Source organism: Centroberyx affinis, unplaced genomic scaffold, assembly GCF_046629955.1.
Source record: "Centroberyx affinis isolate AG114_WGS23_722 - 3 ecotype Tasmania unplaced genomic scaffold, CSIRO-AGI_Caff_v1 ptg003618l_1, whole genome shotgun sequence".
Lineage (NCBI taxonomy): Eukaryota > Metazoa > Chordata > Actinopteri > Beryciformes > Berycidae > Centroberyx > Centroberyx affinis.
The window spans coordinates 52,642-124,730 of NW_027281532.1; the positions used below are offsets into that span (position 1 = coordinate 52,642).

The 72,089-nt window shown below is 42.6% G+C and overlaps 1 pseudogene; it reads left to right on the forward strand.

Annotated features, from left to right (window-relative positions):
* The first annotated feature begins 12,190 nt into the window (after positions 1-12,190).
* Positions 12,191-50,282, forward strand: LOC139661778 (E3 SUMO-protein ligase ZBED1-like; annotated as a pseudogene).
* The last annotated feature ends 21,807 nt before the right edge of the window (positions 50,283-72,089 follow it).

The window sequence follows — 72,089 nt, forward strand, 5'->3', positions numbered from 1 at the left end:
ATTCAACCCTTTATCAGTGGGCCATTACCAACAGCTGACAGAGGAATCAATAAGTTTAGCAGGCTACTTGGATTAAATACATGGCTGTCCAAAACCTGCAATTTAAGGAAGGACTGAACTTCATTGATAACTTTAACCTCTTCTGGGGGCATAGAGACCTTTTCAGAGCAGATGGCCGCCATCTAAACGGCTCCGGAGTGAAACTACTAACGGACAATCTCCTCTACTCCCTTCATCACCCATCTGCCCCCCTTCAACAGCAACCCATAGATGACGAGTCACTTTCACCACAGCCCCAGTCCCTGACCCAGCCTCAGTTTAGAGCTCTCTGTTCCTCCAGATCACCCTCCCCCTCCCTCTCCCCTGCCTCCCCTCTGTTAGGATTCACAGATAAGATGGAAGACTTGGGCTGCGGTCGAATAGTCAAAAAAATACGTCCTAACTCCTATTCCTAACCACTTTTCCTTGACCTTGTTGGAAAACGTCATGAGGTCAAGGAAAGATGTGAAGGAGAATTCATAAGGGCTTAGGAAAAGACAACCGTGGTGCTAAGAGAATCCGGCTGTACTTACACTAGGCTACGTACTTATGCGACAGCGGATGTTAATGACGTGGGTCTGCTGTGGTGAAACTACAATGTTCCGAAAATGGACTACTAAAAGCTCATCTTAGATACTTGGCCCTGTGCGTTCTTACCGTGTTGTTTCATGCAGGCTATTTAAACGTGGACAACCTGGTGAAAAATATTGCTTCATCACCAAGGTTGGAATTGAAATAAAAAAGGAATATAGGCTACCAAAAGTGAAACAAAATGGTTGTCACATTGAGAACGGTTGCTCACACTCACCCTCCTGTCCGCTCATATTTATCGACATGAATCCCAATTAGTATGATTGTATGAAAATAATTGTTAAATTCATGCAAGATAGGCATAACATGTTAGGACTACAAATCTCCTACTGTACATATCATCATTCTTAAGTTTCAAACATGTTGAATTAGAAACATCATCTGGCTAAAAACGTCTCATATCCCCTTTTCTTGAAAGACAGACTTCTGTGTTATGGTTAATATGCTGATTATGATCTGATTATAAGCCTATGCATGTAATAGCTTAAGAACCACCACACAACTCAGTAAACACCTTGAAATGTTGACTTGATTGTGCTTTGAAGTTGTTATGGCTGATACAGGCCTTTATTACAGTAAGGCAAGGGTTTCAGCATCTGACTGAAGTAAAATTAATTAATGATATTCCTAAAGGCTGGCAATACAACAACGCTCAGAATGAAGAAATAACTAATGCAAACTGAGCATAGGTTACGCTACAACGTTAACGCTTTGATCATTTTACAACAGCAGCGTAACGTTCATAGTTCGCCTATGGGTTTAACATATTGTTGAAAATTCAAAACATATAAGCATATTAGCAAGTTATGGCATAAGATGGAAAATGCTTCATAAGCAACGATAACTTGCATAATGGTCTGCGTCCCTTGTCAGTCATGATCATTTGTTTTTGTGAACGGCCGAATGGTGTGTCACTTTAAATGTTGCTGCCGCAAGGAATTGTGGGACGGCATTATCTCCTTTCCTTTCGTGAAGGATGGTCCAGTGTATCCTATGCTAAAGGAGCTAAGTAAGGAAGCACTGAATCCCATTTCCTTAGCATTTAGAGAATTCGAACAGCTCTTATCATGGCTGCCACTTACGTACTTACGGGTCATTTCACTCAGTTAGGAACCTTCCTAAGCAAAAAAGACTATTTGACCGCAGCCCTGGTGAATGCTGGAATTAAACTCATCCCCGACCCCTTCCCCGCCCTGTCCTAGCCAGCCCTCAGGCTCTACCACGCCCAAAGCCCCGCTCTTCAATTCTCCCCCTCGTCCCCCTCATCCATGCCCCCCCTCTTCAACTCCCAGACATCCTCCCCCTCCCTGCCCCCCTCAATCTTCATCCATCCTGGAGGCGCCAAGCGCACTGTGTCAGACCAGCATTGCTGATATCAACACCGGAGAAGCAAACAACTGATGGCCTTGGGGTCCCCGCTGCAATGTAGCTGGTATTCATGAAATTTCCCATATCAAGCTGGGACCCAGTACACGTATTGCTGGATCACAACCACCACCAAGAGTTTTTACGTCAGTAAAACTTTCCCCATTCCTGTTTTGACTAGCAGTAGAATAAGCTAGACCCTCTCCATGCTGCAAACTTATCAAATTTGATAAGAGTGAAACAACTTGAGAACTGCAGACATCCTGTCTCAGGGCCTGTGACCAATAATCTAAAACTAGCCCAAAAAACCATAAAGCTTGGCTTGCTTAATGTTAGGTCTCTGGCTAACAAGTCTCTTTTGATCAATGACCTAATTAATACTTATAAAGTTGATTTTATGTTTTTAACTGAAACCTGGTTAGACAGAAATTGCAGAATGACTGTTCTTACTGAATCTGCACCCACCAATTAAAATGTTTTTGATGTTTTTAGAGCTGACAGGAGAGGGGGGGGTGTTGCAGCTCATTTCTCTGATGTGTTTCAGTGCAAACAGGTGTCATTTGGGGATTTTACATCTTTTGAATACCTTGCTTTTACTTTGAAATGTACTATTCAAGTTTTATTTCTGATTGTATATAGACTACCTAAACAGGCCAACAATTTATTTGACGAATTTGGTGAACTACTGTACAAAATCTCCACAGATTTTGATTGTCTGGCTATATTGGGTGACTTCAATATTCACATTGATAATCCAAGTGATAACCATGCTAGAGAGCTGACTAGCATGCTAGAGGCTTTTGGTCTGTCTCGTCATGTGTCGGGGCCCACCCACAATTGGGGGCATACCTTGGACTTGATTATTACTAGGGGTCTCAATATCACTAGAACTGCTGCTATTGATGTGGCCATATCTGATCATTTCTGTGTTTTCTTTGATGTGATTTTAAATCTGGAACTACAAGCTAGGCCAAACATTGTTAAAAAACGCTACATCAATGATAATACTGCTGCAGCTTTTATGAACGAAATATCTATGTCACAAATGCCCACTGGACATTTTATTAATGACCTTGTTGAAAATGTTAATTGTCAAATTAGGAATGCCACTGATGACATTGCACCAGTTAAGGTGAAAATCTCTGGTAAGCAAAAAGCACCCTGGAGAAATGCTATGTCTGTAAAACAACAGAAAAGAGAATGCCGAAAGGCTGAACATAAATGGCAAAAAACAAAACTCCAGGTTCATCTACAAAGAGGAGCTTCAAAACTACAGCATATAATTGAGAAATGCCAGACAATCCTTTTTTGCCAAGATCATTAGTGAAAATACAAACAATGCACGTACACTTTTTACTACTGTTGATAGACTGATAAATCCCACAGCATCAATTGCCCCAGAGCTTCTTTCTACTGCCAAATGTAATGAATTTGCCGCCTTTTTCAGTGATAGGATTGTGAGTATCAGACAAACTATCAGTGCATCCATGACTAACAGGAAGGTTATGCCTCCATTTACTTCACGCATAAATAATGTAAGTAATATGGCACATTGTACTGCTATTGACAACACAACACTTGAGGACACTATACAACAGCTTAAGTCGTCCACCTGCTGCCTTGACCCTCTGCCCACAAGCTTTTTTAAAATTTTTTTTAGCTGTTTGGTGAATGAGCTATTGCAAATTGTTAACAGCGCTCTTTTGTCTGGTGTTTTCCCAAATGCTTTTAAAACTGCTGTTATTAAGCCTCTGTTAAAGAAGAGTTGCCTGGATGCCTCTGTGATAAGTAATTACAGACTTATTTCCAAACTCCCTTTTATTAGTAAGATCCTGGAAAAAAATTGTCTTCAACCAGCTTAACAACTATTTAATTTCAAATGCCCACTTTGACCATTTCCAATCCGGATTTAGACCCCATCATAGTACTGAGACAGCCCTTATTAGAGTTGTGAATGATCTTCATATAAACACAGATTCAGGCAAGCTTTCTATCCTTGTATTTCTGGATCTTAGTGCTGCATTTGACACTGTTGATCACATAATATTATTAGATAGACTAGAAAATTGGGTTGGACTCTCTGGCCCGGTCTTAAATTGGTTCAAGTTCTACCTGCCACCTGTCTCTTCACTACCACAATTATGCAGATGACACTCAGCTCTATATATCTCTTTGTTCGAGTGACTTTGGTCCTGTAGATTCTCTGATTCAGTGTATTGAGGAAATTAATGACTGGATGTGTCAAAACTTTCTTCCGCTAAATAAAGATAATTGACGTGCCTCATTTGACGCGCGTCAATTGATGCTCCTATGGCGCACTGCAGGCATCAGATTTGAAATGCCAACACAACAGAACCAGCAGTATTTTGGGAAAAGGTCGCTATTTATATGCAGGCAGGCACAAGTTTGTATGCTTTACAGATACCCCCCATTAATTTTCTATACATTTCTATTTGAGTAGCCTATAACGTTACATTACATAAGGCAGGAGGGCAACTGTTGGGTGCGTGCTGCTGCTTTCATCAGTTGGTTGGCAGTAGAACACCGGTAAAGCCACTGAGGACCAGCCATCTCATTTCATCTTTTATTTTTTCTTCCAGGTGGATGAAAGTCACATAAAGCACAGCTAATCATAACTCTATATGTTAATTAATTGCCGTTGTTAGGTTTATGTAGCAAGTTAAGTTTTGTAGATGTCAGTAAACGTTCATGATAGATGATACGGGGTGGGTCTGTTATGCTAACGTAACTACCAAGGGTCTAAGCTTTTATTTTTCTTATTTTTAGTATCTGACATGTGACAACACAATGGTTAAGATCTATAGTAGTATAGCTGTTGGCAGTGGTAGTTGTTTTCGTTTAGCATTGCAAAATTACAATTGTATTGTTCATAAAGTTTTAAGCTAAGCTAACGGAGCTAATGTCAGCTGTCACCTGTTGCCATAGTAACAGTCAGTAATAGTTTGCAGTCATATATCACAGGTTGTCTTTGGACTTCATTGATGAGCTTCTCCTCGTCCATGCTTTGGCTTCTCCTCAAGTCTGCAGGCTAACGTTAGTTTTTTTTTTTTTGGTGGCCATCTAGTTTGATCAAGCTCTGATGTCAGTTCCCCGCTACATATCACTTCTTCTTCTTTGGTTTTACTGGTGGACTACGCCACCTACATACCGGAGTACTCTCCAAACAGGTACTGCGACTACAGAAAAAAACAGCTTGGGTCCTCATTTGACGCTCCAAAATCGAAACAAGGCATCAAGGCAGTTTGACGCGCCTCATAACGCTTTTGGTGCGCGTTCAGCCATTTAAAACAATAAGTGTACTTCAAAATGCACACGTCAGATGCTTTCAGTGCGTTTCGGCCTTAAGACTAAGAAAACAGAACACATTACACCAGTTCTTAGGTCACTGCATTGGCTTCCAGTGTGCCATAGAATTGATTTTAAAATTCTGCTGCTTGTCTACAAAGCGCTAAATGGCTTAGCTCCAAAATACATTTCTGACCTGCTCCTAGGATATGAGCCACCCAGACCACTGAGGTCATCTGGGACTGGTCTGTTAGTTGTTCCCAGGGTGAAAACTAAATCAGGTGAAGCTGCTTTTAGTAATTATGCTCCAAATTACTGGAATAAACTTCCAGAAGGACCTTTAAAAGAATCTAATTGGACTGTGTGTGTGTGTGTGTGTGTGTGTGTGTGTGTGTGTGTGTGTGTGTGTGTGTGTGTGTGTGTGTGTGTGTTTGTTGGTTTATTTATAACTACTCATTCATTTGATAATTTGTAGATGACATATGTAAAAATCGTGTGTAAAATCATGCATATAAAAACAAGCAAACACTATTGTTCTTATAGCCTATACTTCAGACAGGCAGACAAGGCAATTGGAGGCTAATTGGAGAAGCATAAGTCTCTGTCTAATTATATACACCTGTTTGTAGCCTGGCTGGGCGGGTTGGGCCACAATGCGTTGGTGTGTTTTCGAACAATTCAACAAGAAATAGACAAGAGCTCTTTAACTTTATACAGAAGAGAGTGCCTTGGATCTTTTCTTCTTGTTACCTTTACATATGGACTCCCCAAATGTCTAATGAGCACCTCCAGTGAACACGTTTGAAGCCCATGCAGCGTTCCTCAACACTCTTCTTTTTCTAATGTGGATGTAAATCAGACGTCAAATCTGTCTGTCTGTCTGTCTGTCTGTTTGCATGTGGGCACTCGTGTGTGAGTTTGTGAGTTTCAGGCTAGAATTAGGATTAGATTTTGAAAGTGATGAAGAGGTAAATAAAACATGGGTAAACTAAGACCTCCAGCTGGTGCTCACCAACAGTCAAACATACCACCAATATCAGCAAACATCAATTATCCTTTCAGAAAACCATTAAATGCTTCTTTTTTTTTGCCTTCATATAACTTACATCAGTTTAATACTTACATCAGTGTATACTAAAACTTTACCACATAAAGAGTCACCTCAGCCTAAAAAAATGAGTACACTGTATAGTAGTCAATGGAAAATCCTTACAAGTATAGTGATATAAATGTGTGTATGTCAGCCTGCCTGTCTGTGCTTTGGTTTGGCAGAGCCTGGAGTGAGAGTGCTGAGCAGGGTTACTGCCAGTTGTGCTTCCAGCAGCCGTTAGACAGTTATCAGGGCAGAGAGTGTGAAATTATCTCTCACCGTGCTGATTGTCCACTCGCTCTGTCCCATGCTCCACTGCAGCATCTAATTAGCACTTTGCCCATGCCCTACACCACCAGAGAGAGAGAGACGCAGTACGGTGAGAGAAAGAGAGACACAGAGACACACATGCATACATCTGAACACACATATGCTCACATGTACTAACACCCACCCACACACTCTCTCTCACTCTCTCTCACATGCACACACACCAAACACAGACATATGCATGCACACAGAAGCAGATGCATACAGAAATGCCGTCCCTCTCTCACACACATTCACACAGAATACAGACATGCATGCAAACACACTCATATCCATGTACCTACACACATACACACTACACACACACTTACAGCAAAAGCAATAATTTTGCTGCTGTATCATAAGGGCCCTTGATGTCGACAATAGTACAACTGCTCTTTAATAATGTCTGTCTCATATATATAGTCTAACCCGAATCATGGCTCTTGGGCACAGCAGCCCTGCGCTCCTGATGAAATATCACTTTTGACTGTAATATTCAAAATGAAGCACCCAAGGTCAACAAATATGAAGAAAAAATGACTTTCGTTTAAATTAAAAGGAAAGTGCTCTTAAAATATATCAGTTCTATTTCTGTTTCATCTAGTTATTAATATACAGGAAATTACAGTTGAAACATTTCTGAGGTTTAGAACTAAAAACCTTCCCCTAGGATTTTGGGGAAACAGTTTATGATCATATGTGTTGTGTTGTGTTGTGTTGTGTGTGTGTGTGTGTGTGTGTGTGTGTGTGTGTGTGTGTGTGTGTGTGTGTGTGTAATAGAGAAGCTGAGACAGCGGAGCAGAGGGACACAGTGAGAGAAAGAGAGATTTGTGAGGGATTTGTACAGTCTGTCAATAAGGCCATAGTGTAGGCCTTGGGTTCTTTATTTCCTCTAGCACTGTGTCCTCTCATATCCTCTTCAAAATCCATTCCAACAGGCCTGACAAGTGCTAGTGATGCATTAACAGTGAATTTTTGCTGCCTCAGAGCACATCAAGAGAGCACAAGACAGAGAGGGAGAGACACTGAGAGGCCTGGAGAATCAGAGGGAATGAACTCAACCACTGCGGACCTATAGTAAAATACAGTATATGGCCTTTGGGATGTAAGTATTCTATATGGCTCAGCCTTCGACAACATGCCTCGTTAAAACAAGAAAAATACACACCTACACTTGATGGCAATGGCACAGAGCACAATACAGTGAAGCATCCACCATCCCACTCCTCACCACCAACCCACAACTTTTATTATTTTTTTCACTCTCTGCAATGCAAAAAGGGTTGCTTGTGTTGCTAATGGCAACGTCCCATTAAGCGGTGACGATGAAGAGACGGGTCAGAAAGGATCACGGCGACCGCACTTCTGCCCGCCATTAAACCGGTTGGAAGTAAAGACCAGAACGTGCGGAAAGCCGGAGCAAGAAAAGAAAACAGCGCTTTCACAAACAAACACCATTTGTCAGTAGAGAATACAGTTAATTAGGCTGCAGCCTTGCAAGTTTCTCCAGATCCCAGAGGCATCTATGGATGTTGGCCACAGACAAAGGTGGCCTTTGATGCATGCCTTGTTACTTACCTCTTTCTCACTGTGAATAAATGGCAGCTGGGTGGTAGTCCTTAGTAAACCTGCTCGCCTCAAAGGGAACTGGGGTGGTGCTGTTAATAACATTTGATGATGTGTAGCCCTATTGTTATTGTCTCTCAGACTCCTGCGCTTTATTGGTTTTCTTGTTTGTATCTTCCTCTGTGGGAAAAAAAGGATGGGGTGAGGGAAAAAGGGAGAGCTGGGCATAACTAGATTTTTGGAGATAGGTGCTATGCAATTATTTTGAGTTATTCAAACATGTGTTTGTGGGATGAGTCACAACCAATGTGGGTGGTTTTTCCATAGCCTTCGAAATGCGACCCAGAAGGAAGTACTCTGTCATTTGGTGCAATGGACCGACCCACAGGATGACACAAGACCTTCAGCAGAGGACACAGAAAAATAATACAAGTAAGCCAATGTGAATAGATTGAAAACAAATGATGTATTTGTTTCAGATTTTTAACAATATAAAGTATAGCTCCTGTATTTGCTTGAAAGTGTCACGGTTAATAGATCTGGAATTTGAGGACATGTAATTAACCTCTGAAAAAAAAAATGTTCTGACGCTGTTTCGGCTTGCCACAAGGAACATACAGCTGACTTGAAGGGCATGTCCCCTTCTATCTTGATTGATGTAAACATGGTGTGTCATAAAACTAGCAATATAAAACCCGCTTATGTGCACTTGTCATGGCTTGCAATTGGCTTTGCATGTGTTCTTGGCACAAGGCGCAGTGAATACTTATGTCCATACTTTACAGCGCGACTGCAACGATAGCGTACATCCGGCAACATTAATCCAAACGGCGAACTGCTCTTTGATTTATACACATATCAGACCCAGGGCGGTTGGCATCGCCGTGCGTGAACAAAGGTGGAAATTATGTGAGCTGTAATTCATGAGGACAGAATGGACAGCCATAAAGGCAATCTCAGCGATCACTGCAGAATGCGGTTCAGGAGGCCTTAGGGGAAGTGAGTAAAGGGTCAAAAGGTAACACAACTCCTGCTATTGCGCTTCCACTTATCTTAAAGACATATAAGCCTTTCCATATGGAAAATCTGACACTGTAGGTACAGTATCTGCAGGGCCAAGGAGTAAAGCGGCTCCAACTGTAGACGAGCTGTTATGTGAGGAACTTTCTTCACTGCGATGGCTTCGCATCCATTATGCAGATCTATTTTAACCACCTATTAATCGAGACATAAGGGTATAGATCGGCACGGAGCAAAGTACACAGAGCATCAGCAACTTTGGCCTGCAAGGAATTTATTTTGTTATTTTGAGCCGTTTGAGTTCTTTGAGTTCTCTTCGTCAGCATTCTTTTCTTTTATTGTATCCTCTGGGTTTTATCTCACTCTTTCACACAAATGCACACATGCTCTCTATCTCTCTCGCTGTCTCTCTTTCACACACACACACACACACACACACACACTATGTATATGTGTCCTAGTCCCTCAACTCTGCAGCTGTGGCTTCTGACTCAGGTGTGGCCAACTGGCAGCGTGTTGGCGTTGTAGCACCAGTGGGTCCCTTGGCATTAAGTGTGTGCCTAGGGAGGCGGCACACTGGCCAGGGAGCGTGTGCATGTGAATATGTACTGTATGTGTGTGTTTATGTCTGTGTGTGTGTTTCACCACAAATGTATGTGTGTTTTTGCGTTGCTGTCCAGATGAGTGTGCCTAGAAACTGTATATATTCAAATATAAATGTATTTACCACCAACATCAGCAAGAACAAAGCCAATGCTTTTTTGTTTTAATGATGTCGCAGTGCGCAGTACACAGCATCGCGCATCTGAAGCCTTTGAATTGGATTTGAACTGATGCGTTTTCCAATTTTAATTCGCCGATTGCATGCGCATGTTTTCTCGCTTGTGTAGGCATCCGTAGGCAAACATTTGCATCATTATGCTCAAAGAGACGGAGAAAGCCAAAGAAGAAATTCCACCAATAGTTTCTCAGTCTCATCCATCTGTTCAAACATATAAACAAGGGAAGAGAAAGGAAAGACAACCAAGAAGGCAAGAAAGGGAAATTACACTAGAAAGACAAAAAACAAAAAACAGACAAAAAAACAAAAAACAGACAAAAAGAAAAAATTATAGATGTACGCGCACATTCGCAGACACGTGGAGGTATTCCTCTGGGCTAAAATCCCTTCATTCCCCTTTTCCCTACTCAGTGGCCCTGCGAGGGGGTTAATAGTGTGCGGGGGGCTCGGAGGGACCCTCTGGCACTGCCTAATGGTGGGTGCGTTTGGCGTGAAAATGCCACGTTGACCCCGCTCAGGTACCCTCATTACTCATACCGGCTGTACACCGCTGTACCCGCATTACCCCTGGGGGTACGTCTTGGGGCTGTCTCCATCTGGCTTAATGTACGAGACCCGCTCTGTTACACTGTGCTCGTATATCTACTGGAGGAAGTGCTGGGAGGGAGATGGGAAATCTTGGGGGGCCTCGCATCTGTTGGGGGACGTTTAGGTGAGCGCCGGAGGTGATGGTGTTTAGACCGAGACCATTATGGTTTTACTGGCTTCTTATGCACATCCCCTACAGCGGTATCAGATCATAACAAGTGCTTTCAAATGTTTGCTGTCCCAGGTAACACACTGAGCTCTGCAGAGGTTTACTTTGGCCTGTTTGTCAGCGGTTGTTTGTTGACTCGGTATACCTAAAATGTTGATTTATTTATTTTTTCAAGATTATTTTTATGGCATTATTGGATAGTGACAGGAAGGAGAGAGAGAGGGGGATGACATGCAACAAAGGTCTGAGGCCGGATTCAGACTACACTCACCAGCCACTTTATCAGGCACACCTATCTAGTACCGGCTGGTTCTCTGTTGCTATAGCCCATGTATCATAGGGGCCAACAACTTTTGTGTTCTGAGATGCCCTTCTGCACACCACTGTTGTAAAGAGTTGTTACTTGAGCATTTGTGGCCTTTCTGTTAGCTTGAACAAGTCTGCCGATCTCCTCTGACCTCTCTCATTAACAAGGTGCTACAGAAATGCCGCTCACTGGATTTTTTTTGTTTATCGCACTTTTCTCTGTAAACTCTACAGACTGTAGTATGTGAAAATTCCAGGAGGGCAGCTGTTTATGAGATGCTGAACCAGCAATCAAACACTTAGATCAAGTATCTAACCCATTCTAGTTTGGCTCAAACAAAAAACTAAACCACCTCAACATGTCCGCATAGTTTATATATTGAGTTGCTGCAACACGATTCGCTGTTTGGAGCGGGCTATTTGCATTAACGAGCAATTGTACCTAATAAAGTGTATGTGTCATAAAGGGCCAAGATTACGCAGGTTTTCATTCTAACCAAAGACCAGGTGATTTCAATGATTAGCACAACTTCAACCAGAGAGGAGGAACTAATCAGTGAAATCACCTGCTGTAGTCTTTGGTTGGAACAGAAACCTGCAGACTCTTGGCCCTCCTTGGCACATGTTGGAGACCCCTGCTCTACCTGATATGAGCCTTAGCCAACTGAACCAACAGGGCACACCAGACTTTGAATTTTAAATGAGCAAGACTCGACGGCTAGATTGCCCACTCTCCACCTGGTCATTTGCAAATGAGACTTCTGCATGTCTGCCTCACATCTTGCGATACAGATCTCAAGTCATGCTCAGCAGAGCCAGTGGAGCAGATCAGTGTGAAATTAGACTCTTTCTCTCTTTCTCGGCGTGCAAATGCGGTTTTCTGTCCTCATCTCTGTGAAATCTATGGACTCCCTCGTCAGAGGATACATGCCACCCAGAGCCCTATTATTATTATTTCACTCCCTCATTTACTTTTAACTAGTGCTTTGAGCCCCACTGCTGCACAGAGCGCTGTTAAGCCCAATGTCCACCAGATGCGGCATGGGAGCCCATACAGATGCAAGCGGATCCGGCAAAAATAGACCAGACACGGAAAAAGAACGAAGTGGCTGAAACTGCTGTACGGGTTCCGGACGGCTTCCGTGCCGCTACCGCAACTCATCGGCACCCGGTGGACATTGCAGCGCTGATTCACATGGGCGCAAGTCTGTTCCGGCACACGCACAGCTTCCGTGCCGGAGCCGTACCGCATCTGGTGGACATTGGGCTTTAGCCCCGCCCCACTGCTGCACAGAGCGCTGTTCGCTTGTTTATTCAAAGTTTATTAATATTGAACATGTTGCGTGTCCAGTCTGACACTGCATGTCCTTGGGTCCCCAGCAACACACCCGCCAAGTGTGAAGTAGATGGAACGAACGGTTCTAGAGATATGCAAAGGACACACATACAGACAGAGATTCCTTGCTTTATAGTATGATGCAGCAGGTCCTAATAAATCCAGCCTGTCTTTGTCTCGCTCAGACCTTGCTCAGCACAGTGGCCATGCACGGAAATTAAGCCCTTTTCAATGCATGATTCACTATGTATATCCACCAGAGCTGGTAACGGTGCCATAACAACACCATCATACTGAAGCAGTAAATTAGAATTTATTAATTGACTCAAGACTGGGGTACCCGCAGACCCTAGAGGTATACTTTTTGTCATATCTCACAGGTGCTTTATTCTATCATCCCAATTTTTCATGACTTGATCAATTTGTTCCTAATGACTTCATATCATTGTTTTCTGTTTCTATTTTAATTAGTGCTGTTTAAAAATACCAATGTATTGGGGTCCTGGGGGACCCCGGTCAAAAGCACCCAATTCCGCCTATGCAGTTTTAATAGATGGAACTATTTATTGAGTTCATGTTTGCCATGGGTCCTAATTTAAAGTATCACACACTATCGGGTGGGTAGGGGCACTCTCTCAGTGATTTTGAAGGAGACAGACACAGATGCAGCAGACACAGATTTCCTCATGTGCTCTGGGGACGACCCTAAATACTGCTCTTCCTAAGGTAAGCTGATGTTCAAAGTCAGAAATACAATACATAATTTAATTAACTGTAACTTTCCTAAAATAATAATAATCTTTTTTTTTCAGATGACATTAATTACATAACGAATAATGTTTTGAGAAGAAATAAGTTAACATTTTGTTATGATGGTTGTTTCTTACAGTAGTTTATTCTTGGGGTCCCCAGGGACCCCAGTCGGTAGTCCTTGTATGTTGGTAGGATGAGGGTTAAATTAAATAAATAAATAGAAATGGATGACATGTAATGAGGCTGGTGAAGGATTTTGAGTAACACAGTCTATCAGCAATTGAAACCTGCTGTGAATCCAAATGAACAAACAACTAAATAAATGGAACAAGACACATTTTCAGTACTGCTCATAGACCTGCTCATTTTTCTCTTTCTCCATCCACCACTCCTTCCTCCCTTTATCCCACTCATGATCTGCACTTCACAGGCCTCTCTCTGTCTCTTTCTCTCTCTATCTCTTTAATTCTGACTGCTGTCTCTCTCTTTTCTTGCACTCCATCCCTCTATCCCTATTCGCAGGAGGCTGTACCGTGACAGTCCACAATTTTCTTTAATGTCTGAGCCACCTAATCAAACTGAGGCACTGGGGTGCAACTGAACCCACATACAGATGAACCCATCACATCCTGGAAGTCATGGTCAAGTCAGCTGTCAGTGAGAATTGTTTGGAAAATTCGAAACTTTGCGTGGTACTTCTCTGTGCGCATGACTGCATGCGGATGAAAGACTCTGTGTGTGTGTGTGTGTGTGTGTGTGTGATGAGGTGAAGAAGTGGAAGAAACCTTGAAGAGATGTCTGTGTAGTAGTAGTAGTCATGTGTCTTTTTTGTTGGGTTTCACTCTCACTTCACTCTCTGCAGGGGATTAATGGAGTTGTTGATCAATACCAATGACTCAACGATGACTTAAGAACTGTTATTTCTGGCTTTCAAAACTGACTTTTTGGCCTGTAACTCTGTTATGGAACAAGAACTCCGTCCAGTCAGTTGCGCAGTTGTTAACATGGTGACTTCCTTAACATGTAGAAACTTTGCACCTTTTAGTCTCTTTTTTTTTCAAACTGTGGACACATGAAAATGATATGACCAGCAGATTGTTACCTGCTTGCAGTGAATGCCATTTTTTGTGATGATCCATGCAAAAGTACAGTCGCCTAAAACCGAGCTTAAAAGGCATGAATGACTTACACAGTGTTGGTTACAATTAAGTCAAAAGTATCACATTCACTCATGCAGCACAAGCACGTCTAGTTGCACTTTCACCACCACATGGGTAAGTAACTGTAATCAGAGGTGATCGGGACCATAATTAAATGGCTAATCTGCACAGGCCTACTTTTCAAGATGAATATGTGGAGTGCGAATAGGCTGTGACAGCATTATGAATTAGCAATTGTTTGTTATGTGTTCTTGAAGATAGGTTTTCTTAAGGACACATCTGTGTGAAAAACACTAGCATTAAGCAAATGATGATTAACTAAATCTCATGGATGCTTTACTAGAATGCAAATCTGGCTAGACATATTTAATAAAGTCTAAACTTTATGATTTATATCTTAAATGTTTCCAAAGGGTTTTCTTTAGATATAAAATTTACACACATCTCATGTACAACAACTGTGATAAATCGCATGCAATTTCCAATTGCCCATGGATTTTTTCTTAGCTGCTTACAAAAGTATGGGGATGCTCGGCTGAATCTTAACTAGAAATCTTAGGACTCAAGTTCCCAATTATCTAGATTTTCAATTTGCATATATCCGTGGAAAGAACCTGCTATGTATTTTGCACATCTATGGTTAGTATATTCCTCAAATCCATACGTGTATGAGCATAACAAGCCAACATACTTATGTCCAATTAATCTGACATGATCTTGTGAGCTAATAAATGTAGTGGAGATGAAAATTCTCCAATTAGTTTCGCATAATCTGAAAAGTGAGCCACTGTCAAGGCTGAATAAGTGTGAGGTATGTCAAGCGTTGGTCAGAGGGAGCTGTCATAACACCCTTCAAAATTAATGTGCCTCTCACGCCCTGATGATCCACCATTCAGACATAATGGAATCAATAGGTGAGGAGGTCGCTCTGCCTGCCATCGGACTGAATTCCATTTTCTACCTCATATACATAACACTTCCACATTTTCATATTCGTACCACGACAGACTTTTAAGCACAAGCATTAAGCCTGCGTGCAGTTCAGTGATGGACAGTCGGAGTCGTCCATCTCCCATAGGATGGAGTTTCCTCCCTGACCACAGCTACAAAAAAGTCTGTGAAACCTGCAGTGAAATTTGATTTTCTTTGCACATTTTATCTATTCTTTTACTTTCTCAATAACTGTTTTTGTGAATACATTTTTTATTTAATGGTAATAATATATCCCAGAGAATTGAATAGGTGGGTTGGATCACCCCGCTTTAAAGAGCTGCTAAACATAAAATAATTTCATTAGTTTCAGTGGAGAGTTTTAGTGTCCCATGATGGTCTAAATGCTGTTTTAAAGGCTTGTCCACCCTGACAAGGATTACATTCTGGGGAAACACTGACCAAATGGTTTAACACTGGTCAAATGTATGAATACTGAAAATCGGCACAAAATATCGGCTATTGGCAGGTTACATTGGCTTTCAAAAGCAAGTATCGGTCAAATTTTCACCTCATCTGTAAGAAAACTATACTGACATATGCACTTATCATATAAAAAGACCACAATTTAATATTGACATGGAAGTGTAGCTTCAAATGAAGGAATTTAAAGGCAACAAAGGATGTTGAGGAGCAAGGACTTGGATTACCTTCCTGTGTGTATCGATTTAAAACAAAAACCAAAACCTGACCCCAGGATCACATTCATCCAACAGTAATTTTAGTCAGTTTTTTTCCAGACATAAATTGTAAAGCACACATTTTGAAATGCTACCTGCAATCTATCATCCATTTTCAAAGTAGCATTGCAGCAGACCATGTGGCAATCACTTATGTGTGTTGAGACCAACCATGCTTTGAGCCCAGTGTGGCCATGGGGGACTTATGGGAAACATTTCACAACATACATGCCTTTGGACACAGGGTCACGGCTTCCTCATGAACTATAAAACACACCGTTTCCACCGTTTGCAGTCAGCTGCTTCCCACGAGCCTCTTCACACCTCCACTGTGTGATGTGACGGAGGTCTAGTGGATGATGGTGGTAAAGAAGGGCAAACTGGACAGAGAAGCTGTCAAAGAGGAGAGTGATCCTACCTGTTTCTTGGGAGAAAAGTCCCCCAACTCTATAAAATGGAGTCAATTCATGATGTTTGTTCACAGTGTAGAATTTGACAGGTGTTGTGTGAGGCAGAGAAAACATTGCGTTCACAAAATACAAACAAGGAAGCCAATGTTCAATCATTCTCTTTACATATGGAGTGTATTCCTGCAGTGTTGCGGTGACAGCGCTTTCAATTTTGGCTGAATTCTTGGACTGGCTTAAAAAGAAAAATGACAGGGCTCCAGGGTGGAGATATTTGACATGCATACCCATGTAATGAGGGATAAAATGACCTGAACCACTCTCTCCGCCTGACCAGGCTCCATAAGTGGTCCCCAATGTGTGTCCAGCGCCCCCGAGGCGAGATCCTATCCCTTTGGTTTCAATCTTTTCAACCGCTGCTTGACAGAGACAAAGATTGCCAATACTAGCAATGCATTAATGAAAAGAGAAGCTTACACACTAAACCTCTGGACTACATTTTCTCTACTGATAGAATTGTAAATGCTACACATGGCAATTAAAGCAAATTGCTGATTCCAGCTTGTGGATGGAGAGTTTTTGACTCATTTTAATTGTTGCCAGTATATATGCTTTAATGTTGCTGACTTTTTATATTACAGGCTGTGAACAAGACACAGTTATGGGTAGTTACATAGGTTGAGCCATACTTAAATGGTATGGTCAGACTTTATTTGGATTGTGTTGATACTCGACTTCCTATCAAGTGACTATAAGGTGTATAAGGAGTAAAAAGTCTACTAAGGTTCATGTGATAGTGTGAAAAGTAGTCTGTAGATATTCAGTGTCTGGTTTAGGATTAATCTTGAAATGGGGTAAGCGTTAAAAATGGGGTCAGAGGTTAGGCTAAATTTCAGGATTTCAGTTACACTGTCTGTAGAGATGCATCAAATAGGCATGACACTTTGTTGAACATCTACTTTTGTGTCACCTGATAGTTGAGTATCAACATTGGACTGTCCAAATAAAGGGTTACCAATAGTAGTTGTTGATATGCAAAAAGTAACAATTGATAACCAGTTTTTGAATAGATTGATTTAATCACAGATTGATTGTTATTTAATCTAATACATTAGCTGATATGTAACCATAAAAGCAGATCTGAAATTGCCCAACTACATCTAAAGAGACTTAGGCTCTCATATGAAATACTAAAATAATAACAAATTAGCTGCTAATTAATATCATCTGTCAGTGAAAATTGAAATCATTTCTGTGACAAGGAAGAATTACACTGCTAATTACTACTAAAAGCTCAGAATGTAAAATCTACAGCTTTATACCATCTTCCCTCTTAATTTGCCTTAATTTGTTTCAACTGTGCTTCAAAAGCCTAGGTTCTTCTGTAGTTTGATGACTTACACCCTTGGATTCTCTGCTATATTCCTTGAGTTTGCACAGACATTCACATACACACACACACACGCATACACTCCTCCGTCCTGGTCACATCTCATCTCTGTATTTCTGATTAATACTAGCCCGTGGTCATCCATCAACATATGGCTGTCATTACCCCAATCGAATCCTCACTCTGAAATGCATTTAGGTAAAAAAAAAAAAAAAGAAAATCTGACTTTTTTCGCTCATCCTCCCATCTGGTGACACGGATAATTAATCACCTAAGCGATGTGCCTCCGTTCTTCATTATTTAGCCCCGGAGAAGAGGCTGACGCCTGTGTGTGTGTGTGTGTGTGTGTGTGTGTTCATGTGTGTGTGGTTTGTAGCAGAGAAGAGCAAGAGCAAGGTCTGGCTCACTGTTTCAGCTTGTTTATGGCAGCTTGTTTGCTTGGCTCCAAACACAAACATGATCTGATTAACAAACAGTATTGCTCAGGCAATCAGCCCCCTGTGCTATAGAGTTCAACTAATGAGGGGTATGGGATACAACTGTATAATGTTTTTTCTATTTTCGTCGTGGGAATCGGCAGGCACATGTCCATGGATTTTATAGCAGGTAATTCAGTGAAGAGAATAGCAAGAGTGTTTGGAAGAGAGGGGTACAAAACTCTCACAGAATGGGCATCATCTCAACTATACAGAGATTTGTAGTCGAGACGTGTAGGATTTACTTATGCTGGAGCCGGGCCAGACTTCGGCCGTACAAAAAGTGCAGCAAGAATTTTGGGAGAGTCTGAAGGTTTAATCACAGAGCAGGTTATTTCAGCCTTTTCAGCAGTGGAAAGTGTGGACGTTGATTGTGTTTCTGCTCTGTTCATTCCCTCCTCTGTGGTGTGATTTATTTTAGTGGGTTTTAAAACTGCAGATGGGAGAATTGCCCCATTTGAAGGACGCCACTTCAAATATTATTGAGGAGTCACGGCGTCAACATATAGAAAGCAATGCCTTACAGAAGCGAGGTCTTCATGGTTTATTATGTGTTTTATTTGCAGAGAAAGGCGTGCACAGAAAGGTAATTCTTTTAAGCATGGAACAGAAAAGAAAAGAAAAGAAAAGAAAAGCAAGGAGAAAGAAATTCCCCCCTGTAACTTTCGCGCCTGCAGGCAAATGCATTATGCTGGAGCCCCTTTTCTCTGCAGACCAGCACTGGGCACAGCCCTATTAGTTTCTCCATGGGAAAGCTTACAAAAGCACTTGATTGTTAACTTGATTGTTAGGTAGCATGTTAAAAGCATTGTAAGTGCAATGAAAAAATAAACATTGAACTTCCACATGTGGCTCTAACAAGTGAACACATATCCTGTAACATTAAACAACAAATTGACTGTACTGGCACAGGCAGTAGAGCAGGAGGACTCATGTGGACAAAAAAGGCCTCAAGAATTTCACACTGATACTGAACACTGCACTGCCCATAATTCATTTTTGCTGCTATTTGTTTTGCTTCTTTTTGATAAGCCAACCAACTAAATTAAAAATGGAACAGAAAAAGTTCCTTTGGATGAGGAGGTGCTGGTCACTCCCTGTGGAGACAAGGCTTCGGTTTGGCCATTTGCATCGAAACTGTTGAGCTCTGCATTTTACATCCGACCACCAGCCAGCTCTTTGGTTCCTTGTGTCCATTAATCTTGTATACAAACACTGCCAATGTCTGCCAATGTTAGAGAGAGCTTTGAGAGGTCACACCCCTCACCAGCAACCGCAACGGCCAGAATGGGGATGGAAGAAAAAGGAAAGGCCTGCTGTCTTCAAACAAAAGTTGAAATGCCATAAACCCAGTAATGTGTTCGCACTTCCAAGAATATCCTGTAAAATGCATTTTTTTTCAGTTAAACTCAAATAGCTTTCAAAGCATATCAATCACGATTAAGAAGAGAAAGAGAAAAGCTTTAAAGCATGTGATTTCAAGTGCCCATGTTTCATAAGACCTCTTGTAACTACCATATATGTGCATGTACTTAGATTCACAGATTTAAGCTCCACAGAACCCATACATGCCTACTCTCTTATTACCGAACTTCCTTGTTCAGTAATTTCCTTGCTCATAAAATACAGTTTTACTAAATGCTGGGTTCAAATGCTAAACAAAAGTCAGAGTTACAAAGCTTTGTACAGTATTCCTCAGACCAGATGCCTTGCAGGCAAAGCAAACCCGCACCATGAGGATACACAAAAATCTGCCAAAGACCACTAAGCAACAATCTGGAGAGTTTTGGAATAATTATCACTTTTATCCTGAGGTTATGAGTTTGAGTTTATGTCGAGGAAACACAGGAAAAAATAATATTAGTCACAGTTAGGCATCTACACTCAAATTAAAATGGCAAACACACTTCTTGGAACTGCAGAAAGACATTCAATTCAATTCAACTGTATGACATGAACCCAGCGCTTTACACCATCTGTGCAATACAACCACACTCCGTTGTGCATCTCATCATTTCCATGCATCCTCATATGTGCTCACCTTTGTGTAAATACAAATAGGAGTGGGATTGATTGGGTTAGACCGAGGAAAATAGTCCCTGCTTTCGCACAAAGACGACACTGTCCTTTCAATCTCCCTTGGCCTGCGCTGACTTCACTGAAATCATAACATGCTCCCTAATCAGAACTTTATTACAGCATGTAGCAGCCAAATGAGATGGTGTGGGAGGAGAGGAGGAGAGATGCGGGGATTTGGCATGACAATATAGCGAACATTTATGACAGCAATCACACTGCAGAAATGAAAGCATGCTGCAAGTGTTTATGCTTGACATTGCCATTATGTCCTTGTATGCCCACGGGATGTGAATGATGGCTTTTGAATGCATCGTGGTTGTAATTGTTCTGTGTAACAATAAATTGAAGGGAAATGTGGCATCTGGGATCGATTGTCTAGACCCTTGGGGCCATCTGCCAGCTAATCAATGAGCCATTAATTTATCAATAATCTCCAATAATGATATGGAATTAGTTTGGGGTTTGAATATAGTTATACTCAACATGACATACCATAATTTTTAACTGTTGGATTGAGATTAAGTTCGTATTAATTCTTGGCGCAAATGTCCGTCTCAACAAGGCATTTGTCACACCAGCCTGTTTTTGGCTTGGGTCTTTGAAAGTGATTTTGGGTGATTTTTTATGTTTTGTCAGAAAAGCAATCTTGCAGATATAAGCTATCAGCTAGTGCTTATTGCGATTCCATTCACAATTTATAATTACGTGGCCTAGGCACCTAAAAAGATCCAAAAGCAAATTAACATGCAGAAAGGAAAAAGAGAAAGAGCCGTCTGGTCTATTCAGCAATATCAGCTTGGCAATAAATATCCCAACCATGTAATGATCCATGAGTGACAGAATATCACACTTAAGGATTTTCTTTTACCCATGGTCAGAAAACTGTGGTTCACAAATACTAGTATTTGAAAAAGTAATTCTGAGAATCACACAACTCTGTGACTGTCTGTTTGCTAAGTATATCGGGGGATAAAGGGATACAAATCTATTTGATGAGATAATTATGCAAGCATCTCTTAGTTCATGTTGTTTGTCAGCGTATTCATATCATTCTATGACCTTTACTTTCTCTGTGTTTCTATGGGTACGTGCTTATTGTTATCATAGGTGCTGCTTTATATTTCTATAGCACATAATAATACATGAGAATATTTTAGTAATGAAGAAGCGGCGCGCACCACCTTGATTTTTCACCAGGTTTTGCACCAAAAGTTCAACTATATTGAACTTTAACCCCCAAATACGCTGACCTCTACGAGACGTGTCAAATGGCATTCCGACATTTACAGGAGGTGGAAGTTTTGTAGGTGCCGGAGCACCAAGGAGTTATAACACCACATTAAAAACATATCGGAACCCATACTGTACATTTTGTGGTCAGGGGACTTTGGGCACTCTGATGCATGTCTTATGGGAGTGTCCAGATGTGCAAAGGTTCTGGGTGGAGGTAGTGAATAAGGTGTCTAGGTTCGAGATCTCAGAGAGAGAGCGCAAACTTTCTGGCATGACAGCAGCAAAAAAAAACATAGTTTTACATTGGCTACCTCCCCACCAATTGTCATTAAAGCATTGGTAAGCTCTCCTTGATGTGATATACTGGGACTTGTCATCAGCAAGGGTTAATAGTGCTAAAACACAAACATTGGACTTGTGGAGGAATGCTGCAGAGGATGTTAAAACTATGCTATTGACATGAGTTTAAAGTGTCCTTGTGTTCTCTTTTTATTTGTCACCCCCCTTTCTCTTTTTCTTTTTCTTCTTTGTATAACTGCAATTTTACTTTGTATGTACTTAATACCCTAAGCCTGATTATTTTATATTTAACTGGATATTGCTTCTTTTATTTTAGGACCTGATTTCTCTGTTTTGTGTGCTCCTTGGAGGGAGGGACAGTAGGTGGGAGGAGGGTGAAATGTAATGTAATCTGTACTATTCTGTATGCTCTTATGTATGTCATGCAACCCCTAAAAGGGAAACTTAAAAAATCTAAAAAAAACAACCATTTAATTACAAAAAAACCCCAACATATCAGAACCTGACCAAAAAGTCACAGGCATGGCAGATAATAAACCCGAAAGGATGGGGATACCAGGTTAGAAAAAATATATTGCTTTATTTACATATTCAGAAGAAGCCTAGATAGCAACATTGTTGAATTTTTTCAGCTGCTTTGAACGATGTTAAGACCTAAAGCATTAACTTAAATAAACTGCTAATGACCCCACTAGTGCATCGGGAAAGGTAAAAATATGATTCTGTAGCCTACCGAGATTCCAGCTTCCGCTCTACCTTGCGCAAAATATATGCATTGCCGCTTCTGGTGTGAAAGCCCCGTGACAGGTATGGGCTCAGATGGATGCCGAATGTTTTTTTAATGCGTACAGTGAGGTTCACAAATGAAAACATTAACGGGCAAATTTACATGCAACACATCGATTACAGGTAAGGCATTGTAGCACAGAATTGACACAGCGGACTAATTGGCCAATGGGGACACTGGATTTTACATGGCAATTGATTATTCTATCAGGGAGCAATGTAGTCTAAACAGTGTGAGGTTGCCAGTTCTGCCTACACCAATTGTTACTGTGCTTGTGTTTTCAGATAGCTTCCTGAAACAAAAAAAAACCTTTATCGTTTCTGAGCTTGTTATAAATTCTCCTAGCGTTGCATTTGTGCATGGATTTTTTTAGACATTTACAAAAGTCAATGTGCAACTACAAGTCTTTTTTCCTGAGGGCAGCCGAGGGCATCACAAGGCAAATTCAGGTCAGTCAGACAGTCAGTCAGACAGTCAGTCAGACAGTCAGACAGTCAGGCAGTCAGTCAGACAGTCAGGCAGTCAGGCAGTCAGTCAGTCAGTCAGTCAGTCAGTCAGTCAGGCAGTCAGGCAGTCAGTCAGACAATTAGGCAGTCAGTCAGTCAGTAATGCTTCAGTGCATTGAATTGGTTTGAACACGCGCCGTGGGTCTGTACAGTATCTCTGCTTGTTATGCACTCACAAATGTGAATCTAATTGTACAAAACTTTTACTTTACAGATTCTCATTTGTATTTATTCGTTCAAATCTTTTTCATTCACAAATGTTGATGTTTAACTATTAGAAACTGTAAATTGTACAATTATTGTCAGAATAGCATAACTGCAGTAATGTAGTACTATCAGTGACTGAGTTTTTATGCATTTTTTATGCATGCAGTGGGTATGCATGCATTGCTACCATATTATATCTTATCATATCTTTTTACAGCATTGATATGCCTTTTCCTCTGAACTTTTTTTGCACACGATAGCAGCTTTCAACAAGTTGTAACTTCCTCATTTTCTCTCCAATTAAGTGCAAGATACAAATGTGTGATGAAGATTTTTTTTTTTTTTTTTTTTTTTTACAAACATCTAGGCAGCTAATCATCTTACTCTAACCTAAACTCATTATGAGTTATTACTGATGAGTAAGTATATCATATTGCTGGAGGATATTTAAAACCTTGTGTAATTTTCTCAGTGCAGCTCAATCCCATTAGGGTGATTGACATGTGCTTAGTCTATGCAGCCTATGAGTTTCGTGTGCTTATGTATTTGTTTGGCATGGGCTTTTTTCTTTTGTAGTAAGGTATATCACACTTCTTAGCTGCTGTGCCTTCTTAAATAAATCTAATACCTTCCTATGCTGTTATAAGCTGCAGATAATAAAAGACCGCCTCTACCTCCTTTGCCGTGCTTTCCCTCTGTCTCTCTTTCTATTTCTCTCTTCCTCTCCCTCTCTTCCTCTTCCCCCAATGGGTATCATTGCCAAGGACGTGCTTCCAGCTGCATGAAGGGTACCACCGACGCCAGATCCAGGCGGCTCTCCGAAAAACAACGACCGCACGGTAAAAGTCTGCGATATGTGCTTGCACATGCACAAAAATTACAGCTCAGATCACCACAGAACAACACACTCTCATTTGTCTTCCACACTCGGGGTGGCGTGGCTGTTTGTGAAGCTGTCAAAATAATAATTCTTTATCTCCGCCGATAATGACATCTGTTCCTCTTGACAAGTTCTGTGCAAATGCGCCCCTGGATAAGCCATACATGATGACTGAATAAGTTTGTGTGTGTGTGTGTGCATGTGGATTCTTCATGAAGAATGAGTCGGAGGGGTAGGGAAGGGAGGGGTGGAGGGGGATGGGTGATGGGGGGGGGGGGGGGGGGGCAGGGAGTTAGTGATGCCAGTCTTGCGTAAAAGACATTTGTAGGAGAGGGTGACACGTGGCTTGTCAGGGGTTTGATGGCAGAATCGCGCCGCCGAGTGCCATAAGTGCGGCAGGTAAGCACTTAATCAAAACTGGGACAACGCACACTCACACACTTCATCAGAGAGCGGCGAGAAGACAGAGCTGACGTAGGGAGAGGAGAGGAGTGGAGGATCCTGGTGTTCACATCATGTTCGCTGCTCAGCACAATGTCCTCCAACCCTCTTGGGACCGGTCCAAATGTATGTCATCTCTTCTTCCTGTGACCACTGAAACGCCACTTTAATTTAATTTATTTTATTTTTTTTCATAGTTTGTTTTGAGGGTGCGTGAGGACTTCTAGGGAATAAGTTTATTGTATCAATTTGCGCTTAATGTGCTTTTCAAATCAAATCACATCAAATCAAGTCAAATCAAATCAAAACGAATCAAATTGTGTTCATTTTGCAGTGTGCTAGAGGCTTGGGGCACTCCGTTATGCTGTAAAAGCAGTAAAAGGCTATGTTGTGTCCAAGGTCATCTGCAGTATTTTTTTATTTTCTGACCCCCCCCCCTTGCCCTTTCACTCTCTGTAAGGCTCTGCCATCACATCGTCTCAATGAAATAAAATCTTACACAAGGCATTAGATGTTCCAATATGGAGACGTCCTGTATGGCCAGGTTCATATGGTTTCTCATAGCTACAGTATAGGCACAATACTCTACATGTTTAGCACAATGTAAATGCTTGTATCAAAACATCAGCACTTTTTTATTTCAAAGTGCTCATGCATTGGTTCATTCCAAACTTTATGCAAATTGAGCTGCAGTATAGAAAAGGAAGCTCTTTCATTCTCTTTTTTTTCCCCCTGCTCTTCTGCCGAATTTCTCTGCAGTGCAGTGACATAACCAAGCTGTGGCAGAAATAAATAAATAACCCCATGTCACCGTATAAGATAACAAATAATAAGAAAAAAACCTTGGCTATGGCTGTTGGTCCAATCTTTGCAAACCAAGTGAACATCCTCCGCCCTTAAAAAAAAACAAAAACCCTCCTTTTTCTGAAATTGCACCGTGACCTCGCGAAGAAGGCATCCATATTTATAAGACCTTCTCCATGACAAGAGTCACTTGGAAGGTTGAGGCAGGCCCAGAAATGAGGAGAGCCTTGGACAAAAGGTCAACCTGATGTAAATCCCTCGCCCCAAAACCTTCCCCTACAGTGAAACTGAAGACATGCAGTAAGTCCCAGATACCTCAGCACCAAAAATGCCACTCGTGCAGTGTCAAAACTCTTGTTTGTCTCCACAGCCCGTCCCACAGGACACTATGAATATGATGAACAGCTTGAAGTTTGATAAGAAATGCCCAAATTACCATCTAAATGGCCGTTGTAGTAGTAATTATGATGATGACAATAGCAGCTGTGATCAATGAGATAATACTTTCAATTATAAACATGACATCTCATGGAGAAATAATGGGGATCATGTACTGCAGTTAGCTGTTATGATGTCCTTTGAGAAACAGATAATTAGCAAATGCATGGGTCAATGCCAATGCAGCTGGAGGACAAACATATCAAAAACAAAACAAAACAATAGACTAAGTTGCAGCCATTACTGTCGTATTGAGTTGTGAATTATATGTTTTGGTTCAGTATGACCAAACAGACAATTAAAGATGATGGTTCCTATTTAGATTTCACCAAGAGAAATGTTTGTGCTATATCAATCCACTGAAGTCATCCTTCTAGTCTCTCTCCCCTTGGAGACCCTGGATCCAGACTCTTGGTGCCTGAGCAGCAGACCTCTGCCTGGGTTAGATACAGTTTAGTATACTAAACAGAGAGGCGGTTTGATGGAGTAAAGCCCATCAGTGAGAGCTGTAACCTGAGCTCCCTCGCCTCCGCACAAGGGGAGTATTCAGCGGCATGCCGGATAACACAGGCGAGCCACTCGATAGCTTTGTCTGGCTGGCTAGTATTCAGGCCTGTGAACCCTGTCCAACTCAATCTGCTGCTATTGTTACGGTGAGAATGGTACAGCAGCTTTGTGACAGGCTGCAGTGTTATATGGCTGCTCTCTCTCCATCTCTCTCTCTCTCTCTCTCACTCCGACTCTCTTTCTCTCTCTCTCTTTATACCGTTTCTTTTTCTTATGCCTAGACTCTCTAATTCTCTCCAGCGCGATTACTCTCTTCTCTATCTCAACCGTCCCTCTTTCTCTCATTTTCTGCTCCTCTTCTCCTCTCCCCCCAATGCCATGCCCTCTCACTTTCTGCCTCCTGCACTTTTTTTTTTACTTTTTTTTTATCAGGCTCTTTCTCGCAGCCACCTGCTCTCCATCTTCTAACTCTCTCCATCTTCTAACTCTCTCCATTCTCTCTGCAGCCCTGTCAGTCCCCTTCTCTGTCTTGTGTGCTAAATCATTTTGCTCCTCTTCTGTTCCAGGCAGCGGGGACAGTCAGATGGGAGACATGGAAGTCCACTTACTCTGACATGAAGAGCCTCGAGGCACAGAGAGAAACCATCAACCTCACAGCATTCCCATCCCTCCCGCATGGGGATTAAGACCACAGCAAAGAGCGATTATCTTGGGCACTTTTTCCATAAACACTGCAACATGGTTCAGTAGCACGGGTTTTCTTTAGTCAGCCAATTTTCAGTCGTCATGGGATATGAATGCAACCTTTAAAGCTGCACTAGGTACGATTGTTCTGTAAAAATACACTCGTCTTATCAGTGTCCCATCCCGCCCCTAATTGAGACCCCGTAGGTTCGCTCTATTTTCCAAAATTAAATTCTAGTGTTGGGGATGTGCACCTCTCCGCCCACAGGATGTGATTAATTTAAACTTAAGAGCGAAATACAAATTGTCTCCTAAACAGCAGTGAGCGAGCGTCCGGAGAAAGCTGGACTCACCAATGTTAGATCTTTTCCTCTCTCGTCTCTTTGGTATCCTTTGGTATAAAGCATGGACCGGCTGATTTGATTCCTAGGTACCAACATTTTTAAACAGTTACCTGTCGCTGCCATTTGAAGCTGCCAACATGTCAAATTGCCTAGCGAAGCTTTAATATGCGACATGGGAAGAAAAGGGAAGTTGAAGTGGAAGCTAAGCTGCAGCACATCATAGTGATCGTACCAGACAATGCAAAACAAATTCTGTGTACCACCTGGGGTTAGTACCTCACTCAAACAGGTGAGATAAACAAAGATAGGGAGATGGAGAGATGCGAGCCAAGTAAGGGAAAAACTAGAAAGTAGAGCACAATGTGGGACAGAGAATTTGGTATGCATTAGCTACACAGTCATAGATTTGTCCAGGTAGTTCTTCTTAACCTGTCCTCCTCTTCAGCTGCGGGCGTTATCATTCAGTCTCACTATAGTCGATAATGCCAAGACAACATCACTCAGGCTGAAATCATCTGTTTGATATGCGCTGGGAGGCCTTTGTGCCTCATCACGTTTTCTGTCTGATGTCCAGTGCTGCTCTTTAGAGGAATTCATCACGTCCCGTCCCCATCCTGTCCTGAGCTCTCATCTCTCCAACTCTCCCTGAAAGTAAACAACCCTCTGTCCTCCCTCCATCTTTTGTCTCTCCCCCCCCCCTCCATCTCTTACCTCAAAAGTCCTCTAGTGCATCCATTTATCCGGCCGATCAATTTCCCTGGGCCATCTGAAAGTGAGATTTGTTTTTGGCTTGTCTTGCGCCCGACTCCCACCTTGCCACCTCTCCTTTGTGTCAGAGACACTCTAAACAGCCCCTCCCTCCCCCCCTGTCCCAGCATTAAACTTTAGCACTCATCACTTTTCGGGTTTTCATTAATCAGCTTGCCATGTCTGTGACTAGGGGATGACCCCCTAACCCCACGAGGCACCTAGTGGCGGCCCTGTAATAGTCCTAATTAAGCTTGTCCCAGCGTATTAGGCTGCTGCGCATTTCATTCTGCTGCCCGACACTCTTGTCCAAAACCCATCTCTCTCTGTCTCTGTCTCTCTCTCTCTGGCACCCACTCTTTATTTTGAACCCCCTTCACTTTCTCTACCTCTGTGTCTCCCTCTGCGTCGCCTTTCCTCTACCCTCCCTCCCACCCCTTCCCTCACCTTGGAAATGTAATTGAGGCAGTGCCTGTGAAAGGCCTGGCAGTGTATCTGTGTAGGAGTGAGAAAGTGAGCGAGAGGAGCCGGGTGACACCAAGGTGGCCTCCACTGGCAGAGAGACTAACTACCTCCTCTGCCATCCAAAAATCCCCAACACAACTTAGGTGATTAAATTAGCAAGTTCTATAGCGCGCACTCTTGATGCATGGCAGAGTTATGCTCTTAAGGTAACTGTATTTCACCATCACCAGAACTTTTATTCACTGCGCTATATCACATTTATTTCCCCTGCTATTTTATCTCACCTTGGTGGGAGGTTTTAAAGATGACGTCATTGCGTCATTCCTATACTGAACTGAATGTAATAATGGAAGTGATAATCAAATAAAATTTTAAATGTAATTTTGTGTCTTAATTAGATTAAGTATCCCGACTATTAAAGAATTACAATTGATTTCTGGGTCCATACATTGTGTAATTATGCATGTAAATGGAGAGTTATCATATTAGATGTAGATGTATAGAATTTTTTTTTTTTGAGTCATTATTGCGAAATCTATGTGATGGAGTGTTTGCCTATATCAGTTGTTATCTAACAACAGCATTTACATTTTGGTGTCGAGGTCAGAATGAGCTATTGATCAGCGTACGCTACTGTAGGAACAGAGAGAGAGAGAGAGAGAGAGAGAGAGAGAGAGAGAGAGAATAGACAAAGAAGAAAGAACACTGACAGAAAAAAGAGACAAAAGACATCAACAGAAACACAGAATAAGAGAAAAGAATCTAAAGTGATGAAGATCTAAAACTTTGTCTTGATGTTTCCTATTACCCCTTTGTCTAAACTCACCATACCCTTGGTCGTCCCCAAAATTAAGGATCATTTTTAATCACTTTGATAATGAAAGCTCTTTTTTTTTTGTGAAGAGGCAGCTCTGATAGATATAAGAGTTTATAGGAGTTGACAAGGGACATTGCACTAGTGGCATTAGAACTGGCAGCTTGTCAAACAGCCCACTGGAAAATGATCAAGAAGTCAAGAGAGGAATACAAAGAGAGATAGAGAGAGAGAGAGGGGAGAGAGAGATGTCTGAGGGCGATCGGCAGGTCACCAGACAGGACAAGTTTCCTCTTTGCCTTCCTCCTCCTCTTCATCCTCCACCTCCTCACCATCTCCTTGTCTGTTAATTACAAATTACAGCAGGACAGAACAGGGATGCACAGTTTTCTCATTTACAAGCAGCAACAAATAGCTGGGACATGAGGAACTTAATTACCTGGGAACCGGAGATCGCTCTGTTGTAGTACTAAGGAGAGTCTCTACCTCCAAACAGGATCTTTGCCCTCACAGTTGGCAGGATACTTCAGAGTCACTTTAAAGCCAGGGAGAAAGGCATTAAAGGAATTTATGATTCAGGTCATTTCTATTTATAGTCATGACCTCATCCATAGGGATGACCTCTTCAAAACCTTTTATCATACTGAATCCTTTTTTCTCCTAGTTTCTCTTTCCTCATTTGCAAAGAAAATATACTCTCCTAATTTGTTCCATATACTGACACCAGCATTTGGTCTGTGTTGCATATCATATTTTATGATTTTTAATAACTTTTACTTGCCTTATGGTGTCTGTCTCATCCAATTAATGATATTCATTTCCCTCGCTTCTCTGTGTGAATTCTACACTGATGATTCTCCTTAATATCTCAGCGACACTGTTCCTCAGTGCTTTCATTCTGGTGTGCTCCTCCATTCTATCCCTATCCTCTCTTTTATGTCATGTATTTATCACTGTAATCACTAGGTTTGCCTGTAAGCACAATGACTGATCACAAGGGACTGCATGGACCAGGTCCTAATCTGCATAGGACCCACTGTAGTGCCATGTGGGACGCCACGGTGATGATTATCTTAATTAAAGTCTGTGTCATTGGGAAATGTGCACAAACAAGCAATAACAACACAACCTCTCATCCAAAGCAACACCCACTTTCCACACCAAGCCAACACTGCACACCTCCCAACTCTGCTCATAAGCCACTGCATGGCAATCAGATATTCGAGTCAATAACGTGCCCTCATAAGAAGGAAGAAAGGAACAAATAAGAGAATAAAATGGTAGATGCAATATTCCAGATGGAGTGTTGCCCGGGCCTTTGGGTTTTGTCAATAATTGTCAATATTTTCTAATCTCTCGCAACGACTTGGAAAGGCGCATATCGAAAAGCGTTTTTGGTATGCAAATCAGGGCACTATTGTCATCCAAGATGGATGGGTCTGGGAAATGGGCTGAAGGGTGTCGGAGAGAAATGGGGTGCAGTGAAATTTGTCTCACCCCTGCTCAACACCCCCCACCCCCCCACCCCACCCCCCACCCCGCTGTCATACTTCTCTCTGCATTCTTTAGCTTATCCTTATCTCTTTCTCTGCCTCTGCCAATGTTACCTCTTTCCTCTCGTCTCAAATTCCCCCAATAAAACTTGCCCTACTATTGTCCTCCATTTAGCTCTTTCTTCCTTTAACATCACTGTCTATGCTGTTGTGTGATCTCTTGTGTGAGTGTTCATAGGTTTATACAGCAGAGACCTGTCCTTTCCCTCTCCTCCCTCCAGGCCATGTGCAGGTCATTCCCATTTTTACAGCCCACAGAATAGCCTCTCCTCTCACAATACAAAAGCCTTTTCTAATTTGTGGGCTGTGCTTTTATTTAATTACCTGGGAGGAGGTATATTTCACTGTTGCTGCAGAACGCTTCCTTTTCTCAAAGTTTCCATTTCTTCATTACCAGCCCGTTGTAATTTACGACATCACGCTAATTCACAGTGTAATTCAATGAACCCCAAATTAACCTGGCCGGCTAGTATTTTCTCCATTAGCTTGCTCGCTCCCCACTCCATTGTCTCGATAATTAAGAAGCATCAACGTCCATGAGCTGGATCAAACGTCGTCGGCAGAGGAGCCGGTGTCGTTCTCTTCCTGGGTTCACCGAACCACAGCAGCCGCATATTAAGGACAGGGATGACGGGTGAATTACGGCCGATTAAGATCTGGTAATCACATTCCCTGCCTGTAATATTGTCACACCATTGTGCCGATGCAGCCAGCCTCATCTGGTAGGGGAAGGGCGTAGCTGGGGGGGCCTGTAACTCAATCCCACTGCACAGCAGAGACCTGCTCCTTCCAAATGTCCTCACCTTACCTCTTAATTTACCTTCCCCCCACTGCCTGTATTATTGTATGATGTCCCCTCCCTCCACCCAGCCTCCACCTCCTGCCATGTCAGCATATGGCTGAGCTAAGGTGTAATTGTGATTTTCAGCAGATGGCTAAATAGCGGCAGTGAGCGCTGCCTATCCAGTCATGGGTCAAAATCCTGTGCACATCACGTCAACTTTTAATTTGCCGTGTAATCAGCGGTGGCTGTTGAGGACATAATGTCACCAGATAAAAGAACCAAGACCAAGACCATTAGAGTGCTTTTACATGACTATGTGCCACGTATGCCACATCCACACTTATGGTAGCGCTTTGCTCCAAACACTGACTATAGTTGATCTCCTTTGAGAACTTGTCAAGTGGCTATTATTTGACAAGCCAATTGTCCCGCTTCCTGCTACTCTGTGATAGTAGGCATTACTCATATCACTGCTGCCAGCTTGACTTGGACATTAGAGTGGTGAGCAGAGGCCAGTTTGGTGAAAGCAGAGGTTGCATCAGGCATGCACTCCAATACGCATACACTAACACACACACACACACACACATGCGTATACACACATGCACATACACACATAAACACAGTAATGCACACACACAGTTGCAGGCAGAGTGAATAATACACTTGTTTTACTTGCTGTCAGTAATCCCTGGCAATGGTTCCTTCCGCAGTGCGCTATATGGGAAACCAAAGACTTCAATCTCTCGAGAGGAAAGCGGTTAATGTCTACTCAACAACTCAATGCAATTACAGCATACAGAGTACTCAACGTGTAAGAATGCTGCTCTGTAAAATGCACTTCACATTGTAAGTGTTGAAGCCTTTAAGCTTTGATATGGTATTTTCACTCAATTCAAAATTAATTGGTTAATCATTTAGTTTGGGTTATGCTAAATGCGAACACTCTGAAAGGGTAAAAGCCATGATGATGGGAAAATCCCTAAAAGGGCAATTTTTCATTTGATATTTCTCGAGATACACATCTTATCTAAAAGTCACATGTGAAGCCTTTTAGATATCAGAGTCATACTGGAGTCATGATAGATATAAAGATGCTATGCATCATAGTTAATCTCACTGATAATGATCTTTTTGTAGATATCTGAATTTTATGGGGATCATTTGTGTTGTATTTTTTAAAAATGTTTTTAGCAGTATTGAGAAATCATGGCAGGCACATCTTGTCCACTCCCAGCAACACTATCACCAGAAAAAGGAGAGATAGTCAAGGAATTGTATTTCTTTTTTTTAGCACATTATGTTCACCAGTGGATGTACATAATGTTGATTGTCTTTTTATTATAAGCAAGAATCACGCTCTTCTTTAGGAGCTACTCAATAGTCATGCACTTGTATGGTGGGAGATATCATTTCTTAAAGATTGTAATGAGTTTCCAATTTGACACGGTCCATTTCAATTAAGAGAGAATTATCTTAAGTAGCCCCAAAAGACAAAATCTAAATGGAGGTCTTAAATTAGCCAAATGGGAGAGCAAGTTAAATGGTTCTTGACTTCTCACTAGCCATTATCCACACCCAGGCTCGGAGACCACAAATATCCATCCTTGACCCTGTAGCTCACCCTCATCACTCTCTCCTCTCATCCCTCCTCACGCCATTCACCACTCGGTCACTAAGAAGAACATTGTTTGCCTTGCAGCGAACCATCACGCAACAATTCTCTCTTGTTTTTCATTAATCTAAGAACAAACCATATTGAAATGTATCTGATGCTGAGTTGATGTAGTGGTTTCAGGTAGAGATAAACCCTAAACACCCTTCTCCTTGCTGATTGGCTGCCTGTCAGTTTAATTAATGAGCCAACCTCTCCCGATAGGGTTTCTGAAAGTTTAACCAATCAATCACAGGGTCAGAGGTCATGATGAAATCACTGGGGGTGTATTAGATTAGGGAAGCGACCTACAGGATGAACTACCCTGGTGGGTAGTGGATGAGTATTAACCAGGTAGAGGAGTGGGCAGTCTGGGTCAGGGGGCAATTAGATTATCCAGAAACACACATTGTCAACATTATGTTTACATTGAGTCACACTGGGAGGTTTTGCTCCCAGGCTGCTGTTGCTAACTGCCTTAATGTGGTTGTGCTGCAATGGTTTAGAGTCCACTTATTTCCTCTGTCTCATCATTGAGGATCTGAATAGGATCTATGTATAGAATAAAATACTTTTATTCACCTATCCCTTTGAAAACGTTCCAGTTTAAAGGGACTAGTGCAAGACAATCAAGAAAGGGCTGAGATCATATATATGCTTATACAGTATGTCTCACTAGATGGCACTGTTCCCACTTTCCCTAAATAGAGGGACTGGCAAATGGATAGCATCCCTGTAGTCTAAAAAGGCTCCCTTATCTTGTACAGCATTTGCCATCCACACGAATGTAAATGTGAAAAGCCAGAAGGGGTAAAAGTGAATAGGTGAACTTGCAAACACTTTATTCAGTTTTATCGGATCAGGGTGAAGGGCCTGCTGAACATTTTGCCTCGAGATAATAATGTTATCCAGTTTCCTTAAAAAAAATAAAGCCAACAAGTCAACAATAGTAATACTGAGAGGACACAAAGTTCTCACTTTTGAAAGTGGGGCAAACCATTGTAACAACCTGTTGCTTTTTCCAGCGGTGTGGTGCAGCAGTGGCAAACTGTCTAACCCACAGTAAGCTCTCCTGTGATTCAGCTAAGAGGTGGTAAACAGCAAATTATTTTCACATTTGACTAGTGACGGCATCTTAATATTTTATTGTCCTTATGTAGAGGCAACTATCGTCTGCTGTGTAGCTGCTGATACAATGGTTTCCTGGACAGGCAGAAGATGAGAAAGGGAGAGGGGGAAGAGACAAGGAAGCACAGCTAGACACAGAGTGAGGTAAGAGGGCCAGAGGGAGGACGGGAGGACGGAGTGGTGACAGTGTGGATCAGTGCTTATGTTACAAACAACCTTTTGCTTTGCCTCCCTTCACGGGGGGGTTCGCTATCTGCATGGCTGGGAGGCACGCAGACACAGAGAGAAGGCAGAGAGAGAGAGAGAGAGAGCAAACACTGCACACCAGAGCGCTCCACCATGCTTTCTCATGTTTGAGCATCACAACTCACCTGCTCCAACTCCTGCAGGGCACGACGGAGATAACGCCACCGACAAATAACATGGGAGAGAGAGAGAAGGGGGGGGGGGGGGGGGGAGAGAAAAGAGATTCAGGCTGTTCATAGTAATATCTCCTACTCCGACGATGCCAGGTGAATCCCTTTTTTTCAGCATGGCGAGGCTCGGCCAGCCATACTCTTGAGGGCTTGTGTAGATGTAAGCTGGTCATGTTCACTTGAATTTGTAGGCGCTACAAAAATCCAATTTCCCTCACTAGATCCATACCATGCGCATTTCAGCTGGGCCTTTGCAGAGCGCGGGGCTTAGAAACTTAAAATATTATTTCTTGAAAAGTTGGGGAAAGTGTCGGTGGATTAGACTGATGTTGTGCGAGGTTTTTACTCTGCACTGCGGTGGCTCAGCATGGACCAACATCTATTAACCTTTAGCACAAGCACAAATCACATTGTGTCATGGAGCATAGCTGCACTGTAAATTCTGCACCTAACTGTGCAACCTCATCAGCTTATTACACATGCTCACACACTCCTTAAGAACCGCAATCTGTTTGGACGCATGCAGACGCACAGCCCGGCGCCATGCAAATATATACACACACACACACACACACACACACACACACATGCACACGCCAAACGGATTGTGGTTTGACTCACATGCCTCACATGCTGATATGATTTTCCTACACACAGCATGCGCATAAACCCTGTCTGCAAACCAGATTGCACACACACACACACACACACCTAACCCCTCTGCACCCCCTTTGGGATTAGCATACTTGACGCTTCTCAGACTGAATGGCTGGTTTCACATTGACGGCCTGGTGATCTCTGTCTCAGTCTGCTGCTGGGAAGCAATGGAACCTCCCTCCGCCCCTCGCTCGCACTCCTCTATCTCCAATCCCTTTTTCTCCACTCTGTATATGTAAATCTCTGCCTAAGTGTTAGTGTGTCTGAGGAAGAGAGAGACAGAGACAGAGAGAGCGAGTGAGAGAGAGAGTAATGCTTATGTAAAACAACCCAAATCCAGGTCAGACTGTACATTCTTCATTAAGCACAGCTTCTCTTCATGCACATCTACACAAACGAGTCCTATATGGCAGATTTTATGTATTATAACAAGGACCTTCACTGCAAATATTAGATCCCATTGTTAGTCAGATATCTCATGAGTGCAGAAGTCTATCCTAATAGCACTGTCTGGACATGTGGGCATGTTTTTGCATATGATTTGTGATCTGATGCCTTTTTTTTCTTTGGGTTCAGCGGTTTCCTTTTGAAGCTGCCATCCTCTTCTCATGCAAAGTAATGAGTTGTGCCAAAGAGCATCTCCCAAAGCTAAGGCACTGCCCTTTACTTTACCTCTCAGTCCCTAACATGACAGTCTCTCACTTCTGCTCATCACCCTGTTATCACAACAAGCGTCTGTAAGTACAAAAGCAGCGCCGGGCGACACTAGGTGGACAAGAAAAACACAGGCTGTCCCTAATTCTATTCATCCATATTTCTTGCATTTGGTGCACTTTCATTTTCCTGATGTGCCAGTAAAATCATAATGCACATACAAATACAGATCACTTAAAGTAAGAGCCATAATTAAGTCCACTGTAAGTGCTGGGTGGCATTTTCCCCTGTATTTATTCAGTGGAAACTCATTCTTATGGTATTCATGGGAAGTAGATGTGATACTCAGTGATGAGTTTGCAGAAGTATAAACAACAATATGTGTACATTTCAAAAAAGCATAACCACACACAATCAGACAGAAATTTTAAACCAAAATATGATCAAAAATCAAAGATGCTAACATCATACCAAACGCAGATGAACATGTGAATGTGATTGTTCTGTGCTACACATTTTATCCAAGTTGCAATAAATCAATACAGTGTCATCAAGCATCTCATCGTGATTGTCTTATGGGGATGCCTTATCCTTCCTCTGAGAGCAGGCAGGACTAGGAGCCATCCGCTTGGTAACTCTCCAAAGAGTATTTATGTCCGCGAGATGGGGCATAACTGTGTTTATGATGCTATAAAGTTTTTTTGGCCAAAGCCCTTCCTGCCCACAGCGTGTCTTTAGGTCCATCGTAAAGCCAGAATGGGCTCTGCCCTTGGAAAGGTACAGCGTGCGAGTGTGTATCTGTGTGTGTGTGTGAGTGTGTGTGTGTGTGTGTGTGTGTGTGCACCCTCTTGTATATGTTAAGTTGATCATTAAAAAAGCCCAAGGACCAGCGGCTATCTTTATGGTTAGAAACACTACATCCTTGAATTTGGACATACAGTATTGCCCGCATATCAGAACCACTGCTTTCAAAGTGTTTGTTATGATTTCCATGGTGTCATTTCATAGAGTATAAATGGATGCTCCCCGCCTCCCCCCTAAAATGCTTTGTATCCATTTTATATCCACTTTGTATCCTTATTCACTATTTCAAATAGTAGGATGATCAAGGTTACTACTGTGTAAACAAAGGTCCTGAGATAAGATAGCAACTTAATAATTGTGCAGTTTTACTTTAATTTATTTAAATTTTCATCAATAATTTTGTTACAGCAGGAGTCACTTTCTTATATCTTTTTCAATTTTTGGAATGGAATGAAACATTTAAATCGAGATCATAGTAAATACACTATGCAGTTTTTATAAGCGATGCCCAGCTGTATGGCTCGCCCTCACTTTTCAAAGACAAGGGAACAAGAGGGGGAAAGTTTCGTTGGTGTCAGAGAGTGTATGTGTCTCTAAGATATAATTGCATGTTAATGACTGCTTAATGATAGCTCACCAGCTAGAGAGTGCAGACAAGAGTCACAGTGTCAGGCAGCATTTCAACGTGTGAAAGGGAGTGAAGTACATTGGCAGACACAGAGCAGCGAGAGGGAGCAAATGAAATAAAAGAAAACAAGTGGGATCATGGCTGTGTCAAGCAGACAAACAAGTAACTGTCAAAAGGATTAATTGGACACCTACGCACCATGCAAGCATGAATTTGCATGTGTTTTTTTGTGTGTGTGTTCATCCACGCACGTGTTCACAGCCACTCGCATTCACGCTTGTGTGTGCTGGAGTGTGCTTCGCGAATGCTAACCGTACGTAGGTGGGAATCGCACGGCAAACGCTATCAATCCAAATTGTGTGTGTCTGAATGTGTGTGCGGGTAAGTGCGGGGAGCGTGGGTGTGTGTGTGTGCATGTCGCTGTGTTCCCATGTAATGTACGTCAGACTTATGTATTAGACAGCCGCAAGCAGGCAGTTTCAGGTTGGTCTCATTACCAAGGTAATTCCTCCAGAGCAACAGCTCTGTAATGGCAGGAGATGGTAATGATGCTTTAATAGCCCTCCTCATTGCCCACTGGCCAGATCCTAATACCCGATTTGCCTGCTCCGCTCCCACAGAGCCAGGAAGATGAATAGAAAACTAACCATCATTATATCTGCCAGAGAAATCAAATCAGAACACCCATAATCTACTTCTCAGCTCCCCCCCCCCCCTTTTTTTTTTCAAACCGCCCAACGCTCTGTCTATACATCTCTCCCCGACGCTCTCTTCCTCTTTCGTTCTCGCCACTCTTCTGACTTTCTTGCTCCCTCTCTCTCTCTCTCTCTCTCTCTCTCTCTCCATTCCCTCGCTCGTCTTTTGTCTCTTTGTATCAAGGCTCAGTTTTCCATTTCTATACTTCAAAAGGCGTCAGTAGATTGGATTCTCTTTATTGGCATTGGGAGGTAATGAGGGAAGACGCGACGTGCGCCGAGAAAGCAGGGCAGCCGAGCCACGCCACCTCGCTGAACGGTGCAGGAGAAGTGGGCTAGACGAGGAGCTAGGCTAAGTGGTAGTGTGTTGTAAATGTGTGCGAGTGTGTGTGTGTGTGTGTGTGTATGCGTGTGTCTGAATGTGTGTGTGTATGTGCACAGGAACGTGCTTGTGTCTCAGAAGGCCGAGTTCAATGCTTAGGATTGATAGGGATTTTGTTATCGTTATCACACTTCAAAGTTTCAAAGAAAACAATGGTAAATGCGGAAATTGATTGTGCGTGTGCGTGTGTTTCGTGTGTTTTTGTGTGTGTGTTTGTGTGTGTGTTTGTGTGTGTGCGTGCGTGTCCGACACCCCTGTTATCTGGAGTGAGAAAATTGAGAAAAGGCCAAAACTCCACACTAATCTCCTCCACATATGGTTGGGTTTCTCACATATCCTTGATAAGATTTATAAGGATTAGTTTGTCCCCCAAAATAGTCAGAGTGTGGAAAAATGGCTGTCTGGAGGGTCCTTTAATCTGGCAGCCATCGGCAGTGTTGACACGATAGGGCGACACTGAAGAAGTGAGACCATTTCTTTGTTTGATTCTGAAAAATCAGTGTCCAGGCATTCCGCTCGCTTAATTCGGCAAACTGGGAATGCATAGAACACAAAAGGATGGAGTGGACCGTGCATGTATGTGTGAACGACCACACACACACACACACAGACACACACACACACACACAAGGGGTAGTTACAAGGTTGCTGTCCCTTGGATGACTCTGTAGTGACTCAGATGTTCCTTTGCTGAACTTTCCTTCCCCTTCTTCTATCTGTCTGCCTCTCTCTCTCTCTCTGTCTCTCTCTCTCTCTCTCTCTCCCTCTCTCTCTCTGTCCGTCAGTGTGTTCTTCTGAATAATTCAGCCTATAGCCAGGCCAGTCTTTAATCAGACGTCAATACTTCCCCTCACTGAGACGGGCGCTCAGCACATTATCATAATCATCCATATCTTAAGACTCACCAGCCTCTGCACTCCTAAAACTGTTTTCCCTTCTATTCTCCCCAAAATGAGTTATTACATGCTGTCTATATATATATATTTATGGTACTTGTATTACAGTACCTTACAATTTGCAGTGGTAATCATTGTAACGTAATACACCTTTATGTTTAATACACTATCAATGCAAATACAGATATTGAAACTTTCCCTAAACTAACATGCAGTGTGAGCTTCACTGGGAATAATAATATTTGTTTTACTGCAAATGGTAAAACAAATGCTATGCGAGATTATTAAAATAGTACACTATTTTATTAAGTGATACACAGCCAGGTATATACCCAATATATTCCCCATTTAGTCAGCTTCATTTCACATAATGTTTACTCTGTATAAGTGAGGTCTGGCTTTTGTTTCTTATTGCCAGAAACAAGAACGAGTTTACCCTAAACTCCATCCCGTTACACAGATCTAGACTATAAATATATAGGCCTATTACCAACCTAAATCTGGACCCACCGTGGATTTAGCTGGTATATATCTAGTACTCAGCAGGGACTATAAAAATACGGCTTACCAGTGATCGTGATAGATGATTTTCTGTGGATAGATGGAGCACTGTTCCTACTGTATAAAGTGCATTTATAGCCATGTGTACATTGTTGGAGGTCTCAAAGTTCATTCTTCTTCCATTCATTGTCTAAGGAGGTGCAATTAGCTGTGCATTGTTTTTCTGGATTGGGAGAGAGATGTTAATGTGGAAACATATTGATGGACTATAGTACTGATTAGATGTGCACATTTAATTGAATGCTAGACAGGATATCAACTCAATATGGTCAGGTAATTTATCTTTATAAGTTGAAGCATCTTAGTTGAACTTAGAATCCACTTCAGCATATCTAAGGTCCATGTTAGCTACAGTTAGCTGTCTAGTTTGTATAGCATTGGATACAGTGACAGCTAGCTTGCTAACTAGATAAAACGGCACAAAATTCACCATGGCTACGCTGCCCGAGGCAAAGAGGAAGCAGCGATGGAATTCAAATCTTATCTGTTTTCTCCATAGGAGATACATATAGGCTATGCAGACCTGTCTGGTGAAGCGATTTGTCAGGGGCAACATCTCCTCCAAACAGACTCGTTTGTGGGTGTCCGTGTGCAATCTGTTTGGGTGCGTGCGCGTGCGTGTGCGTGTGTGTATGAGTGTGTATGTGTTGTGTGTGTGTGTGTGTGGCTTGCTTTTGGAAAGCTACGTGGTCTGCAGTTTCACTACAGTCGCTTGGCAGCTTCTCTCCTCTTTTAATTAGAGAAAAAGCATCTGCAACAAGGGTCACAACTGAAAGAGCGAGACAGAGAGAAAGGGAGAGCAGTATTTGCATTGTAAACAAACATAGCCCATTCAGCCTGAAGAACATCAATTTAGAGGTCCATCAAGGTTAAATTTCACCTGACTTGGCAGCCGCTGAAACATTTTCTAAGACAGCAAAGAATAATAATAATAATACTACTAATAATAAAGATAATCATAATCTCACACCAGCCCTTCTGGCAGAACCTTTAATTATTAGTAATTAAACAAATCAACATCCCATTCATACACTGTTATACACCTTTGAACTCTTCTCACTCAGCACAAAGACTCCGGCCAAGTTCACAGGTAACTATTTCTTACAGTTTCAAATGGCCTCTAAAAAAAGAAAGAGCTTCCTGTGTGTGTATAAAAACAGAGTGTTAGGGGCAGAGTGCATCACATTGTATGAAAGATTTATGGTGGAGCCATAGGTGGAATTGTGGGTAAAGGTAAAGGTTAGGTAAAACATTAATGGGCAAAACATGGCTGCCATTAGGGATAGTGCCCCGTTTGCTATGGCAGCACTCCACTGCTTGTATGGTATTTACAAGCATGTGTCTACCCACTAAGTGAACTTAGCGGGTGCGAAACACTGGAAAACTGCAATATGCAGCACATATGCTATCTATTAATCATTGGACAGATGCGGAGAGAAGCTGTGACAGTAGCGAGGCTCCCTGCCCAACACACACAATCCTAATGATGAGCCTCAACTTTGACCTGGAAATATCACTTAAGTTTTCCAGTCTTTTGGGATGAACCACTAATGTGGCACAGTCAGACTCCATTGTTTTGCTTTGTGGCTTATCTCCAGCATCCATCAGTGCGTCATGGCCTGCTATTTGCACTCTGATGTGCTAAATTAAACACAATGGAGTTGCTCAGATAGCATTAGCATCATTAGCACTGGGATAATTACTGTGCACAATGGACTGCTGTGGTCTTTTTCTGACTGGGCTAACATTAGCACCACTGTAACCAGTAGTTTTCTGTTCTATTTTCTTGTTTTCCTGCTTCTCCGTGGTGACTTCTATCTCATCTCATCATTTGCTTGCAACTTTTGTCGCTCCTCAGTTCATGCTATTTCCCATACATCTCTCATCTCCTGCATGCTGCCTCAAATCCCAAATAGTCTCAGGTTTCCCCAGTCTCCTGCAATTTCTCTCTGTATGTCATCCAGTCTAAGGAATTAACTCCCTCTCTCTGTCACTCTCTCGCTCCCTTTCTTTGTCTCTCTTTCTATTGCTACTCCCTGCTGTCCACTTTCATTGTCTGTCTGCTCCTGTATAGCTCTTTTCCGTGTTTCAGGTGTATAAATTGGATGACATGTGGTGAGTTGTGGATTAAAGTGAATGTCAATCACCTTCTCTTTTATCCTCTCTCCTCGAGGCGATGCTCCCTGGTGGCTTTGCGTACCTACAGGGATTTTCCATCTCTCTCTCCCTCTCTCTCTCTCTTTTGTCTTCCTCTTGTCTCTCTCTCTCTTCTGAACTTGCTCACATACACATGCACCACATGCTAATTGCATTCCAATTTCAGACCTGTCCTACACTACACTGTCTGGTCCTTGTTTTCCCCTTCATCCCGCTTGACGCTTCTCCAGATCCCTACCTCATTTGCCTCTCCCTTTTCTCTTTCTCTGACTTTCCGTCATGTGGCCGTCAATCCTTCCTTCCCTCCCTCCCTCGCTTCCTTCCTAAATTGTTATACCTGAGACCTGTGGAAACCAGTCAAGGAAAATCTCTCTTCTCTTTACGCGGTGAAATCACACAGAGCCGTGTGATTTCAGAGCTGCAGCAAAAGCCACTAAGCCTATGAAGGGGTAGAGAGCTTCGAGGAAGGGGAAAGATAGAGAGAAAGTAGATGGAGAAGTGGTAAATAAAAGATCAGGCCCTTTTTTTTTTATCCATTTGCAGCTCAGGAAGTAGACTACGAGAGAGGCTGTTCTTCACTCAGTGTTCACACAAGCGTTTTGCCTCTAAATGGCTGCCAATTTTATTAGCACCCATGAAAAAGCAGTCATGATTCAATGGTTAAAACGACTGATCTCATTAAACGGGCTTTGTCTTTCTGTACCTTTTCCCCTCTTTCTCTCTCTCTCTCTCTTTCTCTCTCTCTCTCTCTCTCTCTCTCTCTCTCTCTCTGTCTATCTCCTCCATAGCATCATCCTTTTCCTTTGACCCACAATGTCAATAGCTCCACCTCTCAAAAAAGCTCTTGTCTCACTGAATCACTTTTATCTGCCACCCTCTTGTTTTAATTTGGGCTTTAATATCACTTTCTGGCCCATCTACCTTTGCGTTGTCATTCCCTCTCCAACTCAAATATCTCTATTTAATTTAACCATCATGTTTATTGTCATTCACACTTCTTTCTTCTCAAGTCTTTCTTTCCAAAGGACACAATTCCCAGGAGACCTCGGATCTTGTTGCGTGAAATATGATGACAGTTAAACGAATAGTAATTTGCATCAACTTGGGAATGCAGACATTCATCAATAATAATGAGATATACGTAGGCGTTCCAGCATAACAAACTATTACTGTGATATGTACCACTGGAATTGGGGTCAAACAGTCTCATGTTTTCTTCTAATGCACTGTAACAGTATAGCATGTGTGGTACTCGCCTGTATGTAGAGTGACAACACGCTTGCCTGATGAACTCGGCCAGACTATTCTGTGTGTGTGTGTGTGTGTGTGTGTGTGTGTGTGTGTGTGTGTGTGTCACATTGAGCTCTATGATACCTCCATGGCCATGTGCCAGCTCCAGAAGCCTCCACTTATCATAGAGGTCCTTTTCTTTCTCTCGAAAGGGTCCAGGTCAAATGGCCATTACCCATACGTAAGGGCAATTCCCTTCACTTTTAGCCCACATAGCACTTTGATCCATACTAAATCACATTAGCCAACCATTAGAGCAGAAATTATGGACCAGTGTGTATAACACAGACAGCAGGGAGGGGAGGTAGGGCCGATCTCACATCAGCCCTCCTGGCAGAACCTTGAGTGGGTCTTCCTTTCTTTGAGTGTTTTGCTTTTTTTCTACGCACTGATCCAAAATAAGTTGGATAGGTGAGATCAATATTTCTGAAACTAGGCAGTATATGAGCACTTAAACCCATCTGGACATGTCAAATCAGTTTGGGTGAAGGGCGGTAGAACAAAAGAGGATGCTTCTGTAATATATGGAGACACACCCTTGGCAGATGCTTCGCTCGCCCTGTTGGCATCTTTTCCACCCAAGATTTCCATCCGCGGAACTTTTTTTCATCGAACACTTTTCCATCCACTACCGCTGCCAAGTTCCAAGACAAAATGCTATTGGCAAACATGCTGTACAAATAAATTTAAAACTGGGTAGACTTTTAAAAGCTAATTTTGTATGATGGTTAAAAGGAAGGACAATGCCACAGCGTTGTTATCTTGGGATATTACAGTGACTTAGCACTCAGCTGAGGATAAAGGAAAAATGGCATTGACATCCTCTGCATGCGCTGCGATTGGAGTTTTGTGGAAATTACAAAGACCTTGAAACTCCTCTTGAGTTAAACCCTCTTTCAGGAGAAGATCAGATACCTAATGATACTATTCAGATATGCTTGTCATTGACTGACCTTAGCATGCTGTATTTGCACTGAAGGTGTCAGTTTAAATAGGCTCATAAGTCACCAGGACGCAAACATACAGCATATTGCACTGTTCATTTAATTAAGTGGGGTAGTGGGTTATGCTGATTTTGACTTCAGGGTAAAATGTTCCTTTGCACATTTTACGGGCATACTTTATGGGTAGTTAAGATAAGGTGTAAAAAGGTCACACTTTTCAAAGAGAGTTGAAGTGAACTTTTAAAAAGATGAAAAAAGAGGGTGGGGAAGATGGAGGGGGAGGAAGGAGTGGGAGACGGAGAAGTAGAGTAATGTATCATGCTGGCAGAGGTCAGGAGAGAGCAGGCTATGTAATTAGCTATAGAGGAGGTTGGTAATCATGCAACTAATACAGTGTTTCAGCAGATAATTAGTCACACCAGTGTACCGGGATGTCTCCTATATATCTATATACTTTGGTGTGGTGGGAGGCATACACTTAGCATATCAACATCCGCACACGCATACACTTGTTTGTACACACACAAATCAAAGCGAGCACACCACATGCATAAGCAACAAGTTACGACAGCTTTACACACGACAAGAAAGCCCGAATCAGCTCCCACCCCCTGCCTCCCCTTTTGTTTTTTCTTCTTTCCACTCTTTCTTCTTTCCATCTGCGGTGCGTCTCCCTCCATCCGGCCGCCTCCTCGGCGCATTCAGAGCAGACCCCCCAGAGAGGGGGCTAATGAGGGCTAACGATGGGAACGCATGCCACTGTTTCCCTTTCATTAACGGGTCCGCACTCACACACCAAACACCGCTTTTCATCAGCAGCAGTCTGCTATCAGCGCTATCTCTCCCCCCCCCCCCCCCCCCCCATCTATCACTTCCCCTCTTTCTGTCTCATACCCTCCGACTCTTTCATCCCTAAAAGAGAGTGGCTTTTCTTTGTTTTGTTTTTCTCAATCTATACTTTTCCCTCCCATTTTTCTCTCTCTCTCTCTCTATCTGTCTTTCTCTCACCATCCCTCCTTTCCTCTATGAATACTAAGATGTGTTAATGTGGTCCTAATTACTGCTTAATGCCATCTGAGTGGGCAGAGAGGAAGTCTCTTGATGAAGCACCCGCCTCTCCCATAGAGGCTGCTGACTCCACAGTCTCTGGGAGCCGAACAGTCAATATGGATGCTAATGATTCTACAGCCCCCTTCACACCTGGCTTTAACATGTGTCTCGTACCAGATTGCGCCAAGATCTGATGTGTCTGGATTATATTTACATTTCTCTTCCCCTTGCCAAAACACTGATTGTCACGCACATCATCTTTTCTCGCAATATTGATTGATTGATACCTATTCGAGCTACTACCCATGGTTCGCATGTAATTCCTGGTTGGATCCTGGTTTACTTCCATTTACAGTTACTACATGTGGACTGGAGATGCATTGGATTTATACTTTGTTGTTAATGTGGCCAAATGCATCTGATGTATTTTTGCACTATCCTATTACAATATGATTGCCCAGAATGCATTTTGATGCCAGGTGTAAAGGGGGTCTAAGACAAACAAAACTGATGTATTTTGTATTTTCATAATCTCTGACCATAACTAATCTCTGACCATAATCTCTGACCATAATAGCGGATTCATATTTTATTTTGGAGCTTGTAGTGTTAATGGTGCGGACATGGTGTCAACCACAGTAGCATGTGCTGGTACAAAGAGCAGAGCAATGGAAGCGGCGAGGGAGGAGCTGACAGAAACAACAACCAGGTTGTGTAAAAGGTCCCCCGCCATTGCTTGGCTCTACCTTTCCATTTCACATGTCACTGCATCCCAAGCCACAGGGTCCTTGTTCCACAGCTATAAAAGACACATTTACTGCCTACCCAGAAAATGAATAAAACATCAAAGTCAGTACGCAGGCATCTGCAGCATCTCACAATGGCTTCTTGGTAAAGCTTAGGGGAGAGAGCGCACTTTATGTTTGATACATGTTTGGTACATGGAACAGACTAGATTAACCTCAACATCACATCTTGGGGCGTTTTTGAGGCAGACGTATCTTTAATCCATCCATTGCTGAAGAGCTGTATGTCTTCCCACCAAGACTCTGTGAGCCATATGAAAATAGTGCTAATGCTTGCCTGGAGACATGTCTGTCACATGTTTTTGATCCAGTGCCACTGAAATTGATGCCATATGTTTAGGAAGGCAAGTATGAATAAATTAACATATAATAGATGTTGGTTTTGTTTGTGGATGTTTTCATTGTCAGAAATGCAATTCTGCGCACCGGGGTTCCTGACTGTGCCAAGTGTTTCTGAGCACTGAAGATCTCTGAGGAATCTTTCAGACATTCCAGAGTAAAGAATAATCCAGGAACTTTTTAGGAATTTTTATTTTCTTGAGAGTTCCCAAGAAAGCAGACTGTTTGGACAGTTGCTGGGAGATAATGGATTAGTTGTGGTTTCGTTTTGCTACTACTCCCGAACTCGCTCCGTCTCTGGGACTGGGAGTGCTTCCAGGTTTTTTTGTGCAAGATTGGTGTTTAGCAGATGTGAGGATAAGACTCTGATCACCACTGGGCTGCCAGTAGCCACACCACCATCCGCTCTCGCTGACGGTCATTGATGATTTCAATTTTGTTGCGTGATTCCTTTATGCTCTGCAGAGTGCTGCGAACAGATTTCTCGCCTGTTGCACTTGCTGTTGTTGGCTCAGATCGATTTGGTAAGCGAGATATAATAAGGTAGCATCTCGCTTCGTTGTCATTTCCCATGAGGAGAGGCTGCTAAGCACAACTGCCATTTCTCCCCTCTGCTGTGCTCTTCAATAGCACTGTCCTTTCTTCCTCATGCCCTTTTTATCCAGCTCCCTCTTTTTTTGTCCCTCCATTCTCTCCTTGTCCTCCCTCATGTGTGCAACATTATTTTGGTTTATTCTCTTTCATTCTCAGCCTCAAATTCTCTCTCTCAAACAAATGTGGCAATTCAAACTTCCTCATTAAACTCTCTCTCTCTGACTTGTCACTTTTTCTCTCTCTCTTACCAACCCTCCCTCATAACTTTCTGTCTATATTACTCCTGAGGGCTTCATGAAGAAGAGGTGGTTCCCTGTTGCTATGGCAGCTCATTACTAGTGTTGTTACTAGTGTTTTCTGTGGAGCCATGGGTCAAGAGGCTGGAGCAACATAGTGAGAGGTTCCCACACCACTCCACTCCAGCAGATCCTGTGCAACGTTAGAGGAACTAAAAACAACCTCTTTATCAAAGCACTGCTAATGTGGAAGGCCTCAGCCACAACAACCTTCTTCCAGCTGTGGGCCAAAAGTCCTGCATCTTTAATAAAAAGATCAAATAGAAATGTAATTTCTAGGGCTGTCAAAGTTAACACGATAATAACGCATTAACGCAAATTTGTTTTAATTTTTTTGACGCATTAACGCAGGTACTGTAAGTCGGATGGCAACTAGCAAGCAATGGATAAAGAAAAAGGTATTTTGAATGTCAGTTCAGCTACAAAGCCCTGCCAGATGGGTCTGTCGACAAGACAAAAGTTATTTGCAGTTACTGTTGATGTGAACTGAGTTACCACCAGAGTACATCTAGTCTTAAATACCATTTGCTAGCCAAGCACACAGCTAATGCAGACAGCCCCGTTAGCCCCGAAACATCTCGCTTGCGGCAGACCACGCTTGATAGTGTGCGAGGGAAACCCATGGACAAACCTACAAGCAGCAAGCTTTCAACAGCAATAGCTAAATGGGTGGCTACAGCTTGCAGGCCAATTAATATTGTGGAGGATGAGGGCCTGCGTGAAATAATTTTGATCGCATCCAACGACTGCACTTATGAATTACCTTCGAGAGCCACCACCGTATCGAAGATACACAACTTGTATGAAGACCAGAAAGCAAAAGTAGCGGAGGAGTTGGGACAGGCTACGACGGTTGCGCTCACTGGGGACTATTGGACTTCACTCAGCAATCACAGTTACCTCGGGGTAACAGCGCATTATTTTGACAAGCAGTGGGAACTTTGGTCGCATGTATTGACTGTTATGAAGACAGAGGAGAGGCATTTTGCTGAAGCGTGCGCCGAACACTTTATGCAAGTAGCATTGAACATAAAGTCAGCACACTCAGCACCGAGTGCTCGCAACATGATAGCAGCGGCCAGAGAACTCCCGTTTGAGCATTTGCCTTGCGCAGCGCACAGCCTCCAGCGCTCCATCACAGTGTCTCTGCAGAACAGTTCGTTTGACACCGCATTAGCAAAATGCAGAAAAGTACTGGGGCATTTCAAACATAGTCCACCAAACGCCGCGGAGCTCGAACAATAGCAAATTGCAAATGCTCAGAAGACAGAATCACTCACACAGGACGTGTCAACGAGATGGAACTCTACCCTGGAGATGATAAAGCGTGTGCAGAGAAACCAACAACCACTGAGAGCTGCACTGGCCCTACATACAACCAACGTCGCCATGCCAACAACAGCTGAGCTGGAGAAACTGCAGAGGTCGGAGACAGTGCTGGAGTCCTGCAGGTAATTTATTGATACTCTCATTGATAGCCAACGTGTGTTTCTTAATCAAAGTGGGTCTTTGTCAGAAGTGTGTGTGTTTGTGTGTGTGTGTGTGTGTGTGTGTGAAAAACTAAATATGCCCATTCTTAGTGGTTAGTAGGCTAGTAAATAGACTAATAACCTGCAAAATTGACCACCCTCTCCACACTAGGCTACTCTATAGGCATATGGATAGTTTTCTCTCAATCATCACGTGTTTAAAATTAGCTTCCCCAAATGAAACACCCACCCGCCACCTAGTAGTTTGTGATTTCTAGGTCTAAAGGCAGGATTATAGTTGAGGAGCCCCTCAACTATAATCCTATAATCGATTTTCAATCGTGTTCATCTTGCTGATGTTCAATGCCACTCAGCCCTTGTGTGAGTTCCTAACTGAAGTGCTTTTCTCTATTATTGCAGGTACATAACTGAACTTCTCTGAGGAGAAAAGTTTGTTTCATGTTCAGTGGTGCTGCTTGCTTTGTGCCATATATCGCAAGTGATGGAGATCTGTGAGGATGACTCAGCCTACATGGTCAAATTCAAGCAGACCTTCACAACAGACATGGAGAAACGCAAGGAAAAAACAAACATCACATGGTGGAGGATTGCGACAGCTCTTGATCCTAGGTTTAAGGACCTCAAGTGTCTGTGCAAACCTGAGACGGCTGAGGTGTGGGGGTCAATATGGTTGCCCTAGAGTCTGATGATGAGGAGGAATCCATTGAGAAATGTGTGGAGCACTACAGGGCAGAGCCCGCTATTGGCATGGAGGACTGTCCCCACCAGTGGTGGTCCAAACATGAAGGGGCACACAGCAAGCTGGCCTGCCATGCAAGTACTTGGCAACACCTGCCACATCAGTACCATGTGAGAGGTTATTTTCACTGGGCATATTGTGCAGAAGAAGCGAGCTGCGCTGTTATCTGACAATGTAAACAGGCTTGTCTGTTTAAGCAACTAGCTCGGTGCAAAGAAATAGAAGTATAGCCTAACTGCTGTATCCAAAGAAATGGAAGTATAGCCTAACTGCAGTATCCAAGAGTCCTATTTCTGTAATTTTCTTTCTTATACCCCCTTTCCACTGTTTCCTGCTCACTTTATTTATTGTTTGTTTTATTCTGTATTATCCTGTTTTGATCCCAAATAGCACAAGGGGATGTTTTTGTGAGCCTTTATTTTTCCCCATGTGAGGTTGGACACAATTACATTGTGATTTGCTTTAGAAGTGCGAGTGATCTTTGATCTATACTGAAGAAATGGAAAATTTAGCTGACCAATGTACCTGTTGTACAATGAGTCTGTTTTTTGAGATACATCGTTTCTTAGGCTTGAGTTTGGCATGAGTTGTGATTTGAGCATATTGGTAAATGCTTGACCTGTTTTGTGTTAATGAACAAAGGTTGGACACATTATATTGTGTGAGATATTTACTTAGTCATATTACTAAGTAATGTCAAATTTAGCAGGCTTGAGTTTGCCATGTTATGATTTGAGCATATTTTTTACCTGTGAGGGTTTGTTTTGTGTTGTTAATTGATTTCCAATAATAAATATACATAATAATAATATAATATACAAGCATATTTTGTCCACTCCCATGTTGATAAGAGTATTAAAAACTTGAAAAATGTCCCTTTATGGTAAATTTTGAACAGATAAAAAATGTGCGATTCATTTGCGATTAAATATGAACAATCATGCGATTAATCGCAATTAAATATTGTAATCAATTGACAGCCCTAGTAATTTCTGAAATATTAAATTAATTATTTGCAAAATTTTAATGTTAATAAATGTACAAAGAAAAGAGCACCACCTACAGAAACTCAAACCCCATCAACAGAAAATCCAAGGAAAAAGACATCACAGGACACACTGTTTGACAGGTGATCTCTAAAAAAGACAGGATCTTGCAGATTGCCACTTTAATGGCAAACTAGTTAGATACAATACCAAGCTAATCCAAAGGATGAGCATGATGAGTTCTTTGATTGTTGAGTAGTAGTCACAATATGGCCCAATAGCTAGTGGTACAACCAAATTTACCAGTTATAAATTATCTAAGAAAGCCCAAATAATGGGACTAAATAGGCCTTTATATCAATGTACATTCTCTCTGGATCAGAAATGGCTTGTGTGTGTCAAGGATAGAACCACAAGATGATTCTGCACATTTGATGCTTTCATGAAATGTTTTGACCCTTGATGACTCCACATGTCTTGTCTCCTTTGAACCCTCCAATTTCAGTAGAGACATGAATCTAATTAGAGATCAGTACAAAATCAAGAAAGAAGTATTAATCACAACAAAGCAGGGAACCGCCTGGGAACTCCACAAATAGCATGTATACTGTAGTATTGTTTAACCACTGGTGAAAGGATTTGGCTAATTATCTAGGCCGAGACATGAAATAATAGCCTCAAATACTTTTTGAAAGTAAATATTGTTTGTTTCTTCAAAGGAAATCTCGACTGAAGCTGAAACTGATCATTTAAATAAATTATAGGAAAGACTTAAGTAGCAAAAGACAAAATGTATCTCAAGTGTCAGCTTGTGATATCTAGCTTTTCAGAGCTATAATCAAAGTTTGTGATATGTAATTTTGCTACAATCGCTGCAATAACAGTATCTTGAAATAACAAGGGAATGGGATACTGCTAAACATACTACATATGTCATAGACTTACATGTTGCATCTAGTGTGTACAGTGTGAGTAGAATTCCATTCTAAACACAGCCATGGAAACATATTTTTTTCCTTTTTTTGCATCTCCTCACCTTTTCTTTATTTATTGCACATTGATTCGCGCATACGCAGACATACCGCACATTCACACATCGCCGCAGTGTTTTGCTGTTGTGTTGTGTTGCCGCGTCTCGGTGCCGGCGATGTGCTCATCATTTCGTGTTCTGGCCTGCGCCTTTGAATTCTGGGAGATCTGAAAGCCTCGGCAGTGCCTTGAAAACAGACACTGAAAATTCACTTTGATAAACATATATCTTTAGGCTAGATTAAAACAGAAAGCAACACACCCAGCTCATCGGGTGTCAGAGCGCAGACCTTTTGAACATCCTCCAGTGGGAGCCATAATAAGCCCTCCCCATCCAACTTTCTGCATCTTTATTTCACTCCTCACACGGAAAGTTGGACACACGGAGGCATGTAGGAGGAGCACAGCTTGTAATATTGGCATTTCCCTGCCATATGAAAGTATCGGAGTAGATCACCTAAACTAAAGGAATTAACATTGCTAAGTTATTTGAGGCGAGAAGTAAGTGATATCGCTGGATATTGTGTCTGTTTTGCTTAAATCAACCTCATTATGAATCAAAGGATGCAGACAACCTTTGGAATTTTGCCTCCGTGATTCAGATGACATTTATATTTACGGCAACCTCATTTTTTTACGCCACCGCCACAAACTGACAAGGTAGAATAAATGGAGAGACAGGGAGAGAGAGAGAGAGAGAGAGAGAGAGAGAAGAGAGGAAAAAGAAGGAGAGAAAATATTTCACATGGCTCTCTGATTTGGCTCATTCCGGGGAGCAGATGAAAAGAAAGGGATGACAGGCAATTGGTAATGAGTTTCTCCAAGACTTTTTCTCTCACACCCTCCGAAATAATGCCAGCTTCCTCTTCTCTTCTCTTCTCTTCTACTTTCCTCTCTTCCTGCTTGTGTGGGCTGTGTGCTGGCACTGTAGATTTTTGATACACTCGGTTTTATTGTCATTGCTGTGTGCATGAATGTGTTTGTCTGTGTTGCAAGTGTGTGTGTGTGTGTATCTATGTGGGTGGATGTGGGACACAGTGAGGTTTTAGTTATTTTTTCCTCTATCTTGTAAGATGTTTCATCAAAGCACACTGACAGTCGAGGCTCATTCCTCCCCTCATTCCTTGCCTGTGCTTCATCTCTTTTCCGACGCATTCCCGTCCTTCTCGCTTCCGCTTCCTGTTGCCTGGTTGTCTGGGCTGCACGCTGGGTGATGAAAGGCCAATCAAGTGGAAAAAGGGGATCCTGCCATGGAAATAAAGTGCAGCGCATCTCCACTTATCTTCCTGTTCCTCTCAAAGCCAACAAAGTGGAACCAGGCAGGATAGTCAGTGTGTGAGGAAAACTGTATATGCCATAGAATGTATGTATGTAGATAGAATACAATAGAATGGAATAGAAGGCCAGTGTGGTAAAGTGTGTGTGTGCCTGTGTGTGTCTGTATGTAGGCGTGTGTGTGTGTGTGTGTGTGTGTGTGTGTGTGTGTGTGTGTGTGTGTGTGTAGGTAGGCAGGTAAATATGAATAGGGATCATCACAGCAGCCGAGGCTCCCCGCTGCGAGAGGCGATGGCTCCTCCCTTCAAGACAATTTTCAAATGTCAACCCCCTCACCTCCCCACCTCCGAGTTCAGGATTCCCTCCCACATCGTGTAATATTACGCTGACAATTCCCATCATGACTCAATTTGTTTCCCGACGCCCATTATGATAATCTGCGGCCCCTCTGAGTCATTTGAGGATATTGTAGCGGTGCTGCTGTTGCGGATTTGCGGTCAGCTATCGGAAAAGTCTGTCATTTTCTCTCGGTCTGTTTTTTTTCCACCAAATCAGAAAATCATTTAAAGAAATCAAATGAAAGCATTTACCTATCCCACATTCAGGCCACATACGATGACTTAATAGTTATCCATGGAGCAGTATGGGTGTAGTATGCACTTCCATTGACCGAGTGGCATTTTACCATGACATTCAAAAAGCCGATATTTGTTATAGAGAAGAAGCACACAGATAAATGTTAAACTTATACTGTTGATAGGGAGTCAAATCAAAACAAGGGGGATGTTTATCATTGATTGGTAGAAATCCTGCTTATAGCATTCAATAAGCTTTCCCTCATCCAATACTGCCGATCAGCTTTTGAAGGTTAGGGTTGATATTATATGTACCAACAAATCAATCTATTTAAATGGATTATTTTTGAAACAGCAAGAAAAGACTCAGCTATGTTGTCACATGTCCCACATGCATCATCCCCCCGAGTTTAATTTGTAGTAATAACTGGATGTGTGGCAGGTTTTTTGTCAGTAGGAGTTACAGTGTAGGAGTTAAACAAGCACAGATCCTGTACAGACCCACGGCGCGTGTTCAATTCTATGCACTGAAGCACTGCGACACGGTTAAATTAATTACCTAATTCCACTAACGTTGCTTAAATACCTCAAGGTAACGTTAAAGTCACCTCCCGTTAAGGTCTATATGGCGGTGAATACGAGTTACTGTATGCAAATCCCTGTTACTGACTGTGGAATGTTAAGTTTCACTTTTGTTTCCACACCAGGAGACTCTGTGGATTGAGTTTAATGCTGCTGGTCTGCTGTCTGTACATCTCCAAATTACAGACATGTGATGTGACATCAGGTGCATTAGAGATCCATTTCGATCCATTTCTATACACTGAGCAACGTTTGATTTGTGTGCCTTAAACACTGCATCTCACAGTCAAAAACGCCCTCTAGAGGCCATCTGACGAAGCGCATCATCTCACTAAGTATTACCTGACTGCCTGACTGACTGACTGACTGACTGTCTGCCTGATTGACTGACTGACTGACTGACTGTAAGACTGACTGACTGACTGCCTGACCTGAATTTGCCTCGTGATGCCCTTGGCAGCACCGTGGGAAAAATAGAAATTCTATGTTTTCCCCATCAGGCCAATTAGTGTGATTTTGTAAAAGCCAGGACACAGTGCCAAAATACATCATCCCTCCAAATTTAATCAAAATCAGACCAGTGGTATCTCAGAGATCGCGTTTGAGTACATTTTTTTTATTTACCTTTGATTACAGCACCCCCATTTGGCCAATCAGTGTAATTTTTTAAATGCTGGAACACATTTAAAAAAACATGTAATTGCGTAGGGGACAGATATGCCATGTATTTTTCCCCATCGCTCTTTTTCAATTGTTTTCCTTCTCCATCTGAACAGAGCTGTGTATCTTTTCCTTCTTTTTTTCCACATTTAACCTGTCTATCCATGCAGGATGCTAGCTTTCAAAGCCTTCAAGAGTATTTCGGTGATCCACCACACACATACGTTTTTTATGTGAAAGGTGGAAAAGGGTGGGTTTTTCCCTTTTCTTGAACTTCATTCACAAAATAGCCCGGTGCCTAGTGACTGTTTCCCTCTTAATAATTTAAAAGCCACTCTATCTGTGTTGAAGAGATATTTTCCATCAGCTGCCAGCTACCGCATCTTCCAGCACATCTCCAGCGCATGATGGTGTTGCTGTAGTGAAGTCACGTTCCTGCTCTCAGGGCCTGCTCCAACCACCCATGAATGCCTCCAAGGCAGCCTCTCAGAGCGCGCTCCACGCCTGCTATAGGGCGCATTAACATGCTACACTTTTTATGATCCGTGAACTTCCCCGCAGCAAAGCGCACAAGTAAATGCGAGAGCAGGTGGGGAAAAAAAAGGCTTGTGTACAGTAGAGCCCTATCTGCCTTTCATGATCAATGTGTTCTCATCCAGTGGACACGTGGTGAAAGCAAACAAATTTGAGACTGGGCTGTTTACGGTTTTCTTCTTTCTTCAGCGGAGGAAAAAATCATAATGAGATACGTTTCATTTCAAAGTTTTTTTGGCTTGTGCTGTCCGCTTGTCAGAATTAGTGGAGGCTTTCAAAAGGATTGCACAGCTTACTGTCCTCATAATGCCCATTTGATGTTCAATAGTGTTGTCAGGCTGCACCAGCTCTGCCAGCAGCCAATTCTCATCGTAAGTCTACAAAATGCAAAGATCAAAGCGTCTTTAATTTGAACAAACGATTGGTTTGTTGTAAAGTTTTTCATTCACCTACAGGGATCAATATAAATCTACAAAACATGCTGGTAGCCATTAGTTATACCACCATGGAAACGTCAATCTGCGGTCAATATTCAACAAATATCAATAATTAGAATCTTTGGAAATGTTCAAGACATCTCCCTGGACGATTGCTGAGGCTGCACAAGAAGAAGGAGCTTGGGCATTTCCTCCTCATTAAACACTTTTCTCTCCTTCTATAATCATTAGGTATTTACATCCCACTACATTGTTGATTGGAGATGCATTGAATTTCTTGCCTTCCGCCCATCTACGTCTCAGGAATTATGCAGCGAGATACACATTGAAAAAGTGAGTTCTCATATATTGAGGATAAACATATCTTATTTAAATTGACCAACAAAAAGCACACACAAAACTGAACAAATCCTATCATTCATCCCAGCTGGGGCCTTTAAAGGGCGCTGACTTAATTGACAGACACAGGTAGGATTTGGTCTGTACTGTTCATTTGAGTTCTTTGTCTGCCATTGTTCTACCAAGAATAATAGCATGGTGGAGAGTCTTTTGTCAAGTGGAATCATTGAAAAGACCGAGAGCCTCGTGCACACATGGGGTACTTGGTCAATCTTCAGAAGACAGACACACACATGCACACACTTGATAGATTTTTCTTTTGTTATCTCCCCGCTGCTTATCTACATAATTCATGTCTGTTTTTTAGCATTGAGGAAAGGTAGTAAATGCATGGGGAGGAAGGGATTTAATGTTTCCATGACAGCTTTTCCAATATTTTCAACCTGGTTTATCTTGCAGCTTTGCTAAATTTGATGGACCCGGTTAACCTTAAAGCCTATTAGAATTGCATGGTACACTGTGTTAGAGTTTGGCTATTCGCTAGAAGCTGCAACGTAGAGGGGAGAGGCTCAGTTCAGATCAGTATGTGGCTTTGTGGATGTGTGTGAAAATGAGAATGAGTCGAGAGGATAGTAGAGAACGGGAAACAATAGCGACAAAAACAAAACAATCGCAACATGCTTCCACAGTTACAGTGAAGCGAGGAGAATAGAAAGCGAGTGCAATGTCAGCGCGCAGACGGCGAGAGTCACAGCAACCCGAGCACCTCTGCGCGGCGCGTGATGGTGGGAAGAGTCATCTGAATTTCTGATGATGGCTTTGGCACTCGAGGGCAGCTGCAGCAAGGCCAGTCATCTGCAGAGAGCGGCTGCGAGGAGGAAAATCAGCGGGGGGAGGGGGGGTGGTGGCGGTGGGTGTGATGTGTGAGAAAGAGCGGGGGAGCGCGGGGGGGGGGGGGGGGGGGGTGTAAGTGGGTGAAGCGGGGGTTCGGCTCGGCACACCTGTGCGCGCTCTCTGCCCTCGGCCCTCTCACCCCTCAGTCTCAGGGCGGGTGATTAGCCGGAGCAGGTGCAGAGGAGCATGACCCCTCTCTGAATGTATTTCGCCTGCAGATCCAGGCGCAGCGAGGAGGCGCCGCATTATTTAGGCAGCAACGTTTAATAAATGAGCCGGTTGGACGTATCTGAGAATTCGCCCATTTCCTCACACCTATGACATTTTAGTGAAGAATGAGGAATCGGTGGACGCTCATGCAGTATGTTTATTATTCAGTTTTCATGGATTTTTTTTTTCAATAAACCACCATTCAGGATAAGAATATTCTTCATGATGTTTTGCAAATAATTATAATTAGTTAAAAGTGTATTTATTGAATGAATTTGAAGACTAATTGATTGTGCTTATGGGAAGGTCCAGCATCTGGGACAAGTCAGCTGCTAAACAGCATTGCATTTACATGCTATTATGTTAAAATCAATTCCATCAGACAAATCATAAACAAACATGGCCATCCTACAAACTTCATTTACACAGATGTTAGTTATGATGGTTAGTCTGGCCAACTACAACCATAATAATCTACACTCAACCGATCTCAGGTTGAAAATTACAGACCGGTTTCACTCCTCACCTTCCTTTCCAAGACACTTGATCACACAGTCTTTAATCAAGTCTCTGAATTCCTTTCTGAGAACAGCCTGTATGATCCTAACCAGTCTGGCTTCAAATGCGGACACTCTACTGAGACTGCGCTCTTGTCTGTAGTGGAAACACAACGATCAGCTAGAGCTGCCGGTCTTCTAATGTTGCTTGACCTATCGGCTGCCTTTGAAACGGTTAACCACCAAATCCTCCTCTCCACACTCGCTGAGCTTGGCTTCTCAGGATCTGCTCTCCGCTGGTTTGAGTCCTACCTCTCAGGGAGATCCTTTAGAGTGTCTTGGAGAGGGGAAGTGTCTCAATCCCACTGCTTGTCCACAGGGGTACCTCAAGGGTCAGTGCTTGGACCCCTTCTCGTTTCAATATACACCACCTCACTTGGTGCAGTCATCCGCTCACATGGCTTCTCATACCATTCATATGCTGACGATACCCAGCTCCTCCTATCGTTCCTGCCAGACGACCCCACAGTCTCGGCACGGATATCGGCATGGCTTGCCGATATCTCGGCTTGGATGAAGGAATGCCACCTTCAGCTTAACTTGTCAGATGATCCAGAACGCGGCAGCGCGTCTGGTCTTCAACTAACACATGTCACTCCACTGTTCATCTCCCTCCACTGGCTCCCAGTTGCTGCCCGCATCAAGTTTAATTCCTTGATGCTCGCCTACAAAGCAGCAACCAAAACGGCTCCGACCTACCTGAACTCCCTCATTCAGGTCTACGCTCCCTCCCGCCCACTACGCTCTGCCAAGGAATGGCGCCTGGTGCTGCCACCACAACAAGGCCCTAAGTCTCTAGCCAGACTCTTCTCTTCTGTGGTTCCTCGGTGGTGGAACGAGTTACCAAACTCCATTCGATCCGCAGAGTCCCTCTTAATCTTTAAAAAAAGGCTAAAGACCCAGCTCTTTAGCGAACACCTTCTCACCTAATGGACTCTTTATCTGCCTCTATGCACTCTATGCATTGCCTCTATGCAGTGCCTCGTAGCACCTATGTCCTGTTGGACCAGAACTTAGCTTTATGGCACTTACTCTCGTTGTGCTCTCCTAACTAGATCATTGCTGCTTGTGTTGTATTAAAATCTCATATGTACGTCGCTTTGGATAAAAGCGTCTGCCAAATGGGAAATTGTAATTGTAATAATAAAGGTGCATATGTTTTCTTACCAGTGACTGACACAAAAGTTAAGGTTAAAGGTTATCACTGTGTCATAACTTGGAAACTGACTTTCCCATTTCATCATCCAACTTTTAATGGTGTTCATGTAAAAATTCAAAGTAGGAAATTCATTTTTATGGCATATCTGATAGCATGTGAATGCGGGATCAATCTCCCTAGGCACAGCAGCCATAATACCAGATCCTGATTGGCTGACAATACCAGCCCCTCTAATTCAAATGAGGCAAACCTGCTGAGTGGAGGCTTTCCAGTGGCTGTGTCAGTTCAAATGCTACAAACTGGCCTGATTGGAAGGATTTCAGTAATTCTTTAGTGAGGTGAGCCAATAAAGACCAAGTCCAGTTGTGCTGAATCGACTGGAGTGAATCCAAAACTGACTGAAAAAAAAAAAGAATGGATTTCTGAAAATGCAGTAACTTCAGATTTAACCACTCAAACAAAATCAAATTTTAACAATGTCTATATTAAACATCTCTAATTAAATATGTATAGAAATAGAGGAAAATGTGATTTGTTCTAGGGTTTGTTCAAAGTTGGCTTATGATTATGCCATTGCTATTTAGGAAATTACCTTGATATCTTCATTTGGTGATGAAAGCATTCTGTGGTGTTTTATGTTTAATACAGTACACCATGGCCTATATGCAGTTTGTGAGTAATGGCCTGGAGTCATAAACACCCGCTGAACATAAGATCATCCCAGCCCCCTCATATAGCGCTCTCCCCTTGTATATAGCTATGTTTGACCTTGGTATTCAGTGACCTTTTTAGGATCCATAGCCTTGAGATAGAATGACCTGTGTATGTATATGTACTGTATAAAATGCTTCATCCAGCTATGTTTAATTAGAGGAATGAATGAGAATACAATTATACAATATTTTGCATCACTCTGTGAGGCTAGCAAGAGAGTAAAGAGCATTAATGTGTAAATAACACAGTGAACTGTGTACTTTCCTGATGTGCCGTATGTTTCACAATAGTAATGAAATAGAATAATATTTATAAGCATGTTCTGAATACATCTCAATGTGAATTGATATTTTGAACACCATAACTAATGCAGAGATGGTTTCAGCTGATGGAGCTGCCAGTATGGCGATATGAAATATATTATATCTATGTGATACAGTGTTTCGTTTTCAATATGGGATTTTTCAGGATCATTGATGTTCTCTTTTCTGACTTACAAAGTAGTGTGGTTTTTCCCATGTGCAATAGCATTTTTAACAAGCGGAGAAAACCATGGTTCATCCAAGGCCTAGAATCCTCCGGGAGAGTAATTAGGCAGATTGGTTAAAACAGGATTGTGGGAATACATTGAGGAATGTCTGGGACTAATACGAAAGGAAAGGGGAAAGGGTATTGTTAAGGGAGAACAGAGCGTGTCACATGGGTGACAAATGAATTAAAAAACACAATCTAACACCGCAGCATTGAGAAACATTGGTTAAATTGCCAAAATGACAGTCAGCCATCCTTGAATGAGCACAAATTATGCAGGGGTAAAGTTTTAAGGCACTGTTTTGACATTTACATCAGAAATTGACTCTTGCAGGAAAGAAAAAAAAAAAAAGCTAATTCTTTTTAACCCCGTTTTCCCTACAACGGCGATAGCGGAAAAGTGCTGCTGCTCAGTAAATGAGGATTATGTAACGGTGGCGATGCGTCTGAAGTTTCTCCATTGGAGATGTTCATGCATGTCGACAAAGTATCCGGTTACATTAATCCCGGCGAAGACAGAGTTGATGCCCCGCACACTATAATGAGAGCACAAGCACAGCGATGTGGCGATGTGAATGAGGGAGACGATCTATGGGCGCTAACGCGACATGGCTTTAAGTAGGGCGACGGGACGGGGAGAGCTGACTTTAAAGAGATCACTCCGATAAATAGACTTGATGAGGCTCGATGGTTGGGTGTTCTCTCTACGGGGTGAGCGAGTTGAGCCGTCATGGTGGTGGTACTGTGGCTCTGATGAAGTGGAAGGGATTATGACATTAAGTTGGGGAAGCGTCTTTGATTTTGAAGGAGGCTCGGTGCCGCAGTAGCAAGTATGTGCGCTCCTTCTGATTCGCAGCGAAAATGATTTAGCTTTGACACTTTGTTCACGGGAAAAAAATGATTAAAAAACACTGACATACTTTTATATCCCTAATATACCAACTTCTCTACAGCTATTTTCTTAAATGTGGAAGCTTGAGGATATTGTTTTTTTTGTTCATTTGTTTATTGATAAGGATCCCCAAGGGTGTCAGCTATTCTTCCTGGGGTCCCACTAAAACAATATACATCCAAAACATATGCGCAAAGATTTTTTACATAAATTTGCTATTGGCCTTAGCTACAATAAAAAAAAGCTTGTTCACCTTGCCAAGAATAAAATTACAGGGGGAAACACTGAATCCTTGTCATTTTTGGCATGGCAATCGTCAAATTTAAAAATATTGAATAGCAGCACAAAATATCTTCAGCTTCAATCCAAAAATATCAGTAGGCCTATCAGTCTTCAAAAACCTGTATCAGTCAAAACATACTTTCCATCTATTGCAAAAATACTAAGTAATCCAGGAAAAAAAGTACAAACGCCACTATAGGAGTCATGACAGACCAGTGTAGGCCATTCCCCTGAGTTTTCAACATAATTCAATGCTAATCATGCAGAGTTAATTGCGTTAATTTGCTGGCTGTTTACAGTGTGACCCACAGGCATTCTCTGCAGTGACAGTCATTGTGGGCAGACATCAGATGGCCAACACAGGACACTCCTGGGACGTAATTGCTTTGCAATTAGCGTCCACCGGGGCCAGCATGCTCTAGCGCCTTGTGCTAACTGCTGCGGGGTCACGCGGGGAAATGGACTACTCAGCTTGCTGTCATGAGTTTCAAGAACCGGCAACAATCCCGGGGTCAGATGGTTGTAACTCAATAGCCATGGGGAGAACAGTATGTGAGAAACAGAAACAGACGAGAAGAGAAAGAAGAAGGAGAAAGAGAGAGATGTGATAGCCTGAAACCCAACGGGAAATAGATCTGCCTCTTTTGTTTCCATGTGTTGCTAAATCCTCTTATTAAGATTTCACGAGGCACTGACAGAGCATCACGCTGATACCTTGACAGTACTTTGATCAACTATGGACAGGTAATAGTTTATTTCTTGAGGGGGTTTGCAATGTACATTCATTAGATCTTCATGACAACATCCACTAAGCATTCATGCATGAACAGTCAGCATTTATAAAAGAATATTTAAATATTTATGCTGCCTTAATGCATTAATAAATATGATTGCATAGGAAATGTTACAATAAAAGTCCTCAGGACAACTGCAGTTTTCATTTTAAAATGTTAGTTGACTCCAAAACCAGTTTCTCACTGACTCTTCTATACTCTTGTGGTCAGCTTAAATCATAAAAGCCAGCTTAAATCATAGAAATTACTCCAATACCCAAAAGAGAAGCAGGTTTTTGAAGGATAATTCACATCCAAATGTGCCAAATGTGATAAACAGCTGTTTTTCAATTGGGGGTTTTGGGAGAATTTTTGCTGTTAAGCCAATCCACACAAATGGAAGACTGGCTAGATGGATTTTCATTTTGAAATTATCACTATTTAATCATGTATCATTTAAATGAATGTGACCTTAATGTTTAATGAAAGTGCTAGACATTATTATTTCCATTCATCGATGTTTCAATGAAAGCATTATGCTGATGAATACCGTAACCTCAGATCTGAATGCCACATCTGCGGCCTATGAACAGCTTTTTAGCAAAACCATGCCACACAGGTATTGGGAGCATGGAAGCGAGCATGAAAAATGTAATCGCATCCCAATCGCAGCAGTTGTTCCCCTCCGCTAAATGAAGATGTGTAAGGCAGAATACACACTCTGCAGTTCAATCACCTAACACCCAGGCCTATCTCTAGCCGTGTCGCTCGGAGAGAGAGCACCTTAGGGAGAGGAGCTGACGATGTGAGTTTGCATCCGCGTGCGTCGCCTGCGAAAGGATAAGAGGACCGAATCAGCTACTCTCTCGGCGGACGCCATGTCTCCTTTCAGCGGCTTGACACTCAAAGAGGTCTCTCCCCCCTTTCCCCCCCTTGCCACTCTCTGTCTCTCGAACAAGACCGACGACATGTGCAAATCCCAAAACACAGTTCCATTAAAACCTTTTGGCTGCTGACAAGGCCCCAGAAGATGGTTGACAAGCGGCTTCATTGGGGAGCGAGGCCGGGTTTTAGTCATGTCGCCCTCTCTCCCTCCCTAAAGTGAGAAATAACAGAGAGAAACTGCTTGGCTGATGCATCGTGAGCCTTACTCTTATGCGTGCATACTAAGGAATCCTATCACTCAACACCACGATGCTGCAGTTCTAATCTAACCACAATAACGTTAACCACCAGTCTGGCTGTGAAATGGTCTGTGACATCTAAAACATGCATTCATCACGAGGCATAAGAATGTGCAGCTTGATTGATTATTTTTACATATTTACTGTACGCGTTCACATATTGGTACAGAACAATATGAACACATTCACCAGAATGCAATTATCCTCTCTGCATCGAATCACCATCACCGCATCTGCATGCATTTGATATTTTGACACTTTGCATTATATTGAAATGAAAATTGATTTCTGCAATGCACAACATCTGTCTAAGCAACAGGGGGGGGAAACAACGGGAGCTTATGAAAATGTTATTATTTGCCGAGGAGGCCTACATTAGAATAGATTCATGCCGAGTGATAAACAATCGAATCAATTACAGAGTATTAAACAGTCAATCAGGATCATTTTTAAGTTGTGTTCATGAGGATGAGCGCACACATTGATGGTGAACAAAGACATTCAGTCAGAACAAGATGAGGAGGGCAGAGTATAATGCTCAACACATGCTAAATGTAAAAGGTCTAAATAATATAGAAGGATGATTTTCAGTTTTACTCTTAAAGCTACACTAGGCACAAATTTCATGTACTGTAAAACACCCGTCTTATTAGCCTAAATCGCAAAGTGGGGCTGGAATAAAGAAGAGTGTCCCATCACCATCAGCTTTCTCCCTCCAGAGAAAGCTGGACTCATCAACATTAGATCTTTTGCCTCTCATCCCTTTGTGTCACATCACATGATTTCTGGGTATTGAAGGTTAAATTTTTCAATTACCTCTCACTGGAGCTGCCAACATACAAAGTGTAGCTTTAAATGGTTCAATGCAGATGCTGCCTTTTGAATTGCTGCATTTAGTGTTTCTGCAATGGAGAAAAAATACTTCCACATACAAACTGTAGATCAATGAAAATGGCCTGCATGTGGTTTGAGTTTTTTCATCTTTCCCTTGCTAATCACTGAGTCTTAGGTACAACAAATTATCTACAAAATGTATTCAGCTCTACATCAACCGTTTTATTAAAACCACAAGAAACATGTTTTGTAAAGAGGAAGTTATCCATCATGAGAGAATCACTGCAGACACACCAACACATGGTAGAGGGTGAGTGGGTCAATTATCCAATAGTATCACTTTGCCTCTTACATGTAAGACATAAACAATATGTCACACCTGCCTCATCAACAAGAAACTCACTGTGGTGTTCTGTTAATGCGGGGGTGTCTCACCACTGCAGGAGGAGAGAAGTGAAAAAAACATCAGCTCCATTCATTGTGATACCTGTCAGGGGCTTGTTCCCCGGGGATTGTGGCTATAATAGTGGAGAGGGCTAGAGTCACCGTCATTAGGTCTTGGTGATGAGGAATGTTCTGCTTTGGCTGGGTAAGTGACTCCAGTCATAACATTATGGGTTTGATTAAGAAGCGCACTGCGAACATCACATGGTAATGGAATTCAGGGGGAAAATCGAGCAAATTCAAATCAGCCAATGCATCATTGAAACCTAGGTTAATGAGATGCTATTATGTAAACTGACCATGTGCAGAAAAAAAGAACAGAAAGAAAGAAAAATGTAGGTTGAAAAGAAATCATTACATTATGCTCGGTACAGGCCAGTCTATCTAAATTTTGAGGGTGCTGTACTCACTTTGTGAAGGTGTCAGAGGAGCCATTAGTGAAATCCTTCTTCCTGAAGTTGTTTGGGCAAGTGAGGAAGTTGTCTCTGGAGACTCGTAAATGTTGCGCCGGGCACAATGTTTGGCCTGATCCTACACAGTGGCCGAGACTCAAGCCCTAAATCTCCTTAGTCTTAGGTGTTTCATTTTTCACTTTGAACAAAAATGCATTGAGTATCCCTGCATCGGGCTACTTCTCTGGAGGAGAAATTTGCCTTGCAAATTGCTGTGGCTTATTTCTAAGAATGTTGTACTTATGTGCTGTCTCTAAGATTTATTTTTGCAACAAATCACTTGAGATCTACAAAAACCTGCTGTGTTTAACTTTTTAGTTATTAAGCACAGCAGGGCTAAGTACACTTGTGAATAAGACACATTACACATTATTCCTACTTTTAGTCAGTTATTTGATTACTCAACAGAAGAGATTAGAGCCTATGTTTATTTTCTTTAATTTGCTGAAATTGTGATTGTGTTTTTTTTCTCACTCTGCCAAAAAAAAAAAAAAAAAAATCATTGTATGAATCTGTAAGTGTTGGCCATTTACATTTGCTGGCAATTGGCTCATGCAATTGTAACTCAGTGTGAGTTACAATTGCATGAGTTCCCTTTACAGTGTAGGAGGTAAAGTGCATGTACATTCACTGAGTGGAACTTACTCGAAAAGACATTACTCATTCTTCTCCTCAGCAATGGGGTCAGGCTTCATCTGTGGAGAACTACCCATCTATTAACAGTTAACACACTTTTGTGAAAAGCCACACTTTTTAAAGGAAGAAGAGCTGTGTTGAATTAGGAGCGCTGACAATGCGCCTAATTTGCATCCAGCAAATGGGGTCTCTGTCATTCAGCCAAGAACAAAGTGCATAGTGTCAGGCCTGATCTGGCCTACACACTGTTGCCAAGTAAAAAACACACACATACACAAACATGCGCGTGCATGCACGCACACACACACGCACACACACACACACACACACACACACACACACACACCAAATTGTTTTAATCCTGGTGTGACTTTGGCAGTGTTCAAATGATTTAATTCCAATCTCAACCAATTGAAGTTCTTTTCCTCTTTGTCCACCGACTTCATTATTCTCTTGTATTTCTCTCAGGCTTTATGTGCTTAAGGTTAAATTACCACTGGCATCAATAGCAAAGTGTTAGTTGTAAACTGGCAGTGTTTTGAATCATTCTTCATAAAAAGAATCATGTTATCGATGTCTGTACAAGAAAAAATAATTAACTTGAATGTTTACTTGTTGTGGTAGCTGTTTGGTAAAAAAACAAAACAAATGAGCAAACAATTAACTAAATAAATAACTAAAACAAATACATTAAAATAACAGATGAAATAGAGCCAAATGCCTTTATAATTACATGACCTTGATTTGCTTTTGAAATGCTCCAACATATTCATCTTTCCTGTTATAGTACGGTTGAAACACATTGATAACACTCTCTGTGTTGCTTTCAAAGAGTCTCCAGAAATATGTTGACAAAAGACAAGTCATTCCCCCAGTGGTAATAGACCTATTCTCTCATCCTAATGTCCGAGCAGAATAGGACGCAGCCCTTCCCTCTCGCAGTGAGTCACTCTGGGGTAGAGGGAATAAAAGCGCAATACCTTCCACTCTCCTGAATCCCTCTCCAAATAAAAAGGCAAATAAAAAGCCATGTGATGGATTGATGAGCAATGAATTTGCCGGAGCATCTGCGCGGGGGTACAGGGGTGAGTTGCCGGCTGATGACACAGCGACGCATCGAGACTGAAGCACTCGGGACGATAAAACGCAATCACCGCGCCGCAGTCAGATTGCAACCGTCCGCCGCAAGTTTTGTTGGAGGCCGTTGACTTTTACGCCCGCTGATTTCTCATCTCAATCTTTGAAGTGGGCGGCGAAGGAGTGGGAGGGAGAGGCACGAGACGTTATCAGCCTCTCCTTACCTGCGGCTTTATTCACCTGCTCAGCGAGGGGCTAATTATAATCCTTATCGCCAACTGCCACTTCAAAGCGGCGCCATCGACAGCTCGCCAGGACTGCCCATTGATATACAAATCACTGATTGAAAAAGGGGCAGTTGATATTTTCACTTCCTTTATAAAGAGGATATGACAGTATGCTGATGATATTATCCTTTTCTCATTCATGCGTATCCAGATTAAGTGGGAGGCAATGCGGCGGCTGTCAGCGTCGGCTTTTGATAGCCGTTTTTCTATTTACCCATCAAAACATTGAGAAACATCTCCAGTAATGAGCTGTTCCTCCCTCCCGAGCGTAAAGACCCCAGCTGTCACAGCGAGCGGCACGTCCTACACTCCTGCCTGCCTACTGTATAGCAGGCTGATGTGTGGATGATAATGCCATCACAAGGATTACTGTCTCTGCAGAGAGCAGTCACGCTGCTTTTGTGTCCCACCCATCACTTCCACTCACTGTCTAAAGTCAAAACAAAGCCTCACCACGGAACAGATGACTCAGATCTTGTTGTCTTTGATATAAGACTTGACTCAGTGACACTGACAGATCCAGGTCTTGCTGTGCTTACTGGTTATGTACGTATGTAATAAATTGTGGATGTGGTCTTTGCGTATGGGGTTGCAGCATATGCAATGAAAGGAATACCAACGCATATAAAATTCACACAGTTTCATCCATGTGTCGACGCAGGGCTTGAGCGCAGACTTCTTTTGTTCCCCTTCTGTTGCTTTGATTTTCTTAGAGATTATTTTCAGCATTCTTTTCTTGGATTTCACTTACTCGCAGTGTTTTACCCCAAAGGGACGCAGCATTATCAGATGGCTGTCTTTTCAGAATAGGTGCAGGGAATTGAGTTAGACATTTCAAAGACAAAAATGCCTATGTTACACATAAATCTCTCTGAGATCATAACGCTGATATGCTCCAAATTAGTAATGGTATTTTCATACAATTAAGCAAAAGCAGCAATTGTATAAGCGATAAATAAACCATTTTTTTAAAGCCTGTTCACCCCATTTCTTTCATCTCTTTCCCTCTCTCCATCTCTTCTCCTCCTCCTCTGATGACTGATAAGTCTTTTTATCTAGACCTATTAGTTGGCTGCTGTAGGCAGAGTGGATGGCAGTGTCTGCCTGTCTCTTCGATCCCCAGACTGTTGCCCTACCTGCTCCTCAGCCTTGTCATGCCTTATTAATGTCACTTTCTCTGACGCAGCTCCTTGTACACAGATTAGACGTAATTAACCTTTTAAAAGAAGAATGCCGGCCAGCCATTAACAATTTACACCGTTGCCATGGCATTCACTTCCACCATGCACTCACCTGCTTCCATGTCTCTCCCACATTTTCTCCATCCCCGATTTTCTCATTCCGAACTCCTTCGGCTGACACGTTAACCTTCTCTCTCTGTCTCTCTCTGTCACTCGTTCTGACACTGCTCTCATGCTCTTCTCCCTCTCTCTCTCTCTGTCCTGTCTGTGTCGGTGTCCCTCCTCACTATGAATTTTTCATGTGTCCCTCACATGTCAGTCTCAAGCTGCAAGGTAGATAAACGTAGCTGGAAGAGGCTCAGAAACCATGGAGAACACAGATGATGGAGAGATAGATGAGGGACACTCCAACTCCCAGCCAGAGTAAAAGAGCCAAAAGGGGTTAGGGAGTAATTGCTGGAATTGCTGGTTGACCTCTAGAAGATGAACACAGAAAAAAAAACAGCAGAACTCATGGCTTGACCTTGGGCTTACAGAGGTAGGAGTCTTAAAGTCCAAGCATGAGAGACAGGGACAGAGATAATGCAGTATTGGACATCCTAACGATAGTTATTGTATTTATAATAGTGGTGTATATCACTTGCGGCTGCAGTGACACATGCATTTCGGTGGAGTGAGCAGAGATTGAGGCGTCAGGGAGGGTATGACTTATGGCTTGTGCGACAGGAGCTAATCATACTAGTCTCATACAACCACATGCAGGATGATAAAGTAGAAGAGCGGAGTAGGAGAGCTGCACAAAACACACACACACACACACACACACACACACAATCCCCATCGTTACAGATATGCTAAGGACTGACCTTCAGAGTGGACTCTATTAATTACACACCCTCTTAGGCGACTCTGTCGATTCCACTTCGCATGGGGTGTTACCCCTTAATTAAAATAATAAGGCAATTAATAACAACACGGGTAAGGTCACCACCCATACGATGGTGGACCACCACTTAACATCATCTGAGAGGGATGGGGCGTGCGTGTGTAGGGGGAGCTTGGGCATGCATAAAAAAAAAAACGCGGCAAATTATGTGTATCTCTTCTCTTCATATGCCCTCTCTCGCTCCCAAGTACCCACTCATCCACACACCCCCCGCCATCACTCCATCCACCCCCTTTCTTCCAGCGTCCCATTTCGCCCCCCACGGCTGAAAGACAGAGTGCCCTTGCAGGGTAATTATATTAGGCTTGGTGATAGGGGATCATAAAACTTAAAGCAGTCTAATACCTGGGAATTGGCTTTGGGTCCGGCCGTGAGTCATGCTGTTGTGTTTGATGGTGTATCGGGCCCGCGTGCCTCGCCCTGCGCGCCTCTTGTAAATTGCGCCATCATGCAAAATAAATAGACGGGCAAAACAAATAGTCTTAAATCAGCACCCTTAGGAATGTAACACGTGCTGCCTTGCTTATTTACAGGCTTAGTCCCCCGGACGGGTGGTCGGGGCGATAATGCTGAGCTTTATGGCGACATAAAGCCTGCTCCTCTCCTCCCCGCCAACCCCCCCACCTTTCCAGGCACCCCCTCTGAACTTTCCGCCCCTCTTCTCCCACCATCCTCCCCCATGCCCCCCCCCCCCCCCGGGCCAGCAGGTTATAACAGCAGAGAGAAATCCTCCTCCCCAGCCATAGGAGGGGGGATCAATAGCCGTTCAAATTATCCTTCAGCTGTAACTAAACTATACCACAGCCGCCCCTCTTACACCCAGCCTCTCACCCCCCCTCCCAACCCCCCCTTTCTTCAACGCCACCCCATGGACGCCATCTCCAGCGTCCCATACTGACCTCTCCCCCAATCCACTTCACTCCTAATGCCTTCTCTGGCTGCCACGCTCCACACATACACACACACAAACACACCTCCAGCTAAGTGGTCCGCGGCGGCCTGTGCACACCAAGGGTGATGGTTGAGTAATGAGTCTATGGATTACTTCATTATCCCTCCCCTAACAGGCCGGTGGGGTGCTTACATGGGGCCGCCTTTAACGAGCTGAGTGGAGGGAGGGAGCTGGCAAAGAGGGGGAAACACTCCCACCGCTCATATCCCTGTTGCTGTCATGGACGTTAAACACCGCCGCCTGACTATATGTTCCAACACACAAACTCTCTCTCTCTCTCTCTCTCTCTCCGTCACGCTGTTTATCACTTTCCCTGTCACTTTCGTCCCTCTCCTTGTAAAGTTTTCCATTAAAGTAGCAACACAGGCAAAGATTAAACGTTAATAAAATGTTATCGCCCGTCATAATAATCCCTACCTAAGCGTTATCTATTCGAACCTTCATCGCCGGGCCAATAGTCCAAGTGACAGAGGTGTGAAATTGATCAATATCTTATCATCCGTGGGCAGACAGTAGCCGCTTCGCCTTCCACTCGGGAGGAGGACGAGGGGGTGAGTGATTGGCCATTTGTTTCAAATTACATTCTGTTTGTAGTTCCTGAGTAGAGAGATAATAATGAATGAATCCCGCTGGAAAAGCATATCCACCGGGGAGATGTTTCCTGTTTTGTTTTTTTATCCGTTTTATGATGTGCTTTTTTCTAATTAGAAGAACAAGATCTCTCCTTGTAGATGGTTCCTCTCTTCAAGTGAATGCGTGTTAAACTGCCTAACAATCTAACACGACGCCTTGATTGACGGATGCTGCGCAGCTACAGCCCAGACAGCTAAAAACATATGAAAATTGTATTAGTGGGAAACAATAACGATTCGATTGGGTGGGCTTGGTGTGAGGATAATGATGAAGGGATATGTATGTGCATGCATGTATTTGTGAGTGAGTGCATGTGCCCACATGCAGCGCCAGATGCAAATCACACTATGCCGACGGAATACATTTCTGCTTCTGTTGTCTTTCCACCTGCATCTTTTACAATTCTCCTTCAACTTCCAGCAGATTTAAATAAAAGGGTAGTAAGTCTAGACTCCATTGTGCCTGTTGCACTGTGTTTTCAGTGGCGTCCACCTTTTCCTCTGGGTGGTAAACTGCCTTGGAGCCCTGGGGCTGAAGTGAAATGAGGGTGTAGTGAGAAGGACCGGTTCTTGTAGCTGTAATTTAATAGCAATAAGCAACAGTTTCTGTGTGTAATTTCCAGCAGTTAAGATTTCCAACCCTAGCACGTGCAATTTAGTCTGCCTATTGATTGAACCACGTCAATGGATAAACTTTTGCCAAGCTCTTTCAGCAGTTATTTGCTTTGCTGCTGCGTACCTGTACTCTCTGACCCATAGCACTAACAATGTTGTTGCCACCTGCATCTGTCACCCGTGACAGACTGTAGGAAATTCTCCACTGAGTCAGTTGATTGAGGTTTATTAGGAATCGAAGCTTAGATGATTGGGTTCCTGGATTACAGCGTTAAGATGTACACCCATTTGTACTGTATGTCTAGCCGTTGCTCACTAACAGTTTTCCTGCCACAGAATCAT